Consider the following 67,668-nt stretch of genomic DNA (forward strand, 5'->3'; position numbering starts at 1 on the left):
GAATGAAATCAATTAATAAAGTATCAAAATTACAAAGATAATTGACTTAAACAAGTTTAGACTCCCTCTAAAGAATTGCCGCAATCCTTTGTAATCCACTTTATGAATCTGACTTCTTGAAACACCTTCAAGCCCGAACTCCCTTCGTCTTTGAAGTGTGAGTGCTTACTTCCTCCCGAAGTAAGGCTTCAACAAGTCTTCTCCCGAAGACCAAGTGCTTACTTCCTCCCGAAGTAAGGCTTCAACAAGTCTTCTCCCGAAGACCAAGTGCTTACTTCCTCCCGAAGTTAGGCTTTATCAAGTCTTCTCCCGAAGACCAATCTCTTGTTCAGTCAAGTAGTTCTTCACAACCTTTAGGATAGAGTAAGAACAGAAATAGAACAACTAGAACCTAGATGTACAACTAGGCTCTCACAAAACAAAGAAAGACTCTCTTCTCTCAAAAGATAAATGTAGAAAATGAATAATGGAAGAGGTAATTCGAATGGTTGCTCTCTAGGCTCTATTTATAGATCATAGAAACCAAAGAGGCAACCACAAGTTTGAATTAGCAGCTGTACAAAAACTTTCCAAAAGAAACACGATCTGCTACATCAGATTCGGATGCTGACGCAGCAGATCTGCCCAGAAACGGGAAACTTACTAAAATCGGGTCCGATCTTCTATCAATGCTTGATTCCTGCCAAAAACAGATTAGACATTCTGATTGTATCAAGATACAATCGAAATTAATAAGGAAAAGGCAATAATCAAAGTTTCCCTAAAAAAGACAACTTTCCAAAAGAGAATTCCTTCTCTTTTGAGAAGTTTTCAACAAAGGAAAGTTCAGCTGAAAGTGCAACTTTCCAAAGAAGGAAAATGGCAACTATAATCCGAATTTATAAGGCAAGAAATCGAATATGAATGCATAGCAATCTTACCATAAATGGAAAAATTATTTTGTCAACTAACTTGCCAAAAAAAAGGACTTTACAGTTTATATTTTTTCTCAACATATCGAAAGAGATAAAAATGTATTAGTGCAAGTTTATTAGAAGATGGAATTTTATAAAAAGATTTGTAAAAAAAAAAAAAACATAAAAATGAGATCATTTTGAATTTAACCAAATATTGTTAATCTTCACAAACCCTAAGTTGTTCATAAAAAATTAATCCAACCACACATTCTTTTGAGGGCACTCCTTTACAACTAGTCGAGCTTTGTATGTCTCCACTTTTCCATTAACATCTTGTTTTCTTTGTATTTCCACTTGCATTCAATGGCCCTAAAGTCATTAGATGCAAGTGCAAGTTTCCAGATGGAATTTCAAGGCATGGAATTCACTTGATTCATGGCATTGTTTCATAAATGTTTGTTAAGACTAGTCATTGTTTGTACATAGGTCAATGAATTATCATCACTTGTATCTTTAACAACCCATGTTAGATTCACTGTCAAGTCCGTAACGCGCTGGATTCCTAGAAATCCTCCCATGAGGTTGTGTAAGTGACAAACTTAGAAATTGAATGATAAATTCTTCTTTATTATTGACATGGGTCAATTTAGAAAAAAAAGTGGGAATATCATTATCAACCTGAGTTGACGATGATGGAATATTGGAAGTCAAACTTTGCTCTAGTTCTTCTAGTATCACTTTGCTTCGAGGTCTATGATTGACAATGTAGTCACTTTTTATGAATGATACAGCTAGTCCGAACACAACTCTTGGCAACCCACGTTCGGGTCTAGGTTCGAATTTGGGTCTAGTCTCGGGTTTAGTTCTCGAGCCCGAGTTCGGGTCTCGGGTTTGGGTCCCGGGTATGGGTCCTAGGTCTGGGTTTGGGTTTGGGTCCAATTCTGGGTCCGGGTCTGGTCCTGGGTCTAGGTCCCAGGTTAGGGCCCCAAATTGGGTTCCGAGTTCGGGTTCAGGTCCAGGTCCAGGTTCGGGTGTCCAAGGCTTGGTCCATCTCCGAACTCGGGTTCAGGTCTGACACCTGGAACGCGGGTCTGGGTCCGGTCCTAGTTTCGGGTTATGGTCATGGTCCGGGTCCGGGTCTTAAGTTTGGGCTTGGGTCCCGGGCTTGGGTTCCAAGTTCAGGTCCAGGTCTGATCTCGGGTCCCGAGTTCGAGTTTAGATCTTGAGAGGGTTCAGGTCCCAAGGGGTCTGGGTCCGAGGTCCAAGTCTTAAATTAAGTTTTTTCTAATATATCGAAACCAGATCGGATCAGATTCAATTCGAAAAAAAATTAGGCAGGGCGGAGCGAATCTGATCTGGGATTCAATAATTATCTGAATGTTTCACATCAGAAATGATCCGTTAGATCGAAGCTCCGACCCACTCTAACTAAATGAATTTTTTTGACATGCTTAATTTCATGGTTTTTATAAATTTCTAACACAAAGATCTATTAATCTTCTCAATCAAAAAAATAATGAACTTAATTTAATTTATATAAATTATGTGTATTAAAAGAATTCTCAAAAAATATATGGGAGCCATAGCATCCCAATATCCTACATAATTTTGTCCCTGATCTCATACCTGAAAGTAAAAATTGTTTTTTTTTTTCAAAATAATAATAATAAATGAATAAAAAATTTCTACAAGGTATTACTAAGTATCACTAAAAATTTCTTTTTTTGTCCTTTTTTTTCTCTGTCAATCCATTGAGTTTTAACATATATTTTGGGTAAAACTAAATAAAAGTATTGTAACAAATTTGTTAAGCCATTTGACTATTTGTGATGACAAAAATAAAAATCATATGAAAAATGATACATCTCATGAAAATCTATCATAATATTTTATCATAAATAACATGACATGATATAACTATTATTTATTAATTTACGTTTCAATAAATATATGTATTAAGATGTGTAGCAAAATGCTCAAATCATATTATTCATATCTTCCATAAGGGAAATTGAACCCAAATATCATGATGTTGATCATAGCCATACAAAGAGCCTTGGCCAGATATGATCCAACGACATTGAGTTCGACACCTAGTATAGTCTCTAACTGCGTCGTATGCATCGAAAGAGTACCGACTACTACTGTTACTCCATTTCACATCACAATAGAATAGAGTTGTGCCCAAAAAATTAACAGAAAAACTCCATTCTGTTTCATTCCCAACTTTCAAAACGACACTCCCAAGATCGTCGTCTTTCGATTGGCAATGAAGATCAATTATGCTTGACTTGTCGTCCATTCGATTCACTACTTGGACTTTGACTCTTGCTTCAACAAAACAACCACAATTTTGAATCATGCAAAATTCTAAGCTTAACAAAAATAAAAGTACCACACAACAATATCTATTTATGTTTGTCATTATTATATGGTTTCATTTTCATAACTTGTACTCTCCTTTAAGTAGTGTCTAAATCTAAAAGTTAGAAATTTTTTTGCATATATAAATTTAATTTATGTGTCAACATTTTTTTCTTTTGGCTTAATTGCAAAGAAAATGACTGTCAACCTTTTCATTTTAGGTTGGTCATTACAATTTGATGACTCTTGTTCTTGAAAGGTTATAAAATTTGCAGATAATGCTAATTGTTGTATGGATTTTATGTTAAATTATTTTTATTTTAATTTTTTTTGTTGCGTAAAAATAGTTATTTTATATTTACAACTCAATCAATATAAATTAAAGGGTGGGAGTTTACCAAACAATAATTTTAAAGATTAGCTAGTTTCTTTAAATGCTCATTATAAAGATACTCAATATTACTTTATTAATTAATGGAGGTCATAGAAACAAGAATTAAGCTATGTAAAGTACAATTATTAATATCATATTTGTATGTTCTTTGCAATGACAAATGGAACGTTATAATTATTCAGAAAGAAACCAAAAATCGAATACATATACAAGTTTTTATGTCTATAACCTGAAAAAAAATTATGTCTATAATGCCTTCATTATAATATAAAGTTCTTCAATTTTTTTTTTCCTAAAATTACATGATACTCATCTAACTTACTTTCTGTTTCCAAATTTTATTTGAATAAATTATGTTTCTATTGAATTCTTTCTCATTTGCAATATGTAATTCTGATATCAGATGCTCTATGCCATGCTGGCCATGTCAATACACATTTCCAACTATGAGAAATCTTAAAATATAGATGTAATTTATAAGAGAAATTTGAAAAGTATGATAAGGATAAATACTCTTTTTTTTTTTTTTTGAAAGAAATAAATACTCTTTTTGAAAATTCACTACAAATTTTTCTTACAAAAATATGTTAAATTACATAACTATTAATTAGAAAAAATTAATAATAATAATAATAATAATAATAATAATAATAATAATAATAATAAAAGATAAGGTAGAAGACATGAAAATAAAGAGAAGAATTGAGATACCTTGGGCAGCTTAATTTTATTCTCCTCAACACCTTGACAACTCGACAACCTGAGCTCAACTATTAAAAAAATAAAAAAAGCTAAAACAAGCTCCCTGTTTCACTGTCAAAGTTGGCTAAAAATGAAGCTTGAAGGTGGCAGTATCCTGAGCTTTAAACAAGCATCTATAATGTCATGTTAGCTAACATAACATTCAGTTAGTTTAGTTAGTTAATATTGTAAACACTGTCCCACATGAAATAAATAGTAGAGTACTGAGCCATATGTAAGAACATGGACTACTCCACTCATCATTAATTAGTTTTACCATTTAGTTTTGAGATGGAACCCCATAATTCTCAACATGGTATCAGAGCTATATCCCTTAGGGCACATACCAATTAATTAGAAGTTATAGGTAATTATTTTCTAGACAATTATGTTTTTCTGTTTTGACAGAATTTTCTTTAGCTCTTGCATTGTCCACTTGTATTAATTTGTGCTTATAAATAAAGAATCTCTCATTAAGCTTTTCTGTCAAGTCTTTTTCTTTTCTTCCTCTTGCTTTCTCTGGTTCTTACCATCTTTCTGAACTTGCTCTAGTCAAGCTTCTACATGGTATCAGTCACCTCCAATGGAGTACTTGATTCATACTCTGATCCTACAACTCAAACTGCTCGTACCACTGCTCCTACGCTCGCGCATGCTCAATCTTCATCGATTTGGAATCCATTCTCTAGCTTCCCTATCCTCTTCTCCCACCATCAAATTAGAGGCCACGAGACCTTGGATGTCTAGCAACCGAATGACAATGCGTACGAGAGGTGTGATGGCTAGTAATATATGTGCGCATAGTAATATGATTTTGGGCTTTTTCCAGTTTTAACTAAAAAAATAACAATATTACAAAATACTTTCAGCTGGCCAAATAAACAAATATATAGCCTAAATAAAAAAAATTTACACAAATACCACTTACACACACCTTCAACCCAAGATCCATGCTTCCTGGGCAACTATCACGCAACCATCGCACAACTACGTAACCACCCAACGCAACCGAAACGAAAATTCAACCAGAGAGAGAACCACCATTAATTTCGGAGACTTCACCTGAGAAAACGACCAGAATCAATCAAAAGAGGAGTTGTTTCGAATTCATAAAAAAAGTGTAGTAAAACTATTACGAAATTAAAATTCAACGGGAAATCCAGTTTAATTTGCATAAAACTAATGTCCTGACTTCAATTTTTAGATCTATAAAAGACAGATCTCAAAAAGTTGAACTGGAGTTCCCAAACAATCTAACTCAACTATAATCTAAAAAAACTACATTAATACTATAGTAAAATATTTATCCTGGTGTATTTTTGTTGTTTTCCAAATTTCTAATGGTGAATTTGTTCATATTAAATCATAAAGAGGCATGTAGATAGAGTAACATACTTGGAAACACTGTTATGATTTTTAATGTTTCAACAACGGTTACATTACAATTGCATAAATATTTTGCTAATAGTTATTTCGTCTAATTAAAACCTTCGTCTGATGCAACCTTCAGCCAACCACCCAGCAATCACCCAGAAATTTTCGTCTGATTGATACCTTCGTCTGATGCAACCTTCGGCCAACAACCTTGCAACCATCGTCTGATTGAAACTTTCGTCTGATGCAACCACCGTGCAACCACGCAGCAACCACCCTGCAACCATCGTCTGATTGTGTAAGTAATGGTGTAAGTGGTATTTTGGTAATTAAAATCACATAAAAGGTATAAATATTGTTTTTACCTAATGGAGGTATTTGTATAAATAAAGTGTTTATTTATATTTTCTATGTAATAATTCCTATGTTTTTTTAAGTATAAATTTATAAAAATATAACTTTTTCTCAAAAAAAAAAAATCATGGAAAAATTTCAAAAAAAATTAAAAAAAATGTGAAAAAACAGTATAAGGTACTTTTACTTATTTATGGTAATTGATTATCCCTCTAGTTACCATAAAATTACATAGTTACCCTTACTTAATTTTTTCATGTTTTTTTTAACTTTTTTATTTATTTTCTCATAAAATAACCTTTTTGAAAAAAAAAACAACTATATTTTTTTACACAAAATACATAAAAAATTATAAATTTTGTAATTTCCTCATATTTATAATCCCAGCCTATAATCACTATATTAGAGTTAAGCTTGTGCTGCAACAATAACAATTGTTTTGAGATTAATATTGCTTTACTTTCTTAACAAAAAAAAAAAAAATCAAATCCTTTTACAATAAAATATGTGTGCAATGGTCTGTATTAACTTAGGTATGTGTGTTATGCGAATTTTGATATTTATTGTGTTTTAGGGCATTTTTAGTGCTGTTGCTCTTTCCACTGCTTGTTAGATAGTAAGTCCCTGTATATATAAAAATGATAATTTTTCAACATAAATTAAAAATTTGTAGGGCTGCGTTGCCATCTCTATTTTTTAGCTATTAAGTAAAATAAATTAAAGATAAAAATTGGGTCCATCTTAGCAACTAAACACATAGCTTGCATTGCTAATGACCTTATTGAGAACTCGTTTGTCTGTTGTACAAATGGGACAAGCTAAAATGTCTTTCCTTTGCGTGCTATAGAAAATGCGTATCTAGGAGATAGTGTCTTGCTTAGGAGCTAAAGTCACCTCTAGGAGATGGTGATTGGTCTCAACATCTCGACCTAAAATTGTTCGAGAGCCAATATGTGAAAAAAGCGACCAAATGCAAAATTATTTAAGCCCATGATGGAGTGACTGAATTCCTTAATTCTCGAGATGGACTTATCTTTTCTTGAGAATTTATATGGTGGTAACACATGTTTAGTCCAAAAACACTAACAACAAGTGTTTTAATCTTGAACCTTCTATCTTTTCGTAAGCTATAGCTGCAAAAAGAGAATATCATTAAAAAAGAGCTCTGGAACCTTCTAGCGGGCTGCATCCCATTTCTTCTGGGTTTTCCTGTTTCTCAAAATCTTTCTGGATCCAATCCTGTGTTTTCTCATCACCGTGATGTCGTGTTAGTGGTTTAATCTTGAGTCCGTTTTTCTCTTTCTCCTGTCTTAATTGCTTTGGGTTTGACTTCTCTTCTCTGGTGTTCATTAATTGTATTTCTTTTCACCTAATCACCATTTATTGCTCTGGAGTTTAGATATCTTTTAGATCTCTTTTCAGAGAGTTTAATTGTCTTTTGTTCCTTAATTTGGTTTGTCTTTTGTTCTTATTTAATGCCTGTCGTCGTTTTGAGCAACCCAAGGATGGAGGCGATCATTGCTCCTACCGGCTATGGAGATGCTATAGGGATACTAAAAGGACTGTTAGAGCATCTTCACACAACCTTCCTCTGCAAGCTTCGACTCTCCAGGTATTATTTTAACCTTATCTATTTAAGGTTTTGGTTCCTGTGGCGTTCTCTACTGGTTCACCTGCTAGTTCATAGATTTTCACCTGTAGCCTTTTTTTCTCGTGTCTCTTCGTGTTTTCTCATGGATTCCCTAGCTCTTAATATTTTTGAAGTCCTAAACCTCACTGATAGAGAAGCTGTTGTTCATGACCTTGAGGATGATACCGCGGGGGGGGGGGGGGGTGTTAGCCAAACTAATAAAACCATATGCCTTGTGTTTAGAATCCTTTCCCCTAGAACCATTAAACATGAGTGGTTTGAAGATGCTATGAGGAACGCTTGGGTTACTCGTGCTCCTTTAACATTCTCTGAGTATGGTTCGGGTATGTTCATGGTGGAGTTTCATTGCGAAGGAGATATGCGAAGGGTGCTGGAGGGTCAGCCATGGCACTTTGACCATTGTTTGGTCACTTGTGCTAACCCTGCTGGCCTGGATACTCCTCTGCCCAGCCAACTCAGATATTCCCCATTCTGGATACAAGTCCATTCTATCCCTTTTGGTCAAAAATCTCTGAAACTTGCTAAGTTGATTGGGGATGAGGTGGGTGATTTCTTGGAGGTTGACAAGCTCACACTCTTAAAAGTCTCTGGACTTTTTCTTAGGGTTCGTGTTCTCATTGATATTTCTAAACCCATTACTCGTGGCATCCTTGTTGATTTCAAGAGTGTTCATCGTGAGAAATGGCTCACTTTCAAATATGAGAATTTGCCAAATATCTGTTATGATCGTGCTTTCCCACCATCTCTCCCTTACAAAATACCCCTTAAAGCACCTGCCAAATCAACTTTCAAAAGGAACCCCTTTGATCTTTCAAATTCCTTCCCTCTGGATGAACTTCCTGTTCAGCAGGAGAATGTGGATCAATCTCTTGCTGCTGTTGTGAGCCAATTCCTTACCACCGAGGACATTGGCTCTGGATCTTTTGGTGATGTATCTCATGGTAATGTTGCTGAGATTGGCTCTCTGGGAGTTGATCATGGCAATAGTTCTATTGGTGCCTCACATGATGGTTCGCCGTTGAACCATGATGGCTTTCCCTCTGCTGTCCTTTGTGACTTACCATTTACTGCTACCCAGCATGCTACGGTAACAACTAGTGATTGTAGTAGCGAGGGCACTGCCATGGAGGGGATTAGCCCAAGAGCTTCTGAAAAAGCCAAAGGAAAAGCAGTCGTTGGTGCCAAGAGGGTTGCCCTCCTTCCCCAAACTGTAGTGGTTGGAGACTCTCTCAGGAATATTCTCAAGCGTGCTTGAGCTGGTCCTACAATTGCTGATGTTTCTTCTGCTATTAATCTCTCTTTGGAACAGGCGGGTGTTGCCTGGCAACCCCGCCTAGAAAAATGAGTCTGATGAGTTGGAATGCCCGAGGTTTGGGGAGCCCTCGGGCATTCCGTAACCTCTCCCTTTTTGTTAAAAAACACAGACCGAATTTTCTCTTTGTGATGGAGACCAAAGCTGCTGCTGGTCGTGGGGACTACTTGTGTCGTAGTCTTCCTTTTGATCATGTTTTTGAAGTCCCAAAAATAGGTCTAGGGGGGGGGGGTCTTTTGATTTTCTGGACTTCGGATGTATCTGTTAATATTTTGAATTCCTCTACTAATCATGTTGATTATATTGTAACGTTTAATGACAATATAAGTACTCATGTTTCATGTTACTATGGTTCTCCATATATTATTGATAAAATGAATTCGTGGTTGCTCTTAGAAAGACTTTTTGATAACGCTCCTTTACTTCCTTGGCTTATCCTAGGCAATTTCAATGATTATTTATCTAGAAGTGTCCGTTCCAGTTGTTCTAATCCCCCTACCTATGCTATGACCCATTTTCAACGTTTTGTTAGTAAATTCTCCCTTTTACCTTTAAACCCGATTGGCTCCAAGTTCACTTGGAAACATGGCACCGTGTGTGAAAGACTTGATTGGGGAGTTGTTAACCACACTTGGCAACAAACCTTTCCTCACACTACTCTTTACCATTTGGGATTTTATGGATCGGATCATAGAGTTCTTAGGATAACCCTTAATGATGATAGTATGGTTCGTCCGAGGCATAAAAGATTCATGTTTGAAAACTTCTGGCTTACGGAACCGTCCTTTTATGATGCTGTTAAGGATAGTTGGAATTAGTCCCATTCTGGCCAAATTCCCACAGCTCTTAACTCTTTTCTCCTCAAGCAGCAAACTTGTGTGGATGACATCAAAAACTGGAACGTGGGATTTAACAGTCTTTCTCGTAGAATTCATATATTAGAAAACTCCATTAATGCTATTCATTCCAACCTGCCCCTCTCTAGTGATAAGATTCAACGTGCGTCTGCTTTGCAATCTCAGTTGGATTCTCTTCTTTATAAGAATGAAATCCTGTGGAAGCAGTGATCCAAAATCCACTGGTTGCAGGCTGTAGATAAAAATACTAAATACTTCCATAGCAAAGCTACTGTTAGGTGAAAGACCAATTTTATCTGAAAGCTCAAATGCAATGATGGGAGAGTGGTTACCTCGTTTGATGATATTTGTCATGAGGTGTGTACTTATTTTGGTGATCTTTTTAAGTCTTAGGATTCCAATAGAGATGCTACTCAATACCTCATTTCTGCCATTGATAAATCGTTGGATATTCATCAAATTCAATTCCTTGACTCTCCTTTTGATGCTCATGATGTTAGGCAGGCTTTGTTTCAACTTTCTGGTGACAAGGCCCCTGGACTTGATGGTCTTAATCCGGCATTTTATCAAAAGAATTGGCACATTATTGGGCATGATCTCACTGCTGTCATCCTTGACACTCTTAATAACAAGGCTGATTTTTCTTCCATCAATGATACTCTCATTGTATTGATCCCCAAAAAGTCAAATGCTTCTTCTCTTAAAGATTTTTGTCCAATCAGCCTATGCTCGACGATTTACAAGATCATGTCTAAAATGCTTTCTAATCGTCTTAAGAGTGTTCTCGGTAAACTTATCTCCCCTTTTCAAAGTGCCTTCCTGTCTGAGCGGATTATTTTTGACAACATATATATTGCTCAGGAAGTTGTTCATGCTATAAATCATCGAAAGCATGGAAAGTTTGGTTGGGTTGGTCTTAAGCTTGACATGGAGAAAGCGTTTGATCGTGTGGAATGGGATTTTCTTCTGGCCATTCTTAACAAGTTCAATTTTCCTACAAAATTTATTAATTTAATTCATCAATGTATATCTTCTGTTACAATCCGTTTCAATAATTAATGGTCAAATTTCTAACTCTCTCCATCCGTCTCGTGGCATTAGTTAAGGGGATCCCTTGTCACCTTATCTCTTCCTCTTATGTTCAAAAGGCCTTACTGCTGCCCTTCGTCTTCAGGCATAAAGGGGATCCTTTAGGGGTATCTCTGTTGCTCGTACGACTTTTCTCACTTACTTTTTGCTGATGATACTCTTCTTTTCACTGTTGCCTCCCCTTCTTCTTGTAATGCTCTTAAGGAGGCCCTCACCATCTATAATTTAGCTACTGGTCAAAAAGTGAATTATGCTAAATCTTCCATCTTTTTTTCACCCAATACTCCCCCTCATATCACTGCTTACTTTTTCGACACTTTAGGACTAGAACGGCGACCATTTATTAGCAAGTATCTTGGAGTTCCTCTATGTTTTGGGCGTTCTAAAAAATCTAACTTTGATTTTCTTCTTCAGAAGGTTGGCTCACAGCTTTCTGTCTGGAATGACAAGTTGTTTTCCAAGGCTGGTAAAGAGGTGCTTTTAAAAGCTGTTATACAAGCTATTCCTTCGTATACCATGTCTTGTTTCAAACTCCCTGCCTCAATCTGTCATAAAATTGAAAGATTAATGGCTCAGTTTTGGTGTGGTTCAATGGGGCAAGGATCTAAAATTCATTGGAAAAATTGGCGAACTCTTTGTTCTTCGAAGTTCTTCGGTGGTCTAGGTTTCAGGTCCCTTCTTTCCCATAATTAGGCCATGCTTGCTAAACAAGTTTGGCGTATTTTTTCAAATCCCAATTCCCTCCTGACCACTATTTTAAAAGCTAAATATTTTAGGCATAATGGTTTCCTTGAGGCTAAACTTGGGCATTCTCCTTCTTACACTTGGTCTAGTCTTTTATGGGGTAGTGATCTTGTAAAAAGGGGTTTGTTGTGGAAGGTTGGTAATGGTTGCTCTATCAGGACTTTTCAAGACCCTTGGATTCCTGAATTAAAATTTCCTTGCCCGAGAAGTAATGATTTGCCTCCTGTTGATACGGTTAGCTTCTTTATTAATGAGCAGGGCTTTTGGAATAGAAACAGGTTGTCTCAGTACTTTGATGATTATTCAGTCTTGTCTATTCTTAGAGTTCCAATCGGGGGCACTCAAAGGGCTGATACTTTAGTCTGGAATCATGAATCTTCGGGTACATTCTCTGTCAAATCAACCTATCATCTTGCTAATAATGCTTCTCTTCCTCCTTCCTCCTCTAACTCCTCTTTCTTCACTGCTTGGTGGAAAACTCTTTGGAACTTGAATATTCAACCTAAGGTTAAAAACTTTTCTTGGAGAGTTTACCACCACATACTTCCTGTAGGCCTTAATTTGTTTGTTAGGAAAACCATTCCTCAACCTTGTTGTTCAATCTGTAGAAACCCTACTGAAACTGTCACCCATGCCTTGCTAGCTTGTCCCAGAGCTGCTAAAATTTGGAAGGCGTCGCCTCTCTGAAGTTTTTATTTTTCTAATAGGCATGTTGATGTGAAAGAATTTATGATAAATGGTTTTGATCAGTTGAGTAAAGAACAGTTAATCCTTTTGCTAACAACTTTATGGGCTATTTGGCATTCTAGAAACAAAAAGTTATTTGCAAATTCAGATTTGACTCCTGTTGATATTGTTGCCTGGATTAACTCTTTCATTTCAGATTATCAGGAAGCTATGTGTAACATTAATAGATATAGAGCAGTTCAGACTTTACAAGTTTCGGGTAGGGAGAAGACAGTTTCTCAAAATTGCTATCAGCTCAGCACAGATGCAGCGCTTAGTGTAGAGCAAAGCAAGATGGGATTTCGAGCTGTTATTCAGGATTGGCAGGGTAATTTGGTGGCTGGTTTGTCCATTCCTGCAATAGGGAACTTGCAACCTTTAATGGCAGAGGCTTTGTCATTGCGAGCTAGTTTAATGTGGTGTCAAAATATCCACATCACTTTGGCAGTGGTTGAAACGGATTCAAAATTGTTGGTTGACAAAGTCCACAGTCAGAAGAATGATCGTTCAACACTCTCGGATGTGGTCGAAGACATAAGAAGTTCTTTATCTGCCTTCCCTAATGTCGACCTTCGGTACATAAACAGGAAGATCAATTGCAGAGCTCACAACCTGGCGCGAAGGGCACTAGGGCAAGATGAAGAATCCTGTTGGAATGCTTTAGTTCCAATCTTGTAGCTTCTTTTCTTGAAGCTTTACCCGTAAAAAAAAAGTATGCACTTTGTAAAATTTTGATTTGAATGTTTTAAATTACAAAAAGTAAAATATAATTTTTGTTTTTGCAAATTAAAAATGTATTTGATAATTATTTTTGTTTTTTTAATTTTAAAAGACAATAACAAAAAAGCATTGGGTAACTTCTATTTTTTATTTTATTTAAGTTAGCGAAAATTTAGTTAAGTGAGAGAAAATGAAGTAAATATTGATTAGAGAAAATGAAGTGAATTTAATAAAACATGTCATTCGGTTAGATAATGAGCTATCCTGGTTCGAGGAGGTTCCACTACCGATTGTAGTTTACTACATTGTTAATCATGTGTGACTTTATTTCACCACGTCAAAAAAAAAAAAAATAGTTTAAATAATATTTTTTTTATCAAGAAATAATTTTCATTAATTAAAACATACTGATTACAAACAGATTACAACGAAACACCCCCAAAAACAATCAAAATAGCCTCTTTACAAATCTCTTACAAACTCCACAATAACTCTCTCACGATTAGACAATTTTCTAACATTTACAAAATTAATTCTACTCTTAATACTTTACTTGATAAAATGATTTACATGATTTGGTTGCAGGCAATTTCCTTCAAAAAAAATACATGTGTTTCGATTAAGCCAGATGTCATATGCATCTCCTGTCAATGCTGTATAATAGAATCAGCCACAAGACTTTTTTGCTTCTTCTTATGTTGAGTTTTATGTCTAAAATATAATTTCAATTAAATAAAACAGACTTCACAATTTATAGTACTTAACTCCTCATGTCATGATGATAATAGAATTACGTCTACTTTTAGTTTTTATTGCTCACGAGAATTACAAGAGAATTAGCTAAGGAGGGATCTCGAATTCTAGAGAGAGATACACTAACCTTATGGAGACTTGGCAGAATGTGAAAAATGAGCTACTAGAGCTCTCATTTTATAGGCAAGGAGGTCCATTAAAATATTAATAAAATAATACAAAAAATATGAAAAAAATCATTCTGAGCTATCTTGACCATTAATGGTGATCTAATAGTTTAAATGACTCCAGATGATGATCGCAAATTTTTAGAGCTCAAATTTCACCGTTAGATCATTTTTAGGTTTTTTGTAGACAAAATTACACGTCGATGTGGGGATAATGTGCAGAAATTGCTTGAAAAGTGCTTTCAAACTCACTTAAAATCACATTAATCAAAGTAATATTGAGTGAGTTATGACCATTTTACGAAAGAATGTCCAACAACCGATGCCTAAGTTGACATTCAGCACCTAGGTTGACATCCAATGCCTAGATTGTTTTTTTTTTGACGTCAACATGGATGCTGTATGAGTGGAAAATCCTACCAAAACTACATTTTTTGAAGCCTAAGTGATATTTCAACATCACTTAGCCAATTTCTTGGGTTTGGTGAATTCGTTCACCAATTCTCGGGAGGTTTTGTATTTTTATATAAACAGGAGACTCGGAACTACTTGATTTGTAATTGTTTTGCCGATATTTCACTTTACTAAAAAGGTGAAATATCAATGTGTAAAATTGACTTACCAGAAGTCATAATTCTCGTTTACTATAAAATATAGCCCTATGTTAGAGACGAAAATGGAATCAGATAAGCGACACCCAACGCAGCAGTTTATATGTCAACCTGGGTGCTGGGTGCTCAATATTGAGCTTCCTGGGACTCAATTCGGTACTTCTATGGTATTTGAAATTGCGAATGAGGTCTCCAACCCCATTTTTGAGCAAGATAAGAAGACTGCTCAGAGCAAAATTTACATTTGAGCAACAAAAACATGCGAATCGAGTTGAATGTCAACCTTGCCGTAGGGACCAGAACTAGTGTCAACCTGGTTGTTGGGTCTTTGTTTTAGCCCCCAGATGCTTTCGTTTACTTCCCAAGAACACTTGTATCTTTGTTATTGACAAAAACAGATAAAATGCCCAAGAGACTTCCTGGGAATAATGCTTGTAAGTGGCCCAGATTGACAAAATGCCAACTTGGCGTTAGAAACATAGCCCCAGGTCAACCTAGGCGCTGAGTCCTCTCTTTGGCAACCAGATCGCTCTGTTTGTTACTAGAAAGCATCCGTATTTTAATTTATGATGAAAATAGAGAATATGTCTGGAAGAATTTGTCAAAATTTCCAATGGAAATGGCCCAGGTTAACAAAATATCAACCTGGGCACTAGTGACCAAGCTAGTGTCAACCTAGACACTAGGTCACTTATTTCCCAAAAGTACTCGTTCCTTATTTTGGAAGAAGACAAAGAAAATTTTGGGAAAACATCTTCAAAAACATAGTTAGAAGTGCCCCAGGTTGATAATTTTTCAACCTGGATGCTGGGTGCATTGCCAGGTCAACCTAAGCACTGGTTGCCTAGGTGTCTCTAATGAGAAGTGTTCCAATTCTGATTCTAGTGCCTCTAGCATGTTTGTGACATGTCTTAATCATGTCTAAGTACAAAGTTTGAGCATTTTGCGTTAACACAGATCTAAAAATTGAAACCCTTGATTGGGATGTCAACTTGGGCACTTGGTGAAACCCTAGGCGCCCAAGTTGACTTCTGAGATGCCAATTGACATCTTTTAGTTCTTAGACTTTGGACTTAGAGTCTTATTGACTTTTTTGTTTAGAATACTAAAGGACGGTGACTTAGAAATGACTTGATGGGATCCAAATACCCATTCTGGAGCTCCCAAAGTTAAACTGGTGAGGTTAACTTATTGACATTTTCCCCTAAGTCAACTTTACACTAGTGTGAGGTTGACTTTATGATGTGAACTAAGCCCGTTTCATGCGAAGCTACCAGGTAGGCATCAATTTTGAATTCTAACAATTGTTTCTGACCTTCTTGAGTGATTTCCTTTGATTTGGAAGACTTTAAAAATGTTTCAACACCAAAATGTAAACACCAAATTTTATCTTCAATAATTTCCTTAGCCTCAGTTCTCTTGTCTCATTGTGCCTTTAAGCAGATATGTATGTAGTCTTTGTTCTCTTTTAGGTTGCAGCCTTGGAGGTCTTTAGCATTCCCTCGATTGTGCTCACAGGAGAGGGGGTCTTGTTCATCTAATCAACTTTATAGTAGAGGAGGCCACTTGGAAAGGGCCACTAGGTCCACCTCGAACGCCACTCAACTAGGGCCACTTGGTTAGGGCCTCTCGGCATCCTTGGTACCCAATTTTTTTTTTTGAAAAATTGACTAAACAAAAGAAAGTAAAATAGAATTGAAAAGTGAATTAGCCAAGGATCGAACTCACCACCTCTTAAGAGAATGATGCAAGGTCTTCCACTAGGCTAAGGATGCTTATGTGAAATGAATGAAGAACTCATGAAGCCCTCCTTATATACTAGGCACCTTCTCAATGCGTGTGCCAAGGATAGGGCTAACAATTCAATAAGGTGAACCATGATGAAACACCAATTCTTTTAGTTAACAAGAACACTTAAAAGAATTCTTGTAGACTGGAGATCAAGTGTTAACCCTGACAATTAACAAGGTTAATTTCTGAGTTTAACCGATGATTAAGCTAAAAGATTACCCAAGGCGTCTTTTGGAGTTAACCAAAGGTGACCCGTTCAGAAAATGCACACTTGGGTCACATGTCCAAGCATGCACTGCATGCCACTCGACCAAATGCCGCTCGGCCAAGCATGCCAAGTATGCTTCTCGGCCAAGCATGCAAGCATGCCACTCGATCAAGCATGCTACTCGGCCAAGCATGCACTATATGCCACTCGGAAAGCATGCATCCATACAAGCATCCCAACAATGCCTTGCTTAACGGTGCAACCAATACTTAGTAAAAATTTCCTAAGTGTTGGGAATGAAATTTGTAGGCGTACAATCTCAAGGACAAGACATGCAAGTGAAGGGTGTAAGACGACCATACCTCCTATATGGTTTGTTAACAAGAGAGGGTACGAGTAGTGGAGGCACCATGCATGCAGGCCCTGAAATCCTGACGAAGGGTACACATTGGCCACCACCTCTGCAACCGGAAGTAACCTGACACCAAACAATGATACAAGGCACAAGACCACCTCCGACACCTGCAGCTCGCAGCACCAGGATGCCAGCTTGTTCCATGGGGACTATAAGTGTATTACAAGTCGTTAAAGCCTATAAATATCCCATTCTTTAATGTGAGAGGGGGTTGGAAAAATTATTGTAACACTTGGCATATAGAAATACAAACAATACTTTTTCTTCATAGTTGCTTTGCACACTTTCAAAAAAATTTCATTGTTGTCTTCATCTTTGTTCAAAGTTTTGAGTTTAAGCTTTGATTTTCTAGTCGTGATTTAGTTGATGAGATTCCACCGTCAATAGACACTACTACAAAAGTCACTTTTTCCGTCGGTCAACAGGACGACCAACACCTAAAATCGACACATTTGTTTGGGTTGTGAATTTTGTGTATGTTTGTAACCTACACTAGGTTGCGTTGATTAAAAACTGTCATTTTCCCTTTCGTATCATTTATGAAACGACGAAAATATAGTTGTTTTTAAATATAAAAAAATTAAAGACAAATGGGTCAGTTCATTTTTAACAAAACCTTACCATTTAACCTACACTACACACCCTCAGCCACCTCCCTTCCTCACTCTCAACCTCAATCTCTCCTACGCACAAACTACCCAAACCCTCTCTCTATTTGTCTCACGTCTCTCTCTCTCTCTCTCTCTCTCTCTCTCTCTCTCTCTCTCTCTCTCTCTATTTGTCTCACGTCTATCTCTCTCTCTCTCTCTCTCTCTCTCTCTCTCTCTCTCTCTCTCTCTCTCTCTCTCTCTCTCTCTCTCTTTCTCACTCATCTGCACCCAGCCTCAACCCCAAAGACACTGGCCCAGACTTCGACAATAGCCTAGCCCAGCAACGACAAGACCCTATGTACGATTTCTCTCATAGTCGTTCTCTTCGTCTCTCTTTTCTAACAACTTTTTGTAGGTTTTTGTCGATGATAGTGGATCTTGGTTTTCGATGGTCTCAACCTAGTGTCTCTCTCACTTTTGCTGGCAGCATCATGTCCGTTTTTGTAGTAGTGGGAAGATTAGCGTATTTTGTGATAGTGCTTGAATTATTTTGAATTATGGTACCGCACTAAGCATAGAGATTTAATTTTGGGATTATTTCTTAAATACAAAAAAACAACAAAAAAATTACAAAAAATATATATGGTTTCACGAAATTTAAAAATATTTTTACGATTTTTTTGATTTTATTTACAAAAAAATACGATCTTTTTATGTTGTACTCTTGTTAATTTGTTGTTGATTTTTTATTATTTGTATGTTATTTTATGTTGTTATTTTGATGTTACTTTTATATAATCTTCTTGTTGTTTTCATGTTGTTTTTATGAAAAACCATAAAAATACAAAAAAGATTCTTTAAACGTAAAAATGTATTTTTTTTTTTTTTACAAAAAGTGGTACCTTATGTATTTATTCCCTTAATTTTTTTTTTTTGAAACAATGAGAAATATGTTGACATATTTCTGAAGTGTAATTAAGTGAGACATTTTTAAATTAGAAAAGGCAAATGAAGCCTAAAAATTTAAAATTTTCTTTGAGTTTTCTAAATTTAGATGAGTAATTTTTAAAATTTAATTGGCTTATTAGATAGAATATCAACACACAATTCAGATATACCTTGATCCTCGTACCTAAGCTTGACAACATACAATTGATGAGTAGTAATTCATCTCTAGCCATCACTCAACAATTTCTTTACGAAATAAAAGAAATATAATAGAACGTTCTATATATAAATTATATGTATTCTCATCATTAAAATAAATGTTATTATTGTTATTTAGCCATGAGTTACCATAACTTTATGAAACTTAGAGGATTGTACATCTTATTTCTTACTTATTTTGGAGGCATTTATTTTTCGTTAAATACATATAGAGAAACAAACTCCAAAGTAGTACTTCTAAATTACTTAACAAATTATTTGGCTAAAATGAGGTGACAAATATATCCTTGCAGCCATGTCCCCAAATGGAAACAAAATTATTAGGAGGACTTGAGAGAGTAAGGAAACCAAACCCATCTGGAAAACCGTTGATCATAGCCATACAAAGCCCCATTGTTAGGTATCATCCAACGGCACTCGGTTCGACACCTGCCGCCATCTCTTTGTGGATCATAACCATCAAATGAGTACCAAATAGTTGAGGTTTTTGGTTGCATTTCACAATGAAATAAAGGCACACCCAACAAGTTGCTCCCAGTGATAATCCACTCCATTTCTCTTCCATCTTCAATCACCACACTTGGCAGATCATGGTAGTTTGATTGGCAATGAACAATCATGCTATCACCATATCCCAAACGGTTCATCACTTTCACTTTAACTTCTCGTTCATTATCAATGACAACAGTTGCATCAACCAACAACACCTTATTATTAATGCTCATGTAAACCTCAAATACCACTAGTAACACAATCAATTTTTTTAACCAATAATTTGACTTTTCTACAATATTCATGCTCCCCATGATATTATGCAAAAACATGCACATAGTATGGTGTATATTTATAGTCTATAATATGTATGAAACACTTTGAGATATATAATCTTTTTTCATCACCCCCTTATTTGTAAAGGAAAAGACTCTTGTTTGTATTTTATTTGCTTAGGAAGATCATTTCAAGGATGTGACTGATTGCTTATACATAAATATATGTATCTTTAAATTGCAAAGGAAATGACTGATTGCTTATACTTGTTAGGCAGATCATTATACAAGGACGGTGTGGATCTTGATTGTGATGAGAGAATTTAATATTAATTTTCAATACCTCGTTTAATCAACTATTTTCTTCTTGTAATTCTTTGTAAAATTGTAAATTAATTATAATTAAAACGTTCTTTATTGTATATATAAAGAGCATGTAGGAAAAAGTAATAGTAATAATTGTGAGCAACCTTGATATGAAATCAACACAGAACACATTCATTGTCTGTTTTTTTTACATAATAAGTAGGTTAATTAGGATCCCCTCTCTCAGTTTTGACATGTACAAAATCGTGGCTTCCAAATTTTTTATGCCGTTACAAATTTTTTTCTAAATTATTGAGATTGTTGAATTTAAAGAATTATGTCTAATTCCATTAAATATATACTAATATATGTTTAACGTGATGATTGTCCATATACTAAGTTGTGCCCCCGGTCTTTGACTTGTACTAAATTATTGCCCTCGAACATACATCCATGTTAGGCGTCCGTTAGTAGAATGGACTGAGATGCAAAATGACCTTAAATTTAAAAACTAACATGCCGTTTGGTAACACTTTTGTTTTTTAATTTTTTAATCACAAAATGAAAGTAAAATTTTTGTTTTTAAAAAATTTGTTTTTGAAAAACAAAAATGCGTTCTGTAACCACTTTTGTTTTTCAATTTTAAAAACAGAAAATAAAAGTGTGTTCTATAAAGTTTATTTTTATTTTTATTTTTTGATTTTATTTAAGTCGGGTCTAGGTCCGGGGTCGGATTCGGGTTCAAGTCAAAAGTCGGGTTTAGCGCCAGGGCTGTAGGGAGGGGATTTGGGTCTGGGTCTGGTCCTAATCTAAAAGATTGATTAAGAAAAAAAACTGTTTAAAAAAATATTGAAAGTGATTCTTTTTGTTTTTAAAATTTTGATTTCTAATTATAAAATTGAAAAGTAAAAACAGTTTTATAGAACATGTTTTTGAAAAATATTTTCACTTTTCTACTTTTAAAAACAGAAAACTGATTAAAAAAATGTTACCAAACGCCACCTAAATTAATAAATGTCCATTTTTTTTAAAAAAAGAATGGCTAAATATAATAAACTAACTAATAAAAATTATAAAAATACATTAACTACGTACATATTATTTTTTTTTTAAAAAATATATAATAATTAAATTAAGTTATATAATTTTTTTTAGTATTCCATATTAGTATATTGTAACAAAAATAAATAAATATATAAGATCATTAAATATATATAATTTTTACTAAGAGACATATAATCATACAATAATAATAATTAAATCCTTAATTATGTGCTAATTCTCATGATTTAACAATACAATCATTACACATATTTTAAGGTCTAAAATTGATTTCTCATTTTTATCACAAATAAGATATATTATTTATTTTGCCAATAAATAATAATCGATTAATTCTCATTAATCTCTTATTTCACTAGAATTAAAATAAATATTATTTTCACTAAAATAATATATTTCTCTCTTTAATATTATTTAAGAATAATATTATATTTAACTAATTAATATAATTTTGTCAAATAAAAATAAATAGTCAAATACTATTTAATTACACAATTCAGAATTGTTGTAGTTATTCAAAATAATAATTTCCACAAAAAACTATTTTCCACTTGAGTATTATTTCTCATAGAAATTGATTCTCACTCCGAATTTCTCATCAAATTAAATAACCTTTCCATATACAGTGTTGTATAGAGGTGACTTGGAGACCATTGACTTATATTTCAAAGCTTCAATAAATACTTAATTGTTATTGATCTCATCAATAGAATAATCCAGTTTATTAATTCTATTATTACTTTACTATAAATATAGAATTGCACTCTTTTATAATATAGAATTATATTTATAGAATTTTTACTAGTAGTCCATTGATATAATCAATATAAGTAGTTTTCCCTTCAATTATTAGTTCATAATTAGAGTTGGTCAAAATTATTGTTTTACCCTTCTAATTATCTCTTGATTCCTTATGTACCATTAATTTAATGTAAACAGTTAATCTATAACTTATTATAGATTTGGATCCAACTGTTAGCACTCCTAGAATTAATACTATAAGGGAACTAATATTCGATCCTTTCAAAAAGCTTGGATTTTATTATTGCATAATATGTTCTCAGCCACTCGTGTTATTAAGCTTTCAAAATAGAAGTTGTGAGAATCATCTTCTCAGAGAAACTTTAACGAGTGAATGAAATAACTCAATGAACACAAATAGAAGTTTATGTATACTTAGATTAAGACTGATCACTCATGATCATCGTTCTGATATAAATAACTCTTTCATGGTAAACAACATATTAATGAAAGATGTTATTACATATCGGTCTAGTCATGTATAATCAAATTATACACAACACCTTTACTACATGTGTATCCACATATGCGATTCGAATTAATATCACACACACTAGAGTATAGTGTATATTATACCGTTCTCATAGTAATTCTATAGAAAAGATCTCTTTACTTTAATACACTATCAACTAATTTTATTCATATTGTATAATCTTAATTCTCTTGTATATACTTATAAGATTATACTTTCTCCATATAAATAAAGAATTTTTAGATCTTTATTAATTATACTTCTATAATTAATATATTCATTTATCTTGTAATTGTATTTCATATATTTTATAATATAGTGTCCATTAATTACTTGCTTTTAGGGCATAAATCCCAACAGAAATACCATTGATGAGCGGTATTTGATAGAGTAGCTGGAAAAATTCAGCATCAGACATTTCCCTTGATGCCTTGGATATTGGTCTGCATCTCAAAATACTTGATGTGAGATAATGGATCATTTTTCTCGGTGTACATCTTCTAACTCAACATTTTAAACTTGGTCAGAAGGTCAAGGAAATTGATCTGCGCAGTAAATGACAAACCCCTTGTCCAATCATGCTCCAAGTTAGTGAGTTTTGGGTCGATCAAGCTTTGTACTAGGCTCTTAAACTGATTTAATTGGGCTTGTATCCGTTGATCAACTTGGTCTGCTTGTTGATCGGCCTGTGCAACCTGTTGACCCCCTGGAGCCTTAAAGGGCACGAGGTTATCTCTATTTAGAAAAACATAGTTTTCCACATTGATGGGCTGGTTATTACGCGGAGGGATGAAATGTCCATCTAGATCACTTCTCCTTTAGTTTGAGTCATTCGGAAGGTTGCTTTTAGGTCCGAGTCAGAAGGATGCTTTCAAGTCCGGGTCAGAAGTTGGTCTGGTCATTCCTCCCAAGGTAATGACCAAGAAAAACTTGCTTATTCGCTAGGCAGACAATGGTTTGATCATGGGGCCTGGAACTAGATGATCCTTCCTGCTCGTACTCTAGTCTGTTGCAGCTGGGCTTCCTGATTTCGACTCCAGTCTGATGGGTAAATTGCCTGATCAGGTTAGCAGCATCCCTGGAGTGGTGGTTTATCTCTTCTTGCTGGGTACGCATGATCTGAGTTTGATGGTCTATCCACTCCTTGAATTCACGTCGTTGTTGCTCGAACGCACGATTCAGCACAATACGAGTTTCGTCCTGGCTTCTATGGGGCAAAAGCCGTGCAATAGGATTAAGATTCTATGTGTTCAGAGAAACCTGAACATTGGGACCAATAACCATCAGACCTTGTGGATTAGTGGATTCAACTCTTCTTGTTTGAACCATTGTATGTTGATTCACCAATGGATTGAGAATCAAAAATTGAGGAGAGCAAGAAGGTATTTTAGACTCCTAATGAAAGTACCAAAATGTTGATCTCGCTTTTACCTAACGATACTAAGTCAATTAAAGTGATAGGAATGATTGTAATAATGATAATAATGATCATTTGTAAAGAAAATGACACACTAAATTTATAGAGGTTCGACCCCTTTCAGCGGTAATAGGCTGCTCCCTTTTTGTTGTATTACTTGTGAGAAAAGAAGCAAGTAAATTTATTGATCTTTCTCGAAAGCTTACAAATATTTCTAAGTATTTCTCTCTTTATTCTTAGTGCCTGAGGCAGAAGAAGCCTTCCCTCTTTTAGTGAATAGGGCTCACTATTTATAGGGAAGTGGTTCTAGCATTTTTTTATTTAATTACAAAATATTAAATATATATTTTTTAAAAAAATAAAGAGAGAGAATCTTTGGAAAAGGAATTTATACATAAAGTCTCACGAATTTCTCAGTTTGATAATCATATCCCACGAAAATAGGGATTCTAAATAAACTATAATCGTGGAGATATTTGAGGAAAGTATATCTGAAGATATTTACTCAGTGTATGTTAATATTTAAAAAGTGACACTTGTTCGACATGCCTAATCTACTTGGAGTAGTGCAAGGCTCGAGGCCTGGTCGGATGGTAAATATGAAGGTTCAAACTTAACTGCTCTGAAGTGATCTGAATGGAACTATAAGTGGGTATCCGTCGAAGTCCAAAATGTACTTCTAGAAAGCATATTATTCTATCCATCTAGAAGATCCATACGGGGAGCTTGTTCCCGTCTGGATATTCTTTTGCGTAATATCTTTTTGGCTTCCCGAAAAGGCATACGACATGTTCCGAATGTTACTCATACGATGTCGAATGGGTAATGTATGTGTATAATTTGTGTTACCTATTTTTGAGTAGACTATTTATTTATCTTTCATGCACCCATTACTAAACTATGCTTAACACGTGTCATATAGCATCATGCCACGTCATCAGGGTAGTTTTTGGGATAACAACTATTTTTTTTTAAAAAAAGATCTAATTTATTTTTTAAAATACTCCATTTGATATTTTATTAAAAAAAAAAACCTCTAATTATATTTTCAAAATACTACATTTAAATTTTTACCACTACATATATAAAAGAAAAAAAACTATAATTTTTTTTCATATAATAAAAGATCAACTAGATTTTTTGGTCCAATGCCCCCAATTGGCTTCAGATGTGCTTGCTAGGAGATTGAAGAAATGACATGTCATTTAAAATTCTTGGGAGAAGTGAATTTGTTCGAACCAAATCCTTAGAGGAGCTCAAAATATTGAATGAGGACATGGAATTGGACATGAGTATAGATAGAAACAAAGCCCATGTATGGAATGTGTAGGCATATATAATATAGAGAGCTATTATTAATTCATAGGAAAAGTTACATTATAAGTTTCCAAAAATTTAAATTTGATGTCGATAATTCTCCAACTTGAAAAAATAACAGTAATAATCAAACACACTATTTTCGTAAGTCCACTAATCTTCTTTTTTAATAAATTCATTTACTAATTAAAAATATGACATGTCGATAAATTATAGAAAATGAATATTTAAATAATTGTTTGTTAGGGTGCATTGGGAAATCACTGAAAAATTTAATGTACAAATTCATTTATAGATGACTTTGGTGATATATAAGAGACACAAAATATTTTGGCTATAAAAAAATTTAGTATAATGTATTTAGAAATGTTTGTTACTTTAATTTTTGATTGCAATATTATTTAGGGTTTTTTTTTTTTTATTTTTGAACTTTAAAATAGTTTTTTTTATGTATTTTTACGAAAATTTACATAAAAATCCCATAAAAATTAACGGAGCAACCTAAATCGCAATCAAAATCTACATAGCAAGCCACGTAGAAACCACTGAAGAAATCACCCGCACAACCCAAACCGTAAATTTGAAAAAAAAAAGTTAAAAGATAATATATAAAATAATTTTCCTATTATTTATTCATAATCATGTCATACCGGAAAAGAAGGGACACAGTGTTAGATAAGTAATAGAGAGATGATTGATGAGCGTTATATATATAGAAATTTTATTTATTTATATAAATAAAAAGCAGATGTGTATGTAGCTGATTTAGAAGGGTGTGGCTGTGTTGAGTTCAAATCCTTGGTTAATAAAAGCTCCTGTAACCCAAAGCTTCAAATTTGGCAAATTCATGGGTTCCCGCTGATCATGACATTCTTTATTAATAAGTACCTGTTTCAGGCCAACATATGAAATTGTATATTAATTCATTAACTATACATATTGAAATAATAAATTGATTATTTAGACGATTAATTAGGTACGTACGTTCAAAGTAAATGTGAGTACAAAAGTATCAGAAACAGTGGCCAAGTTGGAGCTCTTAATATTGAAGTTTGTAAGGGATTCAAGAGCTTTGTAAAGTGATATAGCTGCCTTTTCTCCCTTATTGCACACTACTTTCACATAGAATCCTTTCTCTTCAACTTGAAACATGTCCATCTGCAATGCCCAAGTACACCACATCATCATTTATATATATTGGAACTATAGAAAACAAACAACCAGATCAACAACCTGATCAAGATAGCTGTCAAGAGTCTGTTACAACCGACTCTCAACTAACAAACTCAAGTCTGTTAATACAGTTACTAACTGATTGTATTTCCTCTGTGTAATAAGAACTCTATAAATAAAGTTTCTCAGCCAACTGATTTAGTTGAGCAGCACAAATTCATTTCCATCTCTCACTCTGTTTCTCTCCATTTTCCATTGTTCTCTGTTTTCATTCATGGTATCAGAGCTATGGCTTCGAATCGACCACAAGCTCCAGAAAATATCAATCCAGTTCAAGAAGCTGCTCCACCTCAAGCTCCTGAAGCGATTTTACCGAACAACAACCTGCTTCCACTCAATCTCCGACTTGATCGATCAAATTTCACCCTGTGGAGATCTCTAGTTCTTGCTGCCGTTCGTGCTTACAACCTTGATGGCTATCTTCTTGGCACGATTCCCAGACCTCCACAACTTCTTGCAGGTAATGCTCCTAACCCTGCTTTTCAACAATGGATTCGGTTTGATCAATTCATCATGCACTGGCTAATGAACTCTATAACTGAACCAATGCTTGGTTATGTAATCAACTGTGAAACGTCTGCTGAGATCTGGACAATCTTCACTCAACTTTTTGCCACCAGATCAAGAGCCAGATTACTTCAAATCCGTGGATTATTGCAATCCACAAAGAAAGGCTCTCTTTCAATTGATGAATACTTCCTCAAGATGAAACAATATGCAGATGCTCTTGATGCAGCTGGTCAACCAATCTCAAATGATGACTTGATTCTTTATATTCTCGGTGGCCTTGGTTCTGAGTATGAAGCCGTGGTTGTTAATCTCACTTCTCGATCCGACAACCCAACCCTGCAAGAAGTGCAGTTCATGCTCCACAGTCAAGAAATGCGAATCAATCAATTGACAACTGATTCTCTCACAAATGTACAAGCGAATCTGACCAACACAACCAATACCAGAGGTGGCTACCAAGGAAACTCAGGCCGTGGTTATCGCGGTTTCAGAGGTGGCCGAGGCAACAGAGGTGGTAGGGGAAATCGCCCTATATGTCAGTTGTGTGGCAGAGCCGGTCACACAGGACTCAAATGCTACCACAGATTCGACATTACCTTCACAGGCCCTCCCCCAAATCAAGATGCTTCATCATCTTCAATCCCTCCCAATATCAACCCACAGGCCAATCTCTCAGAACTTCCCAATACCACTGATCTGTCTGGAGCTTGGTATCTCGACACAGGTGCCACGCACCACATCACCAACACCCCAGACAACCTGTCTCATTCTGCAGATTACAAAGGCAAAGCTCAAGTAGTGGTTGGTAATGGCTCTACCCTTCCCATTAATCATATTGGTAAATCTGTCATTCCCACATGTTCAAGTAATAAACCTCTAGTACTAAAAGACATCTTACATGTTCCCACTTTTACAAAGAATTTACTCAGTATTTCTCAATTTACCTCACACAATAATATAACCATTGAATTTGATTCTGTTTCTTGCCTTATTAAGGACAAGATCACCAAGGAAGTTCTTCTTCGGGGAACTGTCCGTGATGGCCTCTACCAACTCCAAGTACCTCCCTCACAGTCCAAGCAATCCTGCAACAATTCAGCAACCACAGTGTCATCCAATCCTCATGTTTTCAATTACACTACTACTTGTAATCCTGTTTTTGATAAGTCCAAAACTGTCCCAATTTGGCATTGTCGGTTAGGACATCCATCCAAGAATGTTCTAACCAAAGTCTTGTCTAGAATATCACCAAATACCAAATGTACCACTACTGATTTCTGTAATGCCTGTCAAATAGGCAAACTACATCAGTTTTCTTTCAAGCAAACATCCAATAAAACTACAATGCCTTTCCAATTAATATTCTCTGATGTTTGGGGCCCTTCATTTTACCCATCTAATGATGGTTACAAATACTACATTAGCTTTGTAGATGATTTTACTAGATTCACATGGCTCTTTCCCATGAAATCCAAAACTGAAGCTGCATCTATTTTTTTACAATTTAATGCCTATGTTGAACGTTTCTTTCAACAAAAAATAAAGAGTGTCCAATTGGATTTAGGGAAAGAATACCAACCCCTCTACAATCTGTTTGCAAAGCTTGGCATTGTCAAACGCAATTCATGCCCCCATACCCACCAGCAGCAAGGGAGAGTTGAGAGAAAACATCGACATGTGGTCGATGTTGGTCTCACACTTCTTGCCCAAGCTGAAATGCCACTTCACTTCTGGTGGGAAGCCTTCACATCTGCTGCCTATTTAATAAATAGGCTCCCTGCCCCAAACATCAACTATGAAACTCCCTACACCAAATTATTTCATCATGAACCCGATTACAATATGTTAAAAGTGTTTGGCTGTTCTTGTTTCCCACTTCTCAGACCTTATCAAAACCATAAAGTCTCTTTTCGATCCTCCAAATGTCTCTTTTTGGGCTATTGTTTATCCTCCAAAGGCTACAGGTGCCTTCACCCAAGTGGAAGGATATATGTTGCAAGGAGTGTCACCTTCAATGAAAGTGAATTTCCTTACAACACTCTTTTTTCACCTTCAACTTCCACACCAAGTAATGCACCTGTCATTTTTGACAGCAATGCCTTTAAAATTCCCCAATTTTCTGCCCCTTCTCCACCATCTGCAACTCCTTCCCCACATCCTGCTGTCTTCAACAATTCCAACACACAGCCAACCCATTTTTCTCAATCTGCTACTTCAAACACTCACACTGAACCTCCCACAAATTCTTCTCCTACACCCGATCCTATTTCCCATATTCCTACATCTGCTCCACCCATAACAACTACCAGAAACAGTCATTCAATGGTTACCAGATCCAAAGTGGGGATCTTTAAACCCAAAGTCTACCATACAACCTCCTATGAGCCCGAGCCAACCACTATTAAAGCAGCAATGGCTAGTCCTGTTTGGAATCCTGCAATGAAAGTTGAAATGGTTGCCTTAAAAAGAAACAAGACTTGGTTTCTTGTTCCCAAACCTCCTGACACTCCCATTGTAAGTTGTAAATGGGTTTACCGAGTTAAATTTAACAAGGATGGCAGTGTTGACAAACATAAAGCTCGTTTGGTCGCAAAAGGCTTTCAACAAACACCCGGTATCGATTTTTTTGAAACCTATAGCCCAGTTATTAAACCTTGTACTATTCGGCTCATGTTTTCTCTTGCAGCAACTCATAACTGGGATATCCAACAAATCGATATCAACAATGCTTTTTTACATGGACAGCTCCAAGAAACAGTTTTCATGGCACAACCTCCTGGTTTCATTGATCCACAATATCCAGATCACGTTTGCAAGCTTAATAAGGCCATATATGGCCTCAAGCAAGCACCCCGTGCATGGTTTGACACTCTTAAAACAGCCTTAATTCAGTGGGGATTTACCAACTCAAAATCAGATACTAGTCTCTTCTACATCAACACCAACAACTCTCTGTTATTGCTCCTGGTGTATGTCGACGATATACTTATCACTGGTTCTGATTCACACAAGATTCACCAGGTTATTACTGCTCTTGAACATCAGTTTTCCTTAAAACAGCTTGGACCCGTTAGTTTTTTCCTTGGTTTTGAGGTTATCAGAGACAACACTACCATACATCTCAGTCAACACAAGTACACCAGGGACCTTCTAATTCGCACCAACATGATTGATGCCAAGCCCCAATCCACACCAATGTGTCCAACTTCCAAGCTGTCTCAGAATTCAGGCACTCCCCTGCCCCATCCTACCGAATACAGAAGCATTATAGGGGCTTTACAATACCTGTGCCATACACGCCCAGATATAACCTTTGCAGTAAACCGGTTAAGCCAATACATGCAAAGTCCTACAACAGAACACTGGGGGGCCATCAAACGTGTTCTCAGATATTTAGTTGGTACAACTCACCTGGGGCTCACTTTCACACCAGTTCAGACTCTACAAATCCAAGGATACACGGACTCGGATTGGGCAGGCTGTCTTGATGATCGAAAATCAACATCTGGCTACAGCATCTTCTTAGGCAACAATCTCTTGAGCTGGTGTTCAAAAAAGCAACAAGTTGTTGCAAGGTCCAGCACTGAATCCGAATACAGGGCTCTTGCTCTTGCCACTTCAGAAGTGATTTGGATTCAATCCTTGTTATCTGAACTCGGCATACCTCTTTCAACATGTCCTATTTTATGGTGTGACAATCTCGGTGCTGGTTCTCTAGCTTCAAATCCCGTGTTTCATGCCAAAACGAAACACATAGAAATAGATTTGCATTTTGTGCGTGATAGAGTTCTGTCCAAACAGCTTGATGTTCGATATGTTGATACCATTCATCAGGTTGCTGATATTTTCACTGAGGCTTTGCCCATATCTTCATTTGCTTTTCTAAGGAACAAGTTGACACTTGCTATCTCACCGTGTCACTTGAGGGGGGATATTGGAACTATAGAAAACAAACAACCAGATCAACAACCTGATCAAGATAGCTGTCAAGAGTCTGTTACAACCGACTCTCAACTAACAAACTCAAGTCTGTTAATACAGTTACTAACTGATTGTATTTCCTCTGTGTAATAAGAACTCTATAAATAAAGTTTCTCAGCCAACTGATTTAGTTGAGCAGCACAAATTCATTTCCATCTCTCACTCTGTTTCTCTCCATTTTCCATTGTTCTCTGTTTTCATTCAATATAGTTATAACATATGTCTAAGATCAATATATGCAATTCAGAATTATGGGTCGTTTTGCAATGTTGATAAACTATATGTAGTCATGTATAAAGTATACCTGAGTTATGATCTTCATTTTGGCAAGAGAATTGTTAGTTTTGACATCTTTAATGGTGTTTGATTTGTTTGTTGTTGACCCTGTTTGATATCTTTCTACTTCTTCTAAGGAAGCTTCAAGACTGGCAATCTCAGCTTTTAGCTTCTTCGACTGAGTTTGCAGGTCCTGTACGTAAAGTACTGCATCTCCAACTATGGACGCCTTATCCATCTGCATTAATATATAAACATTTATTTTATATTATATATTTATTCATATAGAGTGTACTCTACTCTATTCAGTATTCTCTACATGATGGTTTTGTTTAAAACAAAAAGAAACTAGTTATCAGCTATATATACATCGTATAGAGATAATAACAAAATATTTGTCATCCAAATATATTATTAATTAGTTGCACAATCAATAAATGGACAAGTTTCATTTTTAATAAGGTAAATAGTGGCATAAGTACTCAAAGTTTTGAATTTATAAGCGACATAAACTCAATGATTTTTTTGAGTGTCATAAGTACCAAATGTTTATAAAACTGTAATTTTTCTCTATTTTCGTTAGTACAGACTCCGTTTTAAATTTATTAAAAAAAGATTTGGAAGTAACTGATACTACATATTTTTCGTCCAGACCAAATAATCTAAAATTTGGGTCTTATATGTGTCCTGTTTAAGACAATAATGAAACTAAAAGAAAATTACAGTTTTATAAACATTGGGTACTTATGCCACTAAAAAAATCATTGAATTTATGCCGTTTACAAACTTTTGGGTACTTATGCCACTATTTACCCTTTTTAATAATACATTCTTTTTTGAAATAAAAAAAAAGATTGAATGTAGTTAATAATATGTGCAGGTGCAAAAAGAGGCATTTTAAAATATCTGTTTGCTTGGGTAAATTATTATTGTAAAACATATGTAATATAATTAAGAGAAATAATATTTTAAAATAGAAAGAAAGAAAAGCCCCACACATAGTTATACTCATTTCTGCACACTTTCAAGTTGAATGAAGAATATGTGTATTGTATAATAATTAATAAAGCATAAATAATTGCATAATCCAAGGAATTCAATTACACTATTTTAGGCCCAACAAGTAATAGATGCTAGTAAATCCAAAGTACTATATGTACTTCTCATATATTTTGAGTGATACTTAGTAGTAAGATAGTAAGGTATGTGAGTATATATAAGTAATAATTGTGGTATACACAATACTTTATACTTAATGATTAAACTTTTAAAAGTAATGTGATGCTCCTTGACATTATTTGAATAATAATTGTGAGACATTCAAATCCTACACTATTTATATAATTAAAAGATGAAAAAGTTACATCAATTAATTAATTATTATTTACTATTTTACTAAGTACTTCACTATGTAAAAGTTATATTTTAAGAGATATTATTAATAATAATATAAAAAAGTTCAAGACAAAATACTAATTATGTTTATTTATAAAATTAAAATCGGTTGTAGTCTACTTATATAGTTATCTATGCTAAAAAAAATAATTGGTGTAATTTCCTAATTTAAATGTGTTACATTTACATTGATTTAATAATATGTACCTTAGTAATGTTAGGAACCAAGGAGCGTAGAGCATAGAGCTTTTCTTTCATCCTACCTCGTCTCCTTCGCTCAGAGATCAAAGTTCTCGACCGATCAACCTTTGGCCTTTTCGACGACGCATTCGGCGTTGTCGTCGTTGTTGTCGTTGTTCCCGAGGAATCATCGTCGTCATCATCATCCTCATCACCATTATTATTTTCAATCATCATATCCATATTATTATTCATGATATCCCCATCAATATTATATTCCGGTACTAACAAAGTAGTATTAACAAACGACAATGAATTGGGGTCCAACGACACCATTGGAGAATTAGCGTTGAAACCAAAGACTTGATTGTTGTTATTATCTAAAGGATTATGATGATGAAGATGATGATGATTAATAATGTTATTGTTGTTGTGAATGAAGTTATTAGAGCCGTTGATAAGATCGTCACACCCAAAATTCACAAGCGGGTCTTCATTTTCGCCACGAATTAAATCGATGAATTGGTCGAAATTTGAGTCGGCAATGAAATCGTGTAGCTCCAAGTCGATGTTTATGTTGTCCATTTTTCATTAATCCTTATCCCAATATTTTTGATCGATTGTGAGAGGTGTGTTATGTTATATCCATCTTGTATTTATAATGTTATTAATATTGAATGAGGAGCTCAAAATATTGAATGAGGACATGGAATTGGACATGAGTATAGATAGAAACAAAGCCCATGTATGGAATGTGTAGGCATATATAATATGGAGAGCTATTATTAATTAATAGGAAAAGTTACATTATAAGTTTCCAAAAATTTAAATTTGATGTCGATAATTCTCCTAACTTGAAAAAATAACAGTAATAATTAAGCACACTATTTTCGTAAGTCCACTAATCCTCTTTTTTAATAGATTCATTTACTAATTAAAAATATGACATGTCGATAAATTATAGAAAATGAATATTTAAATAATTGTTTGTTAGGGTGCATTGGGAAATCACTGAAAAATTTAATGTACAAATTCATTTATAGATGACTTTGGTGATATATAAGAGACACAAAATATTTTGGCTATAAAAAAATTTAGTATAATGTATTTAGAAATGTTTGTTACTTTAATTTTTGATTGCAATATTATTTAGGGTTTTTTTTTATTTTTGAACTTTAAAATAGTTTTTTTTATGTATTTTTACGAAAATTTACATAACAATCCCATAAAAATTAACGGAGCAACCTAAATCGCAATCAAAATCTACATAGCAAGCCACGTAGAAACCACTGAAGAAACCACCCGCACAACCCAAACCGTAAATTTGAAAAAAAAAAAAAAGTTAAAAGATTTAATATATAAAATAATTTTCCTATTATTTATTCATAATCATGTCATACCGGAAAAGAAGGGACATAATGTTAGATAAGTAATAGAGAGATGATTGATGAGCGTTATGTATATAGAAATTTTATTTATTTATATAAATAAAAAGCAGATGTGTATGTAGCTGATTTAGAAGGGTGTGGCTGTGTTGAGTTCAAATCCTTGGTTAATAAAAGCTCCTGTAACCCAAAGCTTCAAATTTGGCAAATTCATGGGTTCCCGTTGATCATGACATTCTTTATTAATAAGTACCTGTTTCAGGCCAACATATGAAATTGTATATTAATTCATTAACTATACATATTGAAATAATAAATTGATTACTTAGATGATTAATTAGGTACGTACGTTCAAAGTAAATGTGAGTACAAAAGTATCAGAAACAGTGGCCAAGTTGGAGCTCTTAATATTGAAGTTTGTAAGGGATTCAAGAGCTTTGTAAAGTGATATAGCTGCCTTTTCTCCCTTATTGCACACTACTTTCACATAGAATCCTTTCTCTTCAACTTGAAACATGTCCATCTGCAATGCCCAAGTACACCACATCATCATTTATATAGTTATAACATATGTGTAAGATCAATATATGCAATTCAGAATTATGGGTCGTTTTGCAATGTTGATAAACTATATGTAGTCATGTATAAAGTATACCTGAGTTATGATCTTCATTTTGGCAAGAGAATTGTTAGTTTTGACATCTTTGATATTGGTGTTTGATTTGTGTGTTGTTGACCCTGTTTGATATCTTTCTACTTCTTCTAAGGAAGCTTCAAGACTGGCAATCTCAGCTTTTAGCTTCTTCGACTGAGTTTGCAGGTCCTGTACGTAAAGTACTGCATCTCCAACTATGGACGCCTTATCCATCTGCATTATGATATATAAACATTTATTTTATATTATATATTTGTTACAAAAGAAACTAGTTATCATCCAAATATATTATTAATTAGTTGCACAATCAATAAATGGACAAGTTTCATTTTTAATAATACATTCTTTTTTGAAAAAAAAAAACAGATTGAATGTAGTTAATAATATGTGCAGGTGCAAAAAGAGGCATTTTAAAATATCTGTTTGCTTGGGTAAATTATTATTGTAAAACATATGTAATATAATTAAGACTATTAATATTTCAAAATAGAAAGAAAGAAAAGCCCCACACATAGTTATACTCATTTCTGCACACTCTCAATTGTTGAATGAAGAATATGTGTATTGTATAATAATTAATAAAGCATAAATAATAATTGCATAATCCAAGGAAATCAATAACACTATTTTAGGCCCAACAAGTAATAGATGCTAGTAAATCCAAAGTACTATATGTACTTCTCATATATTTTGAGAGTGATACTTAGTAGTAAGATAGTAAGGTATGTGAGTATATATAAGTAATAATTGTGGTATACACAATACTTTATACTTAATGATTAAACTTTTAAAAGTAATGTGATGCTCCTTGAAATTATTTGAATAATAATTGTGAGACATTCAAATCCTACACTATTTATATAATTAAAAGATGAAAAAGTTACATCAATGAATTAATTATTATTTACTATTTTACTAAGTACTTCACTATGTAAAAGTTATATTTTAAGAGATATATTATTAATAATAATATAAAAAAATTCAAGACAAAATACTAATTATGTTTATTTATAAAATTAAAATCGGTTGTAGTCTACTTATATAGTTATCTATGCTAAAAAAAATAATTGGTGTAATTTCCTAATTTAAATGTGTTAGCATTTACATTGATTTAATAATATGTACCTTAGTAATGTTAGGAACCAAGGAGCGTAGAGCATAGAGCTTTTCTTTCATCCTACCTCGTCTCCTCCGCTCAGAGATCAAAGTTCTCGACCGATCAACCTTTGGCCTTTTCGACGATGCATTTGGCGTTGTCGTCGTTGTTGTCGTCGTTCCCGAGGAATCATCGTCGTCATCATCATCCTCATCACCATTATTATTTTCAATCATCATATCCATATTATTATTCATGATATCCCCATCAATATTATATTCCGGTACTAACAAAGTAGTATTAATAAACGACAATGAATTGGGGTCCAACGACACCATTGGAGAATTAGCGTTGAAACCAAAGACTTGATTGCTGTTATTATCTAAAGGATTATGATGATGAAGATGATGATGATTAATAATGTTATTGTTGTTGTGAATGAAGTTATTAGAGCCGTTGATAAGATCGTCACACCCAAAATTCACAAGCGGGTCTTCATTTTCGCCACGAATTAAATCGATGAATTGGTCGAAATTTGAGTCGGCAATGAAATCGTGTAGCTCCAAGTCGACGTTTATGTTGTCCATTTTTCATTAATCCTTATCCCAATATTTTTGATCGATTGTGAGAGGTGTATTATGTTATATTTATCTTGTATTTATAATGTTATTAATTTATTATATATAAAGTATTAGGGAATATTATGATTAATATATAGTTTTACCATTATCTAAAGTGTGAACGGGATCAAATGATGAAGTTGGTGACGTTTTGTAATGCTTTCTTTCTCATTTTTTTAAACTTTCATTCGAATAGTTGACAACGCCAGCTATAGCAAAAAAATATTGTCTTCAAGTAATTTGTCGGTCGAATTTAAATTTTATTATTGTCTTTTTTTTAATAAGTATATATTTAATTAGTTGTTGGATTTCTAATCATTGGAATTTTTTTTTCACCACCAATAATTAATTTTTTTTTTCATTCGTTTATGTGCTTGTTCATGAGTTGAAAGATATTATTCTATATAAGTTACATACCACCAATGTGTATTGTGGTTAATAATTTTCAAAAAAAAAAAACACAAGAGAAAAGAAGAGGAGGTCAATTAATAATTAAGTGTCAATTCCATCCTATATATGGAAAATTATACAGTAGTAAGTACTAAAATCTTTTTCATTATTAATTCTTATATTGTAATAATTATAAGAATTATTGTCTATAATTATTACAAGAAGAAGTTTTTCAATAATTATATATAATTATTTTTATACATATTTATCACATACACATGAAAATATATGAGTAATGTTAGATAATATAATTACACGTATTAAATATTAATCATTTATATTTTTTAAATAGAAACTGCAATACTTTTAATTATGTATGGTTAAAATTAATTACTGTTGACTGGATTTTTAGCCAACCGATGTGGAGTCGTAATAAATGAGATTTAAACCAAAATCACAATAATAAATACAATTAATAACACCGTAATTCGCAGTAAATGTAAATAAAAGACACCGAAATTTAAAGAGGTTCGGCACCAGATGTCGGTAATAGCCTACTCCCCTTGAATTTTATAAATCTGAGTTGCAAAAGTCAAGAACAAGCTCTTGATTGTAAAGAATGAGAAGTGTTTATTTTTCTAAGTGTTTCAGATTTTGGATCTTCCCTCCCAGGTCATGGGTGACCCCTTATATAGGGGAGGGGGGTCGGTGCTTCTTGCTTCAGGAGACGCGACCAACGCGGAGCTACCTCAACCGTCTCCTTGATTTTCGGAGGCGGTTGGAGTCTGATTTTTAGGATAATATCCCCTATTTTCGTAGGTTGACAACTGTCTTTGAGCCTTTTGCGGGATTTGAACATTTGAAGGAGCCACTGATGACGAGGGTCCCTTATGGGTGTGACATGGTCGTCAACCACCTTTGAGGATTAAGCCCATACTTGGGGGTAACACCCTCGGGACCCTCGTCAAGGGGGGATGACAACCATCATAGTTAGGTGACCCCCTAAGACCCAAGTTTGGGGGGGGGGGGGTCCCCCCTAAGACACCCAAGTTGGGGGGGGGGGTCCCCCCTTAGACCCAAGTTGGGGGGGGGGGGGGTAACCCCTCGTTTGTTGTCAATAACTATGGTGCAATGTGGATGTCCCCATATACCTTTGAGAATGTCATTATGTCTATGGTAAAATACATGACTTGTACCATGAGTGTGTACGGGATAGGGGTATACCCCTAGACTAACCCTTTAGGGGTTAAGGGGTGTAACCCTAGCGTGGACCCCTAGCTTGGACCCTTGAGGGTCGGGGGGTACCCCTAGCATGGACCCTTGAGGGTCGGGGCTACCCTTAGCTTCCTGAGGGTCGGGGGGTACCCCTAGCTTGGACCCTTGGGGGTCGGGGGGTACCCCTAGCTTGGACCCTTGAGGATCGGGGTGGTACCCCTAGCTTGGACCCTTAAGGGTCTATGAATGTCATAGATGTATGCCTTCTTTTTTACTTTGGAGCTATGTGACTCTATTACTATATGCTACTATGTGTTAACTTGTCTGGCATGTACCACACTATGCGTAAGCATTTTTTTTTTATAGTTAACCATGTACAACATATAGGTTGCTCAAGACATTGAGCAGTGCACAAACACTTTAGAATTTGAAAAGAAAGTTTCAAAATTGTAAAATCTATTTAAGTGTGTGTTTTATGCTTGCTAGTCCATGTATGAGCATGGTTGCCCCCCAAGTGACTAAGTAGGTTCACCTCTTGATCACTTGTTAAGTAATCAGGGCTTTCACATAGGAACTGTTATTGTCATGGGTTTGCCACTATAATTTCATACACTCTTGACCTTAGTTAGGCTTGCAATTTGATTCAATAACAATCATACAAGCTACGTCGTTATATGAAAAATAACTTGCAATTTTTTTTTGATGAATAAATGGGCAAATATGCCTTATTACATCAAAAGTGGGCAATTTGTGCCTTCACATTATCAAACTTTGTTGGTAGGTATGACAACTATCTATGAAAATACACTTTGCGGGTACACCAACTAGCCTAAGTCATTGCTGAAAAGCAACTTATATTGGTAGTACTTTTGTAGGTGCTCTCCGTTTTAATGGCAAGACACTAGTACTAACTTTGTGTTTGCACCGTAACATGCTAACTTGTATATGCCATGTGGGATGATCCCAACTACTCCATACTCGGTGGTAAGTCACCCTTTGGCGGGATGATGGGTTATCATACCCATAGGTAAGGACAAGGGGAATGTCGCACGTGGCTGAAGATTGTATCAATTAGAAGGACATAGTCATTCATGAGGATGCTTTGTTTGACTTTTTGTTGTTAATAAAGTTGTTTCCACCATTATCGTTGTTGGTCCTCTTTCCATTGTTAAAGCTATTTTTATTATTACTCTCCTGACCATGGGAGCCTTGGCCACTAGTGCTTGCTCCGTTCTTGTTTCCCTTAGCTTTGTTGAGGCCTTTGGCGTTCCATTCAGCCTCTTCTAGTTTAATGAACTCATCAGCTCTGTCAAGGAAGTCTCTCATAGTATGGGTTGGTTTCCGCCTTGTATCCTTCCACAGCCGACTTCCCACCAGAATGCCCCCCATGATGGCGGCCCGCTTGCCATCATCGCTCAAATTTTTTACTTTGGTTGCCTCTTGTATAAAGCGTTGAATGTAGTCTTTTAGTGGCTCATCGGGATTCTACTTGATGGCGACCAAGTCACCCAACTCCGCTGGTATTTGTCGGGCTGAAGAGAATTGGGTATAGAATAACCCTTCAACCTCATCCCAAGAAGTGATTCTCCCTAGGGGTAGTTTAGTAAACCATTGTTGCGCCGTATCCGTGAGGGTTGCAGGGAAGATTCGACACCTAAGGTCATCCCTGATTCCTTGAAGGTACATTTGGATTTTGAAGTTTTCCACATGAGTTAGTGGGTCTTCACTACCCGTGTACTTGCAAGTGGGCATCTTAAACTTTGCTAGAATAGGGAGGTCATTGATCATTTGGGAAAAAGTGGACCCTCTCCTCCTTTCCAGATCCAAGCCAGTGGGTTTTGGTGCAGTAAGGTCCTTGACCAATCGGGTTAACTCGTCCAACCGAGCTTGGATCACCGGATCTGTGACTGTTTGAGGTTGAGCAATATTGACACCAACATTTGCTTGGTCTCTTTGGACCGGCTCAGGTGGGTTCACTATGTTGGTACCACGACTATCTCTATTTCTATTGAGGGCGTCCCGCAAGTCTCTATCCCTTCGGGGGCCTACCTGTTCAAAAACTGACTCGATTGTTGGCCTTCCTCCGGCATTCTGACTGTCAGCCCTTCCATTAGCCGGGGGTGGTACTTGGTCATTCCTACCCTTTTGGGGTAGATTTCCAGGTTGATGTTGCCTATTAGGGGCATACGACCCTCTGGCTTGATAACCCCCTAGCTCAGGATTTGGTTGGTTGTTAGCCCGACTTTCAGCTTCATCATCACCATGACCGTCATGGCAGTTTGGATGGTAGTCACTGTTGACCTCAGCGTCTTCTCTTCTCCCTCTGGACCTACTATTTCTTGGGCGATCATTGCCATCTCGTGTTTGGCCACGTTGATCACGGGGTTGCCATTCCCTACGCTGGGGCGTCCTTCCACTATTTCTGCCACGATCACCATTATTGTTTTTAGAGTTCCCTCCACCACTCTGCCTTAGACAGACATTGTGGGAGTCATCGCGTCCCATATGATGGCCGGGTAGGACTTGCTCATCAGTCGGGGGTGGTCGATTATTATTGCGGGGAACCCTGTGGGAGGGGTGACTCCTAGTCCTTTCTTGGTTCCTTGGGCGCTCTTCAGGTCCATAGACCACCCTTTCCCTCTGGTTCCTTGGCATAGGGACCTCCCGAGGATAGGTTTGAGGTATCTGTTGATTGTTGGCATCAGTACCCATCCCTTGAGTGTTTTGGTTGAAGTAGCTTCGTATTAAGTCGGCAGCCTCTTGGGTCCGACGATCTTGGTCGTCTTGGCGCCTCCTTATCTCACGAGCATGATCTTCCAGCCAAGATTGGAATTCTCTCCTTTGATTAGCAAGACTTTCAGTCAAGGCCACTCGAGCTTGATTTTGCTCTTGGTGCACAGTTTGAAACTGGCCTTGCATCTGGCTTATCGCGTCTGGCAACTGATCCATCTCAAGGTCAATTCCCTCGATGTTGACATGGGGTTCATTCCGCGGCGTAAAGATGCCAGGGCCGCGGCCAGTCTGAGCTTGGCCCGCACCGTCAGTAGGTGGGACAAAATTTCTAGGATTACCTCTTCTGGTGGCGCCATCAGTAGCGCCGCCTCCTGCGGCAGTGGCATTGGTGGTACGCCCAGTAGTTGTCTGTCCAGTGACTGTAGTTTGACCAGTTGCTCCATGGCCAGCGATTTGAGCGGTGGTGGTAGTGTCGCCGTTCCCCGGACGCGGGGGTCGTTCTCCATTGTTTTCGGCGAGGTTGCTCGCTGATGGAACTTGGTGGACGCTTTCCATCTCTTCGTCAGGTCGCTCTTGAGATCTTCAGGTCAACACCATTTTTTTCGGCAAAAAACTTGAAGATTTTGGTCTAAGCTCTCAATGAAAGCACCAAAATGTTGACTGGATTTTTAGCCAACTCACGCGGAGTCGTAATAAATGAGATTTAAACCAAAATCACAATAATAAATGCAATTAATAACACCGGAATTCGCAGTAAATGTAAATAAAAGACACCAAAATTTAAAGAGGTTCGGCCCCAGATGTCGGTAATAGCCTACTCCCCTTGAATTTTATTAATCTGAGTTGCAAAAGTCAAGAACAAGCTCTTGATTGCAAATAATGAGAAGTGTTTATTTTTTTAAATGTTTCAGATTTCAGATCCTCCCTCCCAAGTCATGGGTGACCCCTTATATAGGGGAGGGGGGTCGGTGCTTCTTGCTTCAGGAGACGCGACCAACGCGGAGCTACCTCAACCGTCTCCTTGATTTTCAGAGGCGGTTAGAGTCTGATTTTTAGGATAATATCCCGCTATTTTTGTGGGTTGACAACTTTCTTTGAGCCTTTCGCGGGATTTGAACATTTGAAGGAGCCACTGATGACGAGGGTCCCTTGTGGGTGTGACATGGTCGTCAACCACCTTTGAGGATTAAACCCATACTTGGGGGTAACACCCTCGGGACCCTCGTCGAGGGAGGATGACAACCATCATAGTTAAGTGACCCCCCTAAGACCCAACTTGGGGGGGGGGGTCCCCCCCTAAGACCCAAGTTGGGGGGGGGGGGTTCCCCCCTAAGACCCCCCCTTAGACCCAAGTTGGAGGGGGGGTCCCCTCCTAAGACCCAAGTTGGGGGGGAGGGTCTCCCCTAAGACCCAAGTTGGGGGGGGGGGGTCCCCCTAAGACCCAAGTTGGGGGGGTCCCCCCCTAAGACCTAAGTTGGGGGGGCGGGGGGGTCCCCCCTAAGACCCAAGTTGTAAGTTGGGGAGGGGGGGTCCCCCCCTAAGACCCAAGTTGGCGGGGGGGGGGGGGGGTGGGTGTCCCCCCTTAGACCCAAGTTGGGGGAGGGGGAGTAACCCCTCGTTTGCTGTCAATAACTATGGTGCAATGTGGATGTCGCCATATACCTTTGAGAATGTCATTATGTTTATGGTAAAAATACATGACTTGTACCATGAGTGTGTACGGGGTAGGGGTGTACCCCTAGACTAACCCTTTAAGGGATAAGGGGTGTACCCCTAAACTAACCGTCTAGGGGTAAAGGGTATACCCTTAGACTAACCTTTTAGGGGTTAAGGGGTGCACCGCTAGACTAACCCAATGGAGATCATTGCATTTGAGGTAGGAGTAGTAGTATATACCCCCTAGATTAACTTGGCATGTGGGTGCGTGGTCATTGTTCATTCCGCTTACGAAGGTGTTAGTCCGTCGTTTTTCCTTCTTTGAGACACCCACCTTACTCAAGCTAGGGGTAAGAGTGACCATCTGACTTTCATTCTAACGGTCAGACCACCCTTCATGATTAACGGTCATGACTTTACATATTCTTTATTAATTTAGTCTCGGTATTTTTGTGCCACGTGTTGCTACTCTTGACACGTCATCGCCGTTAAAATTTAGGTAAACAATTACATATCATTGTATATAGTAAAAATGTGTGCAGTTTGATGTGTCTAAATCATTATTCTAATAATATATAACAAATTTTTATATATTCCTATGTATGTGTTAACCAAATAATTTCGTGAATATATGTATGTAGCCTTATCACAATATTCACAACCGACCTACTCTTCAATCGGTCCTACTTTTATTTCTTTAAGCATCGTCATTTTCTTCTCAATATCAATGGCTTATACTACCACCACAACTGTACCACACAGGCTCCAAACGACGAAGATATGGACGACGAGACTATGAATATAGAAGATTGGTTTTAATTTTAGTACTTATTTTGAATAATTAGGTTTTGTTAATTAGTAAGTTATTGTAGTATAAATATGTATATTAAAATATTTATTTTTATATAGTAACTTTGAATTTTGACATTACTTTTTTAGTAAAATTTTACACAAACACACAAATGAATAAATTCAACTCAAAGAGCTTTTGTGATTTCATTGATACTTATAGTCAATTATAAGAATATTCTATAATAGGAACACCTCATTACACAGAAACAATGCATTACAATAACATAGAATATTCTCAAAAAGGTAATAACAGAAAGATACTCTCTGCTATGCTCAAAATATGTGATTACTCAATGATGATGAGCTGGTGCCACTTCATATTCCTTAGCTGCCGAATTGGATTGGTGACTTGTCATTGGTTACCATTTTAATCCTTAACACTTACCCTTAAACTAAGTGGGGATTGAACCACATCTAGTTTGTCTACAAGGAATTGAAATTGTGTACTAGGGAGACTTTTGGTCAATCAATCAACTACTTGATCATGTGAGGGGACATATTGAACCTCCAACTATTTGTTGAGTATTTTATCTTTAACAAAATTCACATCAAGTTTGATGTTGTTCTAGCATGATAAACATGATTGGAGGCCAATGCATTAGCTCCCATGTTATCACACCATGTGATTGGTGTTGTAGCCAGATGAAATTTGATCTCTTGTAGTAGGGATTGAATCCAGGTTATGTCTGTAGCCACTTGAGCAAGAGCTCTATATTTTGACTTGGTGTTGGACCTAGACACCATAACTTGTTTCTTAGATGACCAAGAGGTCATGTATTTAGATAAACATAATACCCTGCTATTTGGTCTTCTGCCATCAAGATAACTTACCTAATCTGCATCAAGAATCCCATTGGATCAAGTCTATGACAAATGTTGATGTGCAGTCCATGAAATGGAATTCCTTTGAGATACCTTAGAATGCGTTTAGCTGTATTCCAGTGTGCTGTTATTTGGGCTTTGAGAATCTGAGTTCGCTTATTTACAATAAAGCTTAAGTCAGATCTTGTATGAGTGAGGTATTGAAGGGCCCTAATAAGACTTCTATACTCTGTAGGATTTTCTAATAATTCACCAATAGAAATAGAGAGTTTTCCCTACTGTCATAGGAGTTGGGCAAGGTTTCAAGTGTAGCATGTTGGTTTTCTCTAATATTTCATGAACATATTTAGCTGGAATTAAATAGATAACTGTCTCATCTCGAACAACTTCTATGCCCAGAAAATACTCCAGTAGTCCCATGTCTTACAGAGCAAATTCTTGATTTAATTTTGCTGCAAGCTGTCTCAACTTTTGAATTGTTTCCAGTAATGATTATGTCATTGACATAAATCAATACTAGCATTATATCATAATTATACTGGTAGTAAAACAACGAGGAATCTGCTTTTGAGTTAACAAAGTGCCACCTAACAAGTGTGTTTTTCAACTTCTCAAAACAAGCTTTTGGTGCTTGGTTTAGACTATACAATGATTTGAGAAGTTAACACACATGTCTTGGTTTGTTTGGATCAATGAAACCCCATTATTGCTGCATAAATACTTTCTTTATTTCAAGCTGGCCATTCAAGAATGCATTGCTAATGTCCAGTTTTCGAATTTCCCATCCTTTGGACATTGGAATGGGCAAGAAAAGTCTCACTACTGAAGCTTTTACTGCAAGGTTGTATGTTTCACTATAATCTATCCTAGGTCTTTAATCGAATCCTTTAGCAGCCAAGAGAGCCTTGTATCTTTGAAATAAATTATTTACATTTCTTTTCACTTTAAATACCCACCTGTTACCAATGATATTCATTTTAGGTGTGCAAGGTATAAGAATCGAGGTATTGTTTCGAATTAGAGAACCATTTTCATCTTGCATAGTTTTTGTCTAGCCTGGGTGAAGAAGAGCTTTAGAGAGAAAAATTTTCTCCTCAAAGATAACATGCCACTTGGCTTCACCAAGATAGACCTTGGGTTTAAACACACTTGCTTTTCTCCTAATGACCATAGGGTGAGTAGGAATAAGAGGTCTTAGAATGACAACATCATAATAGTAGCAGTGTGGGAGTCAACAAAAAGTTGGTCAACATCATCATCATCTAAATCAAAAGCAAGATGAGATGGAGCCAGATGTGACATACCAGATGAGATAGAAATTGTATATTAATCAAGAGCACAACCAATAAGAGGTGATGCTTCAGGAGTTGTTGTAGAGAGATTGAGATAGAAAAGTTTGGATAATTAGAAGAAGGGTTCAAGGTGTAGTGGAAATATTACGAAGCACAACAAACCAGGAAGGAATATAGACTTGTACAAGTTGTTTAGATTGAAAAATATTAAGGAAACTAAATTGGAAAGGGAATCCATCTTCATTGAAGATGTCATTCCTTGAAATATAAAGTCTACCTTTATTACTCAAGCATTTATAGTCTTTGTGGCTATCACTATATCTAGTATTGACACACCTTTTGGAGTGGTATTGAAACTTATGAGTTTGATATGGTCTGAGGCATGGATAACAACTACACCCAAAAACCTTAAGGAACTTATAATAATTTTATTTCTTTCCAGACAATACATCAAATGGTGAGATATTACCTAATACAAGTGTTGGAAGTCTACTGATTAAGTACACAAAGGTTTGAAAAGCATCCCACCAATATTTTTGTGGAATGTTAGCTTAAGAAGGGAGAGTTAAACCCATTTCAACAAGGTGTCTATGTTTCCTCTCAAATCTACCATTTTGAGCTGATGTATGAGGAAGGGTGTTAGAAATCTATTCTTTTTTTCTATCAGCAGATCACTAAACGCCTTATATATCCACCCTAATCCTATTTTTCTATCAAATTGATTTTCAACAAGGGTTTGAAATTGAACAAAGGCTTGCAGATGCCCACCTTTAGTTTTAAGAGGGTATATCCAGGTATTTGTTGTGGTCAACTATGAAGTGGATGTAAAACCTATAGTTGGTGTTAGACATAATGGGTAAGGGTCCCCATATGTTAGTGTTGATGATTCTAAGGGAACTTTAACATGATTAAAGTTCAAAGAAAAGGGAAAATTGTGGGATTTCCCCACTCTACATGCTTCACAAAACTTTCTTTATTAAACATGTTGTTTACTATAAAGACATAATTCATATCATAACCATGATCAATAGTAGATCGATGTAAATCCTAAGTATTCATGGACTCTTGTTCAAGTTATTAGTTTCTTTGATTTACTTGTTAAAGTTTTTCAGAGAAGATGATTCTTACAACTTTTGTTTTGTGAATCTAATAATGTGGATGACTAGGAACATGATCTACAATTATAGAATCTTGACTTTTTTAAAGAATCGAATATAGGTTCCCTTTATGTGTTAATTCTAGAACTAGAAAGTAGTGTGCAAATTTAGATGAGATCTAAATTATAGTTCCACTAGTGAATTAATGGTCCTACAGGATAAATAATTAATTGGAAGGGTAAAACGGTAATTTGACCAAAACTAATTACAAACCAACACATGGAGGGCTAATCATTAGAATTGATTATGTCAATGAGTACTACAGTAAAACTCAATAAATCATTGAATTAATAAACAAATATTATTTAGTTGATGAGATTCAATATATAATCTAGTTTATTGGAACTTAGAATTATAGGTCCATGGTACCCGAATTGCCACCTTGAAATACTGTCAAGGGTAGGGATAAATAGTTGTATAATATTGTTCGAAAAAATTTATTTTAAATTGGCAAAGCAGTAATTATTTATTTTTGTAATAAATAAATAATTTTTTTAAATTAATTAAATAAAGAAACATATAAAAGTTATTAAGACAAAATTTGTTAGGACTATATTTGTTGAGACAAAAGTTATTAGGACAAATGACACCATCCTTGTCTTAATTGAGACAAGGTAGACACCTACCTTATAGTAGGGTATCTCTATTAGTTTTTTCTTTTTGAGTTGATTAATTAATCAATTCGATTGGATATGTATTTTAATTTTAAAAGGCTAAAGATATTTCAAAGTAGTTGAGATATTCTCTCAAGTAGTTGAAACATTCTCTCATCTAAAATATTAGCAACCGAAAGCGGTTATAGATATTTATTTAAATAATTAAATATGATTTAATTAACTGAGGATTTAACTACTAAAGTGGAAGCGAGATTCTAGAAATCAAAAGAAGCTTTTCAAACTACTATTTTCAACATACCAGGGAGAAAAGGAATTTTTTTTCTCTCTCAAATAGTTCTTGCTCATGTGTTGAGAATTAATCAAGAATAAATTATACACTTTATCCTAATAACCCACACTATTCTTTGTGTGTGGTTGGAAGACTACAGTGTGAGTTGCTGATCAACCAAAAATATACAACTTACAAGAAGTTTCGAGAATACTCTGATAGTTATCAAGAGGTATATATTCTTTTCTTGTAATTTATATTTTGATTTAATGTATACACATTTGGAGATCCATTGGGACTGTGGTATGATAATCTGATATATAAATTCTTTCGTTGGTACCTAATTTAGTACCATAAAACTAATAATTAGTATCAGAGCAGTTTCATGAATATATATACATTAAATGTTGTGTGAGTTTTATTTATTTATATATGTGATATGTATGTGAATGGATGGTTGTATTTTTGTAAATGTATGAGAGGTAATAAATCGTTAATTATATGATTAAATTAGGTGTAGGTTTCGTTATTATTATTTTTTTTTAGAAAATAATGTAAGTCAATATTGAAGCATAGGAATTTTTATGTAATTTTATTTTATGAAATTATTTTTACGTAAAAATTATATGATGTAATGTATATTGCATGTGAGCTCGTTTTCTAATCTTGAAACTCGGCTATACACGTCAAAATCACATTACATGCGAGCTCTGGTTCATGGAGGAACCCCGGCCATGAAAGACCACCCAAGTGGTTCTCAAGTTTCGTGCCCTTCTTCCATGTGATGCCGTTTAGCTTATAAATCCGATCTAACTAGGAACGGTAGTCTCGTCGATCTTCGGTCTGTTTCAGCTTTGGGCTCACAGGTTGGTTCAAACATTGACTATCAACGTTGCAGGTGGTTTAAACATTGATTGTTAATGCTGTAGGTGGTTTGAACACCACCTGATCGTTCATGTGAAGCACGATAACCTGCATGGGACTTTAGTCGTGACCATGTACGAAAGGCCGTTAATTATCCAAATGTTAACCACCGTGAAGGTGCTACTTCACCTATGAATCTCAGTCCATACTTTCCCAACATGAAGAGACTCATAAGGGTCATAGGGTCCTTCGGACCTACCTATTATTGCTCCTCGGACCCTCTTCATCTGACTTCCATGCCCACCGTGGCCATGCTGGCTCATGGAGCCATAAAAAATGGTGGGCTGTTGTGGCCGACTCTTTTTTGCTCGTACCCGACTATATTAATATATATATATATGTGTATATTTTTGAGTGTATATATATGTATATACTGTATATATATATTGTATATATACTATAAATTATTATTTAATTATTTAATGTAAATAATTAATTATTATTTTATATATTTATTTAGTTTTAAATTCAAAATAAATATTAAGGTAATTAATTTGGACTTCAAATTCAAGTTATAATTATCTTAATTATTTTGTATTAAATAATAACATTATTTTATTATTTTTCATAATTAAGATAAAATAATATAATTTTGTGGGATATTTATTTTAGGTTTGAAATTCAAATTCAAATCTATAATCATATATATTAAGACAAAAGCTGTCTTAACCCCAATTAAAATATAAATGTTATTATTTCAAAACAAAACTAATATGATAATAAAGTTGTCTTAAATATAAATGTTATTATTTCAAAACAAAACTAATATGATAATAAAGTTGTCTTAAATATAAATGTTATTATTTCATAAAACCTATTAATTGTAACAATAAGCTGCAGAATGGCCATATCAACCACACAGTTGACATGTGGGTTTCGGTCCATTATATCGACCTCTTCTGCCTTTTCCACCTATTCTTCCTCTATTGCTTATGTTGTTACCATTGTTGTGACCACCTTTGCAATTTTCAAAATGTTTTGAGCCACGACTAGATCTAGGGTTATTTTCTTTATTTGCATAATTTTCATTTGGGGAAAATAGACCACTAGGTTGCTTTGAGTTTTTAGAGTGTAGTGAGTCTCTCCATCTTGGTGTCACAATTCAAGAGCATATCCTGAAGCGTTTGCCAAGTTTTAGCTAGTTTTGACTCAATGAGAAGCACAAAAGGCATATATTATGTATCTAAACCAAATAATTAGCAACTAATTGAGATTCATGGTAGGATTCACCTATTCACATGCAAATTGTCTCTTTTGTCTTAGGTATTCCACCATTGTATCAGATATCTTCCTGTGTGTTTGGATACTGGTCTTATACTCATCTGTCTTAGCCTTGGAGTGATCATTATAAAGACCCTTTAGTGCATGCCATAGTTCAGCAAAGGATTGATAACCCATTACTTCAGTGGCTATGCCTTCTGTCATAGACTCATATAACCAACCCATCAAGTGTTTGTCATGAACAATCTATTGTGCAAACTATATATATATATATATGGATTCACTTCACTGTTGGTTGCAGACTGACCATTAGCTGAAATAGGAAATGGTATAAACTCTTGGGGCCTGGCCTAGTACTTATGAAGAAACCATCCAATTTATAAAACTTAGCAATAGGTTAGACCATAGTTTTCCATAGAGAGAGATTATTTTTGTCTAATATGAGAGTAAATGATTGATTCAATGTGTTCCCAAACTGAAGGACACAACACTAGAGGTATGTCTTCGAGAGAAATTTGTTGTTATTTCAACAGAGGCTTGTTGCTTGCTGACCTCCAGAGCTGATCTATCTCCCTGAGCAGCTACACTAGGAGTTTATTCACCAATCGACATTTCCAGTCAATGCATGGCTCTGATACCAAGTAAGATTTTACACAAATAAAAAATGAATAAATTTAGCTCAATGAGCTTTTGTAATTTTATTGATACTTATAGTGGATAACAAGAGCATTGTAAAATAGAGACACCTCATTACATAAAAAATAATGCACAACAATAAAATGGAATATTTCTAAAAAATTAATAACAGAAAGATACTCTTTGCTATACTCAGAATGTGTGACTGCTCAATAACAAGCTTTCAATTGCCACTTCATATTCAATTAGCCGCTGAACTGGATTGGTGACTTGTCACTGGTTACCATTTCAATCCTTAACATTTTCTACTTTCGATTATTTTTTAAATTATTTAATTAAATAAAATATAATATTTTGGGTGAACTTTTAACTGTGGCTCCCCTAAAACTTTTGGTTGTTTTAGTACCGAAAGTATGCCCCTACCAATATATTTTTGTATGTAAAGAGAGAGAACAATATATAATTAAGTCGAACTAGTTGCTATTTCTTAACTATATATTTATATTTTATATATATTTTTAGCAATATTAGTTAACTATATTGATCATATCTAAACATATATAAATATACATATATGTCATTTAAATTCAATTTCTTATTAAGATGAAAAAGTTGAATACGATTTTACTCGAAGCTGTTTGAATATATGATAAAAAAAAATTGATCTATAGTTCTACTTCTAAATAATGATATGCGCTGACTAAAAATAGCTTGACCTTTTCTCTGAAATTGAAGTTTATTAGTCGATAATGCTAATTTAAAAACACGTATATACGTATATATTATATTATTAAACAAGTAGCAGTACTTATAATTAACAAATGTATACATTTCCATATTTAAAATTATAACAGGGATTTGGATGTAACTAAAGAGTGAACTATATAAATATACAAATAGGTGGATGCATCATGCATGTATATATATATATATATATTACATATATATTCTGGGTTGGAGATATTGATCGAGATCGAGTTAGTAACTGGCCAGGTTCACCTGATTATATACATCCACCTCTTAAAAATAATAATACTAGCTACATTATATATGGGTTCATGAATTTATAAATATAGTGTGAAAGGAATCGAATATAAGCACATAAAAACCATTCTTTTAATTACTTGGCTCCAATTTTATGTGATAACATAGGGGTACTAATACTACCAAACGGTATAGTCTTTTGTTTTTTTGGCTGATTATTTAAAAAACACACATATATACATATTATATATGTTTTTCATATATAACACTTAAAGTCAAATTATAATTAACTTTTTCAACCACAGTTATTAGTATAAGTGGCATTGTGTGTTAATTTGATGAAGTGAATAAGTATATACTATAAGTTTTTAATAATTGTTGTTTGAAGAAAGGAACCAAGTTATTATATAAATGTATTTCTTTTGCTTCCTCAATAATTGCTTACGAAACCTTCAGAGAGAGAGTTGAGTTAATAAAGAAATGAACCAAGTTATATAAATATAATATATTTCTATATTATATATTATTAGTGGTTGCATGTCATCAAAATCAGAATATAATCTAAATTTAGATAAAAAACAATTAAAATATCTTCTTTCTCTGTATCAACAAAACATAATGTCATATAAAACATATCACAAATATATAACTTATATTAAAAAAAATACCGGAGGATAATTTAATAACCAATATGATCATGACAGCAACTGAAAACAGAGGTTTTAAGAATTTTCGTTGCATTATTCATAATAATAATTTTATGAATATGAGGAGCTACACAGAAAAAGTTTTTGCAGCATGGCTTATGCATACTCTTAATTAATTATAGAGCTTTTGTACTTCATCACACTAAAATAGATTCTAGCTAGGACTTAAAATTAGAAACATGCATGTATGCAGATCAGCATGATTATATAATATTAATGAGTTTTTCCTCTCTAATTAAAGAAAAAAAGATCGAATGAATATATTGTTCTAATAATAATAATAATAATAATAATAATAAGAATAATAATAATATATAGTTCTTTTTTGTTGTGTGCGCAACACAATGCAGGAGTGTTACATTGTGATTAGAACACATGCATACGTACCCAATCCACACGTCTAGTGATTAAAATAATTTTAATATTATTGCTGAATTGATGCATTTGGTACTACCAATTAATTTTCTCACTTCATTCTCAATGTTCATAGAAGTAATCACTCGTAGAAATGCTCAGAAATTGGTTCATCTTTTTTTTTTTTTTTTTTTTTTTTATTTCACGTAAGATAAATTAAAAAAATGGAAGCTTAAAAAAAATCTTTCACACATATTACTTTACAGATGATAAATATGCATGGAATAATGATTTTTGTTGGATAAAAAAAAAAGCAAGACTAGTGCATGTTTGACATCATAATTAAAAAAATATTTTTTATTTTTAAGAACAGAAAATTGTTTTTTTTTTAAAACAATTTGGCTTGTTTGACATTGTTTTTTGAAAACAGTTTTCAGAAAACAAAGTTACAAAAAACAAAAATTTTGAAAACAACAAAATGTTGTTTTCTGTTTTAAAAACCAATTCAGTTTTGTTCAATATTGTTTCTAAAAAACACTAACTAAACATGACTTGTTTTTAAAAACTTCAAAAACTATTTTTTGTTCTCATTTCCAAAAATAATTTTTTGAAAACAAAAAACAGAAAACAATACCAAGCATGCTCTATATCGTTTGTGTTATTATGAGGCACAATTGCAGACAAGAAAATAGAGAAAAGAAAGAAAAGTAGAAAATATATTTCATTGAAGAGATTAAAAATCTCTGAATCAGATTTCGCATCAAAAGAAGACCCTTTATATATATACTAGATGAGAGTTACGTGGCGAGCCACGTAAATATTAGTTTTATATAAGTTCTAGTGGTTTTTGTTTAAGAATCAGTAACTAAGCAACGACAACAACAATGGTAGATAGATCTATTTAAGTTTTTCATATTTATAAAGATTATAAATCTAAACTTTTAATTTTCTTAATTTGAGATTTTGGATTGTTCTGATTTATTTGTTTATGAATTTATTGAAATACTTGAATATTTATTTGTTTATGAATTTATTGAAATACTTGAATATTTATTTGTTCTGATTTTGAATTGTTTTGATTTATTCATATGATTGTTAATGAAATTAGTAATTCATATTTATTTTTTAAAAAAAGTAATTCATCAAATAGAACATACCATTATAAACAAAATATTTGAATAAATATAATTCTAATAAATAGAAGAGATATATACCTGATATATATCACAGACACTCAATGGAGAATTATTCACTGTCAATGGAATGAGATGTGAAACAGTGTTTTTAAAATAAAAAATATCTACAAGAGATTAGATCATCATTTTAATTCTCTCCAATAACATAGTTGCTAGAAACTTTCCAATTAGTTAATAACTCCGGTGCCGCCGCCGGAGCCATTAACCAATTGTTTATGGAGAATTATTCATTTTGTTTAACAGATAAATCTACGTATCTTTTTCTTTTTCATTTGATGATTTGATTGATAATTGATATGTTCAACAATTAAATTAACTAATAAAATGCCATCATCTGTCCCAACACAAATCGTTAAAACAAAAATGGGGGCAGGAGGCTTTTTGTCTCAACCATTTTTTTTTCCTTTTCATTTTTCTTCTTTCTTCCCATATAAATTTATGTTACAACAAACAAAGTAAAAAACGTTATCTCAGAAGCTAGTGTGCCATATAGCATCATCACCCTCCCCACATCGCTGGTGCACTTCGTCCATTCTCTCCACAGATTTGCAAATGCCGCTGCAGGTCCAGTCGAACGATGCAGCACAGGCATTTCCCGCCTGCGCTTTCCACTCGCAATCTGTATGTGTTTTCACCAAAAAGGTTGAACCTTGATTTTCATTTTTTTTTTCTCCGATATCGATTGAACATTTAGGTTCTTCTTTTTTGGATAAGTTTTGGGTATTGATCAAAAGTCTTGCCCTACGAAAAATAAATATATGAATATATGAACATCGGAAATAGGTAGGCGAATAAAAAGAAGATGATTTATTCGGGAGAAAGAAGTGGAAGACAAAAATGATTATTAATATAATAGAAGACTTACGAGTTTAGGTGGGGCTGGGCTGAGACTGAAAAATGGGAGGAGTTGATAAAATGTGTTTTTATAGGTTAAAAATAACAAAAAAAAAAAAAATATCAAAAATTAGGGATATACGGTTTGTTAGAGAGATGTGTGGGTAAGATGATTTTTTTAATTTTAAAAAAGATTGTTTAATTTTTTGGGTTTAATTATTGGGTTTATTTATTAACGGGAGATCAAACCTATTAACATCGTGAAATTTAACAGAATATTCTTTTATTTTTAAGGTATATTCTGTTAAACTAAGAAATGCCGTTAGATAGGTACTTTTAATATATAAAGATATATATATATATATATATATATATATATTGAAATGGCACTACAAGAAAGAGGACCTTTTATCCCACTTTTTTAGTTAACAAAAATAAAAAATGGGATAAAAGATATATTGAGACTTTTTATCCCATTTTTAGATTTGGCCCCTCAAATATGCAGCAAATATTTTTTTAGACAAGGGCTCTGTTTGGTAGAAAGTTAAAAAAAAAATATTAAAGGCAAAAAAATAATTTCAAGATTCGATTTTTATGAGTTTGCCAAACAGGGGATAAATTTTTTAGGGAAACCTTTTATCCCGGTTATTAGTTAAAAACCGGGATAAAAGGGTTTAGTGTGAAACCCTTTTATCCCGGTTTTAACTAAATAACCGGGATAAAAAGTCATCACTAAAATCCCAAACGTCAACCTATAGATCGACATAACAGCTAGCTCGACGTACAACCCCCAAGTCCCAACCCAGAAACCCTCTCGCCCAAACCCAGAAACCCTCGCCCAAACCCTCACGCAAACCCTCTCGCCCAAACCCTCTCGTCTAAATCCTTGCCCAAACCCAGAAATTAACCCTCGCCCAAACCGACATTGGTGGCGCCGTAGAAGATAACGCCTCCCGTTTGGTCTTTATTCCCAGGTTTGCTCTTTCTTTTTATTTCTTTCTATTTTCTTACTTTATTTGAACTGTTGTTGTTGCTGCTGTTTCTTTTCATATATTGGGCCTGCTGTTTCTATTTTCTTTCTTTTTCATTTGTTTCAAAACTCCATTAACAACACACTTTCTCCTACTCTTAACCCCATACTAAAGACTATTCTCATTCCAACATAAAACATTTCACCAGTTGGGAAGCTTGGAGAGAAGTTATTGAATCGTTTTAAGGTATTGACATATCTCAGGGCCTTCAAATTTTTGAGTTGTTTATTAGTAAAAGTTTACTTACTTTCTCTTTTGTGTTTTATGGCTCTTAATAATTATATCATATGATAATAGAAGAATTAATTTATGTGTTGCCTTGCTGTTTATTTTTTTTTTGTCTAGAGAGTAGAGACTCTACTATAATGTGATTACTACTACTTTATCTCTGATAGATTTTTTTTTACTTTTGACAATAAACTGATATGAACACTAACATTATAATTTGCAAAGTATGCACTTGAGAAAAGTCTGTTCTATTGTTGTTGGGGTTCCTTAGAAATGTCTTACTGCATTAGTGAATACTGAATAGTCAACTTTAGCAGTCCTTTCTAATTTTATTACTGTGATTAATTGGGTGAAACCATAAAAATGAGTGATCTTTATCTTTTGATTGTGTATGGAGGAAGATGTTGTATCAAAATAAGAGATTATTATGTGTTTGGTGCTGCTAATAGTAAGTTATATTGAGCTAAATTGTTCTTTTTCTTCTATCTATCTATGTTTTGCAAATAAATTTTGGACTTCAAAACTAGCATCTTTGATAACAGAGTGGAGGACTGAAACATTTTTAGAGTCTTCAATGTGAATGCCATCAGTATTGGGACTTAGAGCAGGAGAGTTTATAGAAACAGAGTCAACTTGACTTGACAACTTGTATATGCCATCAGTATTGTTTTGTATATGCTAGTGTTTGTTACAGTAAAACCATTATAAATTAAGAACTTTATGACTTGACAACTTGACAAAAGTATAATTTGACCGAGGCTATTAATTTATCAAGGCTATTTTGTATAATTATTTGTGTTGTAATGGTGTTGATGATGATGATGATTATGATTTTGTATAATAAATTACAGATGTAATTAACATTATTATTAAATCATTTTTATTTACAAAAGTGGTAATATAGGTTTTAAAAATAATTTTAGTGATCAAGTCTAACTATCAAAAATTAACATTTATTTTTCTTATGGCACTCATTGTTTTGTTAACAACAATTTATTTACTTAGCTAACATTGGTTTATGTAATAGTTAGTAACTAATAGTCCTTGAAAAAGTCATTTTGAATGTGATGCAGCAGAAACTAATAAAATAAAATTAATAAAATTACAATTAGCTTATTATATATATATTTATTAGTAGATTAATTTAATTTAATTTAATTACAATAGATGATGAGAGAAAGGTGAAGTTTCTGAAAAGCTTTCCAGGAGCTAAGACAAGGTTGGTTCTGATCGCTGATATTTACACTCCTTATTTTACTAATTATAACGCTATTAGAGGAGTTTGAATATGTTAGATATTCATCCATAGTGAAGTAGATTCTGCGATATAAATGTACTGCGGTCGGATGGGTGACAATTATTATATTGTTAAATGCTATTTTGATTATTTTTTCTTGTTATCTGATTTACTTGCGTGCATTGTTAGACAGTTATTAAATTGGGAAATGTTGTAGAAATAAGGGAAACTATGGCCAATTTTTTTTTTTAGGATTCTTAAATGAACATGTGTTTTAATATTTAATTACTAAGTGTGCTTAGGATTTTTCTAGCAACTTGTAAGTTTTTTATTTCAATCTTGTTTGTTAGGAATTTTTATTTTTAGTTTACTAATAATGTGTTAATACAAATGATGTTTAGTGAGTAAGTATGATGTTTTCAGTATGATGTTTCCTACTAAACGATTTAATTTGTGTATCTCTTGCAGATGACAAAGCAAAAGGATGCAAATAAGCCAAAAGGACGAGGCAGGACAAAAAAGAATGGCATCAACAATCTGAAAGCTCAAGGACGCAAGACAAAACTAGAGTGGAATGAGAAAGGAGAACCTATAAGAACAGCATATGCAGATATGCAATCATGGATTGGGGTTAAAGCAAGATCTACAGTCCCTCTAAATTATGATGATTGGAAACATGTAGATTCGAAACTCAAGGAGAAAATATGGAAAGACACATACGTAAGACTTAAATTTTGTATGTATATATTTCAACACATTTAATTCAACACTGTTAATGGGTACTAATCAATTCTTTTTGTGATTTTAGGATGCTTTCGAGCTTCCAGAAACGTATAAGCCTAAACTACTATCAGATGCAGGGAAAATGATGAAAAGTTTTAAGAAGCTCCTGACCCGGACGATTATCCTCCCGATTGCTAAAAGTGGCAGGATAGAAGAACTTCGTGCTACTCCAGAGAAGTATCCAGAACTTAACAATGAAGACTGGAATGACTTTGTTCTAACTCGTCTTACCCCTGAATTTCTGGTACAATTCCAACTCTGGATGAGAGCACGGACAAAGAACAATACTTTGATCGCAGAATATGACAAGGAAATTGAGCAGAAAATAGTAAGTATGTCAATTATGGTAAGAATAAACAATAACAATATGTAAGTTACTAACTTCGTCATTGGTTTGTTTCATAGAATGGATTAAAAGAGAAAGTTAGTACTGGTGAAATCGAAGCTAAGAGTCGGAATTGTAAAGCCCGCTTAGTTAATTTGGAAATTATCAGTTAATTGTGATTAATTATGAAATTATTTATAGCTATTTAAATAATTTATTATACTGTTATTTATGTTATTCAGTAGCTTGCATATTTTGCATTTCCGGTGTCCGGTATTTTGGAACTCGGCGTTTGGTTCAGTAGAAATCACAACTTAGTATGTTAGTAGTTTGGGGACGGGTTTTAGACATTGGGAATGTCGGGAATGGCCGGGAATTTAGAATGTCCCAAAAATACCCCTTTAGTGATTTTTATGTGGTTTTAGAATGGAGGGGCAAAATGGTCTTTTTGCCCCAATGATGTTTTGTCTTTTAGTGGCTTGTTTATTTGAAATTAAATAATTATTTAATTGTATACTTGGCTGAAATGAATATTGCATGTAGTTTATTTCATTTCTCTTTTTATCAAAAAATCACTAAGTTTAGAAAAAAGAAAGAAAATTTCCAAAATTACACTCAAAGCTCTCTCTCTTTTCCTCTCTCTCTCGAGTACATGCATGTGGGTGAAAAAGGGTGGATTTTTGCTTTGATTTTCTAGTGGATTCTCATCCAAAGCTAAGCATTCTTCAAGCTAGGTTAGCTTCTTTAGTTTTCTCTTGAATTTTGTTGAAAATATGATGATTCTAGCATGATTTTTAGTTGTTGTTGCTGCTGTGATTTTGTTGTTAATATATGTGGTTTAAAGCATGTTAATTGATGTTAATTGAGCTATGTTGAAAGCATGTTGGATAGATTGTTTAAAGCTTTGAGTTTTCTATGCAAAAATGTGATTTTTGGAGGAAAATATTGTGATTCTGTTTCTGTGTTGTTGCTGTAGTTTCGAATAGTTTTCAGAGGCTTATTCATGCATATTTGAGTAGAATTAACTAGGTTTGAATGCATGTTTGTGGGAATTGCTCAAGTTTGAGTTTAGAACTCAAAGCTTGAGCTTTAATGGCATTTTGTGTATCTGTGAATTCTGGGTTAGTTTGATGCCTTGGATTTGTTCTTTGGGGTATTTAGAGCAGGTCTGGAAGGTTTGGAACCAATTGGGTTTGATTTGGTTGAGTTAGGAATTTTTGAAAAATTCCTGCGAGGAACCGGAATTCCTGCCAGCAACCGAATTCCTGGATGAGGGTCCAAGATTCCCGAACCTAATTCGGTTGGGCAACCTGGCCTAACGGTTGGGGAATTTTCGAAACCCTAGTTTTCCTCGTTTTTATGTTTTTAGGGGTATTGCCATGCTTTTTATCGATAGGGAAACTTTTAGTTCCTAGTTTAAGTCCCCGGAAGTGATTTAGCGTGTCACTTATAGCGTTGTGATTTTTATGGTTTAGGAGCCGTAATCCGCCGTCAGCCTTCGACTTCCAACTCGGGTTGACCGCACACCCGAAATCGGAATCCGGGTAAGATTAGTATAACAAGATGCATATGTAGATTACATGTTTAGCGTGCATGTAGGAAGCCTATTAGATTACATTAGTTGTATGTTGGCTTCGAACCATCCAACCCCGTCACGTCAGACAGTCGGAGTATGACCGAGCCTCGAGTATGGACCTTTGACCGATCAGCCGACACTCTGTTGGTGGTTCCGTGCTATTGACGTATCCCGTCTGCACAGCCGAGTATGACCAAGAAGCCGAGTATGACCGGTTCGACCGATCGGAGGATATAGTAACACGCTCGGTGACAGCCGGAGTATGACCAAGAATGAGTATGACCGGCTCGACCGATCGTGTTGTTACGTGTCAATAGTACCGTCCCTATGAACGTTCGAACTCGCACCATGTTGGACATGGCAAGAGTGGCTCGCACCATGTTGGACATGGCGTAGGCGGGACTCGCATCGTGTTGGACACTGGCAGCTTAGAATTATGTATGATATTATTATGCTTTTCTTACCGAGTCCGTCGACCCGCGCTTACGTTCATGTGTAGGTAAAGGCAAGGCTATAGCCGATGGACCGTGAGCGAGCTTATGAGATTGTACATGTCGGGGCTGCAGGCCTCGAGCGTACGATCCTCGGGACGGCCGAATTTTTGTAATCGGTCGTTAGACGACTTTTATTTTTTATGTAATGGTTAAACAGTTAAACCTTTTTGTAAATGATTTTATAATCGGGATCCCGAGTCTTTTGTAATATGGTTTATAAGTTTAATTAAAAAGCAAAATTTTAATTAATCACGTTTTTCCATAAACCTCGTTGATTAGCAACGAGCTGCACAAAGACGTTTAAAAATCACGTAATACGCCTAAGGTAGTTAGGGTGTTACAATTTGGTATCAGAGCCGCCAGGTTGTCTTCCGAAGATCGTCACGACATGTACAATCATCATCAGCAGTTAGCTCGGTTCACGGTTCAGTAAGCCTTTATTGCTTTAGTAGTTTATTTTATTCAGTTATGAAAAAGAAAAGCCTGTTAGGAAGCATGTTAGTAGCCTGATAGTAGAATAGGCGCATGTTTCGTTTTTTTTATTTCCAAATTAAGCGGCATTAGTAAGCTCTCCTTGAATACGACCTGATATGCCAACTCTTGGTTTCGCAGGCGGTTCTAACTAGATGGACGCCAGGCGGACTACCAGGAGTCAGGGCAACTCCGTAGGGTCGAATCAAGGTCAGGGAGCTCAGTTTCCCCCACCTGCTAGGGGCCGAGGTAGAGGTCCCCGAGGCAGGGCTCGTGGCCGGGGTGATGAGAACCCGCCACAGGCTGCCCAGGCTCCCCCAGCCGATCAGGGAGCCCCGAACTGGGAGTTGCGGTTTGCGGAAATGCAAGCCCGGATCGAAGAGCAAGACCTCGAGATTCAGAGGTTGAGACAGCAGGATGCTCCTGCAGTTCCAGTGGCACCTGCCCCTGCTGCCCAGGCCGAGATAGTGGTGGCGGCCCATAGATTGGAACCATTGTATGAGCGGTTCCGGAAGCAAGCACCTCCGGTATTCCTGGGAGGTCCGGATGTAATGAAAGCCGAGCAATGGCTGACGGTGATCACCAAGATACTGAATTTCATGGGTGTCACCGGTAACGACAGAGTGGTGTGCGCCACGTTTCAGTTCCAGGAGGACGCCCTGGTATGGTGGGACATGGTGTCTCAGATCCATGACGTCACCACCATGACCTGGGAAAGGTTCCAGGAACTCTTTAATGTGAAATACTACAATGAGGCGGTCAGAAGCGCCAAGAGGAAAGAGTTCGTTCACCTGACCCAGCGGGAGAACATGAGCGTCACTGAGTATACTACTCAGTTTGATCGGTTGGCGAGGTTAGCCTCGGGAATTGTGCCGACCGACTTCAGTAAGAAGGAGAAGTATCTAGACGGGTGGAATCCCAAGATCAGGCATGATCTGATGATTACCACCGACGACAGCACCACCTATGCTCAGATGGTGGAGAAGGCACTGCGAGCTGAGGGCGCAGTGGGGTGTATGTCAGAATCAGCCAGTACTCCGGTGAGTGGCGGAGCTCCTACCCCTCCTGCATCAGGCTATAGCAGGGGGAGTAGTGGTTCGGCCATTGATCAGAGGAAGAGAGCACCCACTGCTTCCGGTGGCTCGAGTCAGAACAAGAGGTTCCGGGGGAACCAGAACAGAGGGAGTCGTCCTGGTGGTACTGAGACCCGATTCTCCTATCTCGGGTGCCCTAGCTGCAAGAGGCACCATCGGGGCGAATGCAAAGGTCAGGGATGCTTTCATTGTGGCATGCCCGGGCACTTCAAGAGGGAATGTCCCCAGCTTCGACCAGAGGCACCGCGAGCTCCAGCGATACCCACCTGCACCGGTGGTGTTCGCTATCACGCAGGCTGATGCAGATGCCAGCCCATCAGTAGTCACAGGTCAGCTTTCTATTAACAACTCGCTATATTCAGTGCTGTTTGATTCTGGGGCTACACATTCTTATGTGGCGGCCAGAGTCTTTAGTAAATTGGGTAGACCCTATGATAGATATGAATCAGGGTTTGGAACCCTGTTACCTGGAAAAGAATTGGTCATCTCCAATAGGTGGATTAGGTCTATGCCGATCAGGATAGATGGTAGAGAGTTAAGCGCTGATCTGATAGAGATGAGCTTAGTCGAATTCGATATTATTTTAGGAATGGATTTCCTATCTAAATATTCGGCGAGCATTGATTGTAAAAGGAAGATGGTGGTCTTCCAACCGGAAAGTGAAGAACCGTTTGTATTTGTGGGTTCAGTTCAGGGATCTCGGATCCCGGTGATCTCGGCTATGTCAGCGAGAGAATTGTTGCACGGCGGGTGCTTAGGGTTTCTGGCCGTGGTGGTGGACACCACTCGGCCAGACACCATTCGGCCAGAGGACATCAGAGTGGTTCGGGAATTTTTGGACGTTTTTCCCGAAGAACTTCCAGGGTTACCACCTCAGCGGGAGATTGATTTCGTGATTGACTTGGCACCAGGGGTGGAACCGGTTTCCAAAGCCCCGTATAGGATGGCTCCAGCTGAACTTAAGGAATTAAAGATTCAGCTCCAAGGGTTGCTTGACATAGGGTTCATTCGGCCCAGTGTGTCACCCTGGGGAGCCCCGGTTTTGTTTGTCAAGAAGAAGGATGGATCTATGAGGATGTGCATCGACTACAGGGAGTTGAACAAGCTGACGGTGAAGAATAAATACCCATTACCTAGGATTGATGACTTGTTCGATCAGCTTCAGGGGAAGACGGTCTTTTCTAAGATTGATCTCCGTTCGGGTTATCATCAGTTGAGAATCCGAGAGGAGGACATTCCAAAGACGGCTTTCCGCACTAGGTATGGACATTACGAGTTTCTGGTTATGTCATTCGGACTAACCAATGCTCCTGCAACATTCATGGACCTGATGAATAGAGTATTCAAGGATTTCCTCGATATCTGTGTGATTGTGTTTATCGACGACATCCTCGTGTACTCTCAATCAGAAGAGGAGCATGAGTTACATCTTCAGATGGTACTGCAACGACTTCGAGAACATAAGCTTTACGCCAAGTTCAAGAAATGTGAGTTCTGGTTGTCTCAGGTGTCCTTCCTAGGGCACATTGTGAGTAAAGATGGGATCAAGGTGGATCCCGGGAAGATTGAATCCGTCAGGGATTGGCCGAGACCGAAGACAGTGACAGAGATCAGAAGCTTCTTGGGATTAGCTGGGTACTACCGTAGGTTCGTGGAGGGGTTCTCCAAAATTTCAATGCCCCTAACCGAGCTTACAAAGAAGAATCAGCGGTGTATTTGGTCAGATAAGTGCGAAGCTAGCTTTCAGGAGCTGAAGCAGAGGTTGATTACTGCTCCGGTGCTAGCTTTGCCTTCGGACAAGGAGAAGTTCGTAGTCTATTGTGACGCATCCAAACAGGGTTTGGGGTGTGTATTGATGCAAGCCGACCGGGTTATCGCTTATGCCTCCCGTCAGTTAAAGGATTATGAACAGCGATACCCGACTCATGATTTAGAATTGGCCGCAGCGGTTTTTGCACTGAAGATTTGGCGGCATTACCTTTATGGGGAGAAGTGTGAGATCTATACCGACCATAAAAGTCTCAAGTATTTCTTTACTCAGAAAGATTTGAACATGAGACAAAGACGTTGGTTGGAACTAGTGAAGGACTACGATTGTGAGATCCTCTATCATCCCGGAAAAGCCAATGTAGTGGCTGATGCCCTGAGCAGAAAGGGTCCCGGGCAAGTAGCTAGTATGATTCAGATCTCACCTCAACTAGCAGAGGATATGGTTAGATCCAGCATTGAGTTTGTGGTGGGTCAGCTTCACAACTTAACGCTGCAATCTGATCTGTTGGAAAGAATAAAAGTCGCTCAGATGACAGATCCAGAGTTAGTGAAGATCCGAGATGAGGTGTTGGCTGGTCAAGCCAAGGACTTTTCGGTGTCAGACAGTGGAATGCTTTTGTATAAAGCCAGAGTTTGTGTTCCGAGCAGTGTGGAACTGAGAAATGAGATCTTTGAGGAGGCTCATTCTACCCCGTATTCTCTGCATCCCGGCACCACCAAGATGTACCAAGATCTGAAACCGTACTTCTGGTGGAGCGGTATGAAGAAGAATTTGGTAGAATTTGTATCGAGATGCCTCACTTGTCAGCAGATTAAGGCTGAACATCAGAGACCAGCAGGGTTGTTGCAGCCTCTAACCCTACCAGAATGGAAATGGGAAGATATTACGATGGATTTTGTGGTCGGGTTACCTAGGACCACGGGTTTGTATGATTCCATCTGGGTAGTGGTGGACCGATTTACGAAATCTGCTCACTTTCTGCCGGTTAGAACAACATTTTCAGTGGATCAGGCGTAACCGTACGTCAGAGAGATAGTAAGACTTCACGGGGTACCGAAGTCTATAGTTTCGGACAGGGATCCGAAATTCACCTCCAAATTTTGGCAAAGTTTGCAACGGGCAATGGGTACAAAGCTGAAATTCAGTACAGCATTCCATCCTCAGACAGATGGTCAGTCCGAAAGGACAATTCAGATATTGGAGGATATGTTGAGAGCCTGTGTTATGGACTTTGAGGGCTCATGGAGTAAGTATCTACCGTTGATAGAATTTTCTTACAACAACAGTTATCAGAGTACGATAGGGATGGCTCCCTATGAACTGTTGTACGGTAGGAAATGCAGATCCCCTATCCACTGGGATGAGACAGGGGAGAGGAAATACCTAGGTCCGCAGTCAAGACAATGGACCAATGAGGCGATAGAAAAGATAAAAGCTAGAATGCTTGCCTCACGGAGCGGACGTAAGAGTTACGCATCCGAAACGCAGAGATGTTGAGTTCCAAGTAGGGGAACATGTGTTTTTACGGGTATCTCCGATGAAGGGGATTAAACGTTTCGGGAAAAGAGGCAAGTTATGCCCTAGATTTACAGGACCTTTCGAGATTCTCGAGAAGATAGGTCAAGTGGCATATCGGTTAGCATTGCCTCCACCTTATCAGCCACAACGTATTCCATGTATCAATGTTGAGAAAATACGTTTCAGACCCCACTCATATACTCAGTTATGAGAGTCTTCAATATGACTTATGAGGAACAACCAAAGGCGGCATCCCGGATAGAAAGGATAAAGTCCTTCGGAATAAGACCATAGCTTTGGTCAAGGTTCTCTGGAGAAACAGTAAGGTGGAAGAAGCCACCTGGGAGCTAGAGTCAGATATGAGAGCTCAATATCCAGAGTTATTCAGGTTAGATTTCGGGGACGAAATCCTTTTAAGGGGATAGCTTGTAAAGCCCGCTTAGTTAATTTAGAAATTATCAGTTAATTGTGATTAATTATGAAATTATTTATAGCTATTTAAATAATTTATTATACTGTTATTTATGTTATTCAGTAGCTTGCATATTTTGCATTTCCAGTGTCCGGTATTTTGGAACTCAGCGTTTGGTTCAGTAGAAATCACAACTTAGTATGTTAGTAGTTTGGGGACGGGTTTTAGACATTGGGAATGTCGGGAATGGCCGGGAATTTAGAATGTCCCAAAAATACCCCTTTAGTGATTTTTATGTGGTTTTAGAATGGAGGGGCAAAATGGTCTTTTTGCCCCAATGATGTTTTGTCTTTTAGTGGCTTGTTTATTTGAAATTAAATAATTATTTAATTGTATACTTGGCTGAAATGAATATTGCATGTAGTTTATTTCATTTCTCTTTTTATCAAAAAATCACTAAGTTTAGAAAAAAGAAAGAAAATTTCCAAAATTACACTCAAAGCTCTCTCTCTTTTCCTCTCTCTCTCGGCTGTGCATGTGGGTGAAAAAGGGTGGATTTTTGCTTTGATTTTCTAGTGGATTCTCATCCAAAGCTAAGTATTCTTCAAGCTAGGTTAGCTTCTTTAGTTTTCTCTTGAATTTTGTTGAAAATATGATGATTCTAGCATGATTTTTAGTTGTTGTTGCTGCTGTGATTTTGTTGTTAATATATGTGGTTTAAAGCATGTTAATTGATGTTAATTGAGCTATGTTGAAAGCATGTTGGATAGATTGTTTAAAGCTTTGAGTTTTCTATGCAAAAATGTGATTTTTGGAGGAAAATATTGTGATTCTGTTTCTGTGTTGTTGCTGTAGTTTCTAATAGTTTTCAGAGGCTTATTCATGCATATTTGAGTAGAATTAACTAGGTTTGAATGCATGTTTGTGGGAATTGCTCAAGTTTGAGTTTAGAACTCAAAGCTTGAGCTTTAATGGCATTTTGTGTCTCTGTGAATTCTCGGGTTAGTTTGATGCCTTGGATTTGTTCTTTTGGGGTATTTTAGAAAGGTGTCCGGGAAGGTTTGGAACCAATTGGGTTTGATTTGGTTGAGTTAGGAATTTTTGAAAAATTCTGCGGAACACGGAATTGTGCAACCGAATTCCGGATGAGGGTCCGCATAATTCCCGACCGGAATTCGGTTGAACCTGAGTCTACCGGTTGGGGAATTTTCAGAAACCCTAGTTTTCCTCGTTTTTATGTTTTTAGGGGTATTGCCATGCTTTTTATCGATAGGGAAACTTTTAGTTCCTAGTTTAAGTCCCCGGGAAGTGATTTAGCGTGTCACTTATAGCGTTGTGATTTTTATGGTTTAGGAGCCGCAATCCGCCGTCAGCCTTCGGCCGATTACCAAAAGTTGACCAAGACACCTGAAATCGGAATCCAGGTAAGATTAGTATAACAGTATGCATATGTAGATTACATGTTTAGCGTGCATGTAGGAAGCCTATTAGATTACATTAGTTGTATGTTGGCTTCGAACCATCCAACCCTGTCACGTCGGTACAAAGCCGGAGTATGACCAAGCCGAGTATGACCTGGCTTGACCGATCAGCCGACACTTGGTTGGTGGTTCCGTGCTATTGACGTATCCCGTCGGTACAGCCGGAGTATGACCGCGGCGGAGTATGACCGGTTCGACCGATCAGGAGGATATAGTAACACGTCGGTACAGGCGGGAGTATGACCAGCAGCCGGAGTATGACCGGTTCGACCGATCAGGTTGTTACGTGTCAATAGTACCGTCCCTATGAACGTTCAGAACTCAGTACCATGTTGGACATGGCAGTAGTGGCTCAGTACCATGTTGGACATGGCAGTAGCGGGACTCAGTATCGTGTTGGACACGGCAGTTAGAATTATGTATGATATTATTATGCTTTTCTTACTGAGTCTGTCGACTCACAGTTTACGTTCATGTGTAGGTAAAGGCAAGGCTATAACTGATGGACCGTGAGCGAGCTTATGAGATTGTACATGTCGGGGCTAAGTAGGCCCTGGAGCGTACGATCCTCGGGACAGCAAGGCTGAATTTTTGTAACTGGTCGTTAGACGACTTTTATTTTTATGTAATGGTTAAACAGTTAAACCTTTTTGTAAATGATTTTATAATCGGGATCCCGAGTCTTTTGTAATATGGTTTATAAGTTTAATTAAAAAGCAAAATTTTAATTAATCACGTTTTTCCATAAACCTCGTTGATTAGCAACGAGCTGCACAGTACGTTTAAAAATCACGTAATACGCCTAAGGTAGTTAGGGTGTTACAGGAATGATATCTTAACGCAAGCTTTAGGCACACCTGAGCACCAAGGTCGTGTTAGAGCTGTTGGGTATGATGTTTCTTTAATTGAGTCATATTACTTCTTTTTTATATATATTTAGAGTCTAACTAAGTTGGTACATTATGTTGCAGGTCATTTGCCAAGATTTCTAC

The 67,668-nt window shown here is 35.9% G+C and overlaps 4 protein-coding genes across 4 annotated transcripts; 1 reads left to right on the forward strand and 3 right to left on the reverse strand.

The window, feature by feature from the left end:
• Positions 1-12,505: 12,505 nt before the first annotated feature.
• LOC133034094 (uncharacterized) lies at positions 12,506-13,883 on the forward strand. Its single transcript, XM_061109114.1, has 2 exons — positions 12,506-13,077; positions 13,808-13,883. Exons 1-2 carry the CDS (start codon positions 12,506-12,508, stop codon positions 13,881-13,883), a joined length of 648 nt encoding a protein of 215 aa, XP_060965097.1.
• Positions 13,884-19,244: 5,361 nt separating this feature from the next.
• LOC115719832 (self-incompatibility protein S1-like) lies at positions 19,245-19,730 on the reverse strand. Its single transcript, XM_030649020.2, has one exon. The coding sequence runs from the start codon at positions 19,728-19,730 to the stop codon at positions 19,245-19,247; it is 486 nt and encodes a 161-aa protein (XP_030504880.2).
• A 5,978-nt stretch (positions 19,731-25,708) lies between these two features.
• LOC133034698 (transcription factor FER-LIKE IRON DEFICIENCY-INDUCED TRANSCRIPTION FACTOR-like) lies at positions 25,709-33,280 on the reverse strand. The gene is made up of 4 exons (XM_061110018.1): positions 32,669-33,280; positions 31,095-31,304; positions 26,051-26,224; positions 25,709-25,954 (listed from the first exon to the last, which is right to left on the reverse strand). Exons 1-4 carry the CDS (start codon positions 33,224-33,226, stop codon positions 25,832-25,834), a joined length of 1,065 nt encoding a protein of 354 aa, XP_060966001.1. The 5' UTR covers positions 33,227-33,280; the 3' UTR covers positions 25,709-25,831.
• A 599-nt stretch (positions 33,281-33,879) lies between these two features.
• On the reverse strand, positions 33,880-36,422 carry LOC115720609 (transcription factor FER-LIKE IRON DEFICIENCY-INDUCED TRANSCRIPTION FACTOR). The gene is made up of 4 exons (XM_030649764.2): positions 35,807-36,422; positions 34,682-34,894; positions 34,376-34,549; positions 33,880-34,279 (listed from the first exon to the last, which is right to left on the reverse strand). Exons 1-4 carry the CDS (start codon positions 36,362-36,364, stop codon positions 34,157-34,159), a joined length of 1,068 nt encoding a protein of 355 aa, XP_030505624.2. The 5' UTR covers positions 36,365-36,422; the 3' UTR covers positions 33,880-34,156.
• Between the last annotated feature and the right edge of the window lie 31,246 nt (positions 36,423-67,668).

Source organism: Cannabis sativa, chromosome 2 (assembly GCF_029168945.1).
Source record: "Cannabis sativa cultivar Pink pepper isolate KNU-18-1 chromosome 2, ASM2916894v1, whole genome shotgun sequence".
In the NCBI taxonomy this organism is placed as follows: Eukaryota; Viridiplantae; Streptophyta; class Magnoliopsida; order Rosales; family Cannabaceae; genus Cannabis; species Cannabis sativa.

What these genes read in the sequence shown, in the direction of transcription:
- LOC133034094 (XM_061109114.1), top strand. Translation starts at nt 12,506, where the DNA reads ATGATAAATGGTTTTGATCAGTTGAGTAAAGAACAGTTAATCCTTTTG. An exon ending in TTCCCTAATGTCGACCTTCG is followed by an intron (nt 13,078 to 13,807) that starts GTACATAAACAG and finishes ATTTGGTTGCAG; the next exon opens with GCAATTTCCTTCAAAAAAAA.
- LOC115719832 (XM_030649020.2), bottom strand. Translation starts at nt 19,730, where the DNA reads ATGGGGAGCATGAATATTGTAGAAAAGTCAAATTATTGGTTAAAAAAA.
- LOC133034698 (XM_061110018.1), bottom strand. Translation starts at nt 33,226, where the DNA reads ATGGACAACATAAACATCGACTTGGAGCTACACGATTTCATTGCCGAC. An exon ending in TGGTTCCTAACATTACTAAG is followed by an intron (nt 31,305 to 32,668) that starts GTACATATTATT and finishes ATATTAATGCAG; the next exon opens with ATGGATAAGGCGTCCATAGT. An exon ending in TACTCACATTTACTTTGAAC is followed by an intron (nt 25,955 to 26,050) that starts GTACGTACCTAA and finishes GGCCTGAAACAG; the next exon opens with GTACTTATTAATAAAGAATG.
- LOC115720609 (XM_030649764.2), bottom strand. Translation starts at nt 36,364, where the DNA reads ATGGACAACATAAACGTCGACTTGGAGCTACACGATTTCATTGCCGAC. An exon ending in TGGTTCCTAACATTACTAAG is followed by an intron (nt 34,895 to 35,806) that starts GTACATATTATT and finishes ATCATAATGCAG; the next exon opens with ATGGATAAGGCGTCCATAGT. An exon ending in TACTCACATTTACTTTGAAC is followed by an intron (nt 34,280 to 34,375) that starts GTACGTACCTAA and finishes GGCCTGAAACAG; the next exon opens with GTACTTATTAATAAAGAATG.